The sequence below is a fragment of the Microchirus variegatus genome, assembly GCF_963457635.1.
Source record: "Microchirus variegatus genome assembly, chromosome: 10".
In the NCBI taxonomy this organism is placed as follows: domain Eukaryota; kingdom Metazoa; phylum Chordata; class Actinopteri; order Pleuronectiformes; family Soleidae; genus Microchirus; species Microchirus variegatus.
Window position 1 is genome coordinate 19,734,387 of NC_139811.1, and position 71,889 is coordinate 19,806,275.

A 71,889-nucleotide genomic window follows, 5' to 3' on the forward strand; every position below is an offset into this window, starting at 1 on the left:
TGGTATAGGCAAATTAGATTAAGATTGCACAAGAGATAAGGTGACTCTAATTATTATTATTCATTTTAGTTTTTTTCTGTTATTTGTGTGACTTTTAAAATTCCTCAGCTCCACTCCGATCACATACTCTGTTACAGCAGAAGAGTATTATTTTTTCCTCCAAGTACCACAAGAGGAATCTCGCGTATTCCTGGTGGTACCATAGTTTAAGAGTCATGGTTTTAAACTACATGGTAAAGGCTACATAAACATGGCCAAGAGAAAGGGGATTGTTCATATAGCATATATAACTTTTTTTTTAATCAATCAATCAAAACTGGTGTGTGTTCAATAATAAGACATTCTTATTCTAAATTGTGGAGAGTGCAGAAGATGATGAGTAACTAAACAGTAACTAAAGAATAAACTTACAATCAATTACTAGCCTGAATATTTGTTTTTAGATTAAAGATCTATCAATAGTGGCTGTACAGCCAAATGTATGAATAATAGACAAATTCTTGCAAACATGCTGGAAAGCCGAACTGGCCTCCACCATCCTGTAATCTGCAGCAAGAGGAACAAAAGAAAAAATGTTTTTTGTTTTTTTCCCTCTGTTTGCTTGCCAAGCAGAGGATTTCAGCAGCACCAAGGAGATGAGGACAAGGAAAATAAAGAAATACTGCCGTTTGGCTGAATGCCTTGGGGATTCTTTGATTCTCAAGGACGTTTTCTATGTCCTATACTCATCTGAGTCTCCACCCTTTATCTGAGCCCACCCCACCCAGTCCCATTGTATCGTGCTCAGTCACAGAGGGCTTCCCACAATTCCAGCTCAGCTGCTTATAAAGTAGGAAGCCATGTAAAAGCCTTAGGAGCTACAGGGATTGTTGATCCCTGGGGTAAAACTGAAATATTCAGAAAAACTCGCACTCTCTTGTTTTTCTTTTTTGAAAACTATTTTAGAGTTTAAGTTGCTCTTCAATGAAAAATAGCCAGCGTATAATGTTTTGAAGGCCGCAGATCCTTACAATCTGTACAGGTCTGATAAAACAAGGTCCAGAAAAGCAGAATAGATCATAATGGGCAGTGGAAAGTGGAAAGTTCCATATAGGGTTTCATAGATCTTTTCAGACGCATCCAATTATGTAATACAATGAATATGATTTATTCCTTCATAGTTTGCGTCATGAGCACCAATGTTCTTCAAGATATCGTCAAACAAAAGAATCCTGTTTGCTGTACTGTTGTTCCCCATAGGTAAGCCAACAATAAACAGACTGAATATATTCTTATTTTCATTAAAGAAGTTTTCAACCAAGGTCATTAGATACAATGCGCATGTATTTACACTTTACAATTTGTCCTTCTTATATATGTAAAGCTTTACAATGAAATGTGTTGTCGAGAGATACCTGGATCAGCTGACTACAACAGATGTCTCCATCCTCTTGTTCCCTCCTCAAACACCTTCACTGCCTCCGTTCCTCTCATATTTTTCTCACCTAATGCCAAAATATTCTTGGATACACGGTGTACCCAGACAGAATTTGTTCTGCTTGGGTTAGGGCAGAGCACCTGCCTCTCATTTGCTTTCGATCAAAAGCTAAAAAAAAATCCCCTGTGAACGTGATTCCAGGGTCTCTCACAGCTACATATTTCATATAAATCAAACAAAAACACAAACCAAAAATTTCACTTTCAAAAGTCCATTTGTACATAAACTCAGCAACATATTATTTTCTTATTTTCAAATGTGACAAGGAAAATTACATGCATGCTAAATAATGTGATGCCAATCATGTCACACAATTTAGGTTTATTGAAACCCAAAAATGCAATATTTGAAACGAGGGGTAGATGAATATCAGACTGCAGCAATGACCTAAAGGGCATAGTGCTTTATCGTATATATTTCAGTCTAAATCGGACCAAAGTTGACCATAAAATGGACATCATGCTGCATTGAAGTGATTTTGCAACAAACAACTGAGATGATAAACTCAGTTTGTGTGTAGTTTTCTTACAGGCTTATTTATTTATATATTTATTTTTGAAACCAGCAGAGAATATACAGGCTATAGACACTGGCTTAGGCTTCCACTTCCAAACCTGGGGAATATTTCAGTTATTTCTCGCGAGAATCACAGGGCACCTCACTTTACAATATGTGATACATGGTCCACGATACAATAATATCATGATTCTGTGATAATCAACATTGCAAGACAATTATATAGCGATACATCACAATGTCTGTCCAACTGAATAAAACAATACATCCTTGAAAAGTGAAAAGTGCAGGATTTCTCTATTTATTCACAACATAGAGAACAAAGTGCATAAAGTCCAAGTATTGAATGTGGATGAAGCATCTCTTAATGTAGCTTGCTCCACCATTATCCCACAGTAAACTACCTCTTCTTCAGCCAGGTAACTTCCCAAGTTTCCCTCATTCATTTGAGCAGTCGCCACACGGAGAGAATGAATGAAGTATCGACACCCAGCAGCGCCTTCATTTGCTAATTAAAATATTGATATTTGCCCTGGTGTATTGATTATCTTGTTGCACGAGGAAGGACCAAGATATATCACCAAATCAATATTTTGACCCACCCTTGTTGCTACTGTCCCTAAGAGGTCAAAAAATCTTAATAAGTCAATCATTTGAGTGCAAAGTGCTTCATCATGACACTAAAGCTGACACTGCCTTGCACAAAAGGTCATGACCATTACTACAATAATCAAAAATTATATTTAATATTGTCAAAAGTTGAAGCTGTTATAATCACTGACCTTTTTTTGCGTTATCTTAACTTGTAAAAGCTATTTTTGTGACCAACTTCAGCAATGACTCAGTCCTGTACACCACACACCAACACCATCACTTGAATCATAGGGTACTGGATAATTAAGAAATCAATTAATAGCAACAAAACCATCTCTGATGGAGTTTCTAACCACACGTGTTTATTCAAGCTCAAAGCAGATGAACAAAATGAATGTCATACCTCAAGGTTTAACACTGCACATTTAAACACCGAGGACGAGCAGGTGATGCTGAACAAATCAGTCTCATGTTACAACTCAAAGAAGTAAACGTTGAATAATATTGAAACTTTTTCTTACCCTCTCCTTGAACCAGGTCTTTGTATCTAGTTATCCAGGTTTCTGCTACTGATGCATGTTGTTGTGGTTTGCCTCCAGCTTCACAGTGCTGATAAACACAGAGAAAACAAACACTGTATTCTAGGAAGCTTTACCACCCCCATACCACATAAGATGACCACAGAGAGGGCACTATAGGAGCTTCAACAACACTTCTGTCAGCAGACAGGTCAGTAATATTTTTCAGTATACAGTTGAATGACTTTGCAAGTATTTCTCTTTCAAGCGAACATATTCTCATTTTCCTGTCTCGACACAGGCAGCAAAAGATGATGGAGAGAATGAAACCAACCACAGTATGAGAATAGGCTGAAAACGTTGCTTTCATATTGAGGTATTCATGACAGCATCAAATTTAATCATCAAAATAATAAGACATAACACAGCAAGAAATTGCCAAAGTTGATTGATTTTCCGCTTAAATAACCACACCTGCCAGGGAGGCTGAGGGAAATATGTTTGTGTAGCCTGCCACCCTGTCAGCAACAAGCATCAAACACAAAGAGTGTTGTCAAGCAGTGACAGTGAAGAATGTCTCCCACTGTCTCTGATTAAGGCACAACAAGCAATAGATCAATCATCAGCGAGCTGCTCCAGATCCACAGGATCTGCAAAGGCCACCCACAGCCCATCTGTCACAGAAAGACCCTCTTTCCTATGTAGACAAAATGAATTCCCTTCTTCCCTGTGGCCTGCACAGAGCATGCAGATGTCACAAAAAACACCACAGGGGGCCGTAAACCAAACCACTTCCTCCCTGAACATCAATCAGCCAAAAAACAGACACCACGGATAAGCATCTATTCCCATCTATGTTGAGTGTTTACAGGTTAACTTCAGATTAGCAGATTTAACAGTTTACATACAATACTAAAAGTTTCTTTATCTGACTTTACTGTAAACACATTGATTTGTGCACTTTATCAACAACAGAAAAAAGGGATGAGAATCAGTATCAGTATCAGTCCGATAATGGTCAACATCACTGGATCAAATATCGGAACAATAAAATGCAGTCTGATACATTACAAAAATCCTATATATCTCATGACGGTAAACGTAAATAAACACCAGCAAAAGAATTTTAGCTGAGTCATGTTTGGGACTGTTATTTGTCACAGGCACAGTTGGTGTAGTGGTTAGCACTGTTGCCTTGGTAATCCAGTTTCCTCCCACAGTCCAAAAACATGCAGATTTGGGGCTAAGGCGAATTTGACACTTTGGAGGTCGCTGTAGGTGTGAGACTGGATGGTTGTTTGTCTCTGTGATGGACTGGCGACCTGTCCAGGGTGTACCCCCCTATGCTACACTCATGTTGTAGTAGATGAGTTGGAGAATTGTGTATTTGAAATGACCCAGCACAAATTTTTAACAGCTTCATAGTTCATAAATTGTCTAAAATGACTGTATTGGACTAATATCAGTATCAGTAGATACTTAAGTTCTTGTTATCGTCCCATCCCTGCAGAAAACATGACAAGCTAATCCTATATTAGTCCTACAAAGGTGAAACTTTAAGAGCACCCAGTATTGAAGTGGGAGAAAGGTCAGAAATGATCGCATTGAATTTCACTCTCTCTTATTTTGCCATGTTGATGCTGCAAGTGGATGACGTCAACATTCAGCACAAAGCCACATGGATTCTGATACAACTGTTCTCACAGGATGCATGGCGGATACATATCTGATCTAGGACCACAATCTAATATGAAAATCAGAATTAATGATTGCATTTTCCTGACTAAATAAACTGAGTTATACAAAAGATCTGGTCATTTCAGCCAGGTAATCTGAATGAACTAGCTTAGTCTTTCTCCTTCATCGAGGATACTTCCTTCCTTTGACGAGCACACTTGAGTGAGGATAATGAGAATTTAAATGAAGGAAACTTGTAAGGAAACCATGCATCATGTCCTACCTCCTGTCGACTGCAGGCCTCAGCAGCTGGCACACAGGTTCACCAGAACCTAACAACAGATGGAGATTTCTCTTATGATCCAATCCATTGGCTACGATTAAGGATGCAAGACAAACCTGGCAAAACACTAATGACAGAGTGATGGCTGCTTAATGTACGTCCTCACAGTGGAGCAATATCAAACATTCAGGTGGAAACTTTGGAAAATGTGTTGCCCATTTGGAGGGAAAACAACAATACACTGTTTCTTCCTCATTTCCAAATAAAGTGTTGCCAAGAATGATGTAGCTTACACATTACTGTCACCCAGTGGTAAGACTGTGTGGTGAAAAACTAAAATAAAGTCCCAACCAAAGCTCCAACAAAAAGTCAATCTGCAGTTTAATTGACTACGGTGGCCTGGAAGTGCAAACCATTAGTCCAAAATGTGTAATGCTTTTTACAAATTGACTTTTTTGTACCATTAGGAAGTTAAAATTAGTATGCTTTTAATACTAGCATGGAAATTGACAAAAATCAAGAACAGCTGACTGGTTTCATATTCATTTGCATATTTTATGAGTTTTGTTTGTGTTTTCTTTTCTATATATAAAAATGTATGAGGCCATTGTTTTTCACTCTTTCTTTTTTTCCTCTATTTGTTTGTTATTTGGTGCTTGATGTTTATCATCATTTTTGTCATCCCAGTTTTAGTTTCATATGATTTTCATGTAGTTCTGTTATTTTCATCTTTTCTGGTTATTTGTTGTTGTTTTTTTTGTTAATGTAAAATGTCCTTTCCTAATCGTTGTGTTTGACTTAACTCTCCAGTGGTTTTCTATCTCTTTCTAGTCGTGTCTCTTTTTTATAACCGTTGATAAGTATGATTGTTTTGTTTTGTTGGTTTCTATTTCCTGAATGGTCTCTTTTTTTGAAAACCTCTGTGACTTTAGAACAAGATTAGCATAAAACACTAAACGTCCAAAGAACGTTAGCCCTCGGTTCTGTTGAGGTTAGCTAAAACCAAACCAAACCTCTGGGTTAACCGTTGCTATAAGGTTTGAATTAATTAGTTGGTAAATAGTGTTTACATGAAGTAACCTACCTGAGAGAATGAACTTTAATAACAACATCCTCGGTTCTTGTACGCCACCACGTGTTCTTTACACTGAAACTTGTCTTGAGTGACAGCGGGGCCGGGAGCGCGCTTTGCGCACATGACTTCTCCAGAAGCAGAGAGGAGGAGACGCGCGTGCCCGCAGTCAAAAGTGCTGACTTCCAGGATTTGGGGGCGGTGTGTGGCGGTGGCTGTGGCCGGGACAGGGGCCCCCTGGGCCGTGTAGACCTCCGGGGAAGTCCCGGTGCGGAGCCTGGAGGTCCAAAAAATGTAAACCCCGGAAAACGGTTAATATTAACCCCAGTACTGTAAAGTAAAGCAGCACAAACGAAGCACAAACAACTGAGACCATTTTCAGCTGATTTGGACGATATGAGGGGCTGCGTGACAATATAGATATATTAATATTTCATAAACTAAAGCAGCACAAACGAAACTTTTTGCAGCACAAACCAGCACAAACAAATGAGACCATTTTCAGCTCATTTGGACAAATCTGGCTGGTTCTGCTTCATCCTCCTCTTCCTCACCTACCGAGTAGTGAAGGGGCTCGCTCAGTACGGCGCGGGCACGCGCGCGCGCGCCCCATTTTGCAATAATGTTTAATATCTCAAAAATTAAAGCAGCACAAACGAAAATTTTTGCAGCACAAACCAGCACAAACAAACGAGACCATTTTCAGCTCATTTGGACGATATGGGGGGCTGGATATAAACATGTTAATATCTCAAAAACTAAAAAAGCACAAACGAAAATTTTTGCAGCACAAACCTGCACAAACGAAGCACTAACGATTACAAGTATTTTGAAATGGTTTTATTGGGGGTGGGGGGCCAACTTCACGCAGCTAGCAGAGCTGGCGGTGATGCGCGTGGCCGAGTGTTTGCTGGTGAACTTTGCTGATAATAATGAGGTTTTTTTCTTTCACAGAAGTAATGGACTGTTTCTGTGCGCGTTCACGGCGCGTTCTCCAGCTTTTGGAGATGTCGGCGCCGTCTCCGCGCTCCGCGTGTCCGAGGCAGAGAGAACTTCTTTGGCTCCTGAGCGGAATCCAGACAAAAAAGAACAAAAATGTCCAGGTAAGTCTCTGAAAAACACATTTACAGTTGTCTAGGTTTGACACGTGAACGTCTAAAGTGTTAATTAAGTGTATACAGAGTCCGTTTTATCACGTTTTCGAGCTCTTTTCAGAGGGGGAAGTGTTACTGTATAAGTTAACTCTCAGCTCTCTGTGTGTTTTATTCATGTTTCATCACCATAAGAAGAAACTCTTTCATCTGTTTGATTAACACAACACGGTTTTCTTCACGTGTCTTTAACTAGTGTTTAATTTTCAGTCTTTTTTATTATTTTATACATATTTGCTCTTTAGCAGACAAACTTTGACAAAATATCTGTTGTTAGTTTGACAATGTTTTTGTTCAGTTATAACGCCTGAGTCTCAAAACTGCAACACAAGTCTACCTCCATGTACAAATAAAGTGACTTATTTTCTTTGCTAATACTCATTTGTAGTTATAGTTATATTTATTTATATTTTCTTTTCCTCATCTCTACTATGTTTATTTCACTTATTTGGTCTGGTTGTTGAGCTGCTGTAAGTTGCTCTCACACATATAAAGTTCATATATATAGAATATATTGTATCTGTATCTGTATAGTCTGTCTTCAATCCTATCCAACTTTATTTATAAAGCACTTTATAACAACCACAGTTGACCAAATTACTGCACATAATAATAATAATAGTATATTAGACAGACTACATTAGTTTCTCCCTTATGTCATTGCACCTGATCCTATGGGTCATTCATTCTTTCACTTTTTGCACTATTTTCTTTACATACTTTTGTACACTTATTTATGTTGAATTCTTTTCGTGTATTGTATTTTGCTGCTGTGCCACAACAGTTTCCCCTTGGGGATGAATAAAGTATTTCATTCCAAACCCTCGAAATGATGAAGAAACCAGTAAATATTCACATTTAGGAGGCTAAGAACTCATTAAGACTGTTTTAATTATTAAAACCGAAATAATTGAATATTTTTAGCCAATAGCAAACAGGAGTTTGAATTTTTCCATAATAATAGGATGTTAAGAGTTAGAGGCAACCTGTGTTTTTCTTTAGTTTTTTCTTAAATTTGATCCTTAAATTTAGATTTTTTTGTTCATAATCATGAGCTCACACTTACAGACACACTGAAGGATGTTTGGATGAACAGTGAGTGGCCTTGTGGACTTTATCTGCACCCTAATATCACATTGTTTACTTTTATGTGTTCCCTATTAGCCGTGAGGTCTTTACAGCTTTGAGGAAACCAACAGCCCGTGAAAAGACGACGAGTTACAAAAGCTCCCAGGCATGAGAGAGAGAGGGAGAGAGAGAGGAGAAATCCCTGTATATGAGGCGAGTGTAACACACATTAATCTGATTACAGAATTACGGCATTCCACGGCTGAATCTCGCATAATCGCTCGGGCGAAAATACAGGTTTGCAGTGATGTACAGCTCCTGTGTGTAATTTGTGCCTTTAATGGCACAGAGATCTGCCTCCCCCCGCTTTGAAAATGTCACGTCTAATTACAAATCAATTATACTCCGTTCAGAGAGCTGTCACAGTATCCGATAACAGCTTTCCTTTACACACAAGCAGTCAGGTGGGGTAGGGTTAGGGTTAATGAGTGACTAGAGTGAGCAGGGAGCTTGTATTCTTGACACTCACACACAAGAGAAGCTAGAAATGAAAACGGCAGATTTATCCAAAAGTAGCTCAGCCATGGACTAAACAGCAAGAGGTCAGAGTTCACGCAGGGTTTTTGTTCTTGAGATTTTCTTGAGGCTGAGGTTGAGATTGTGTTTAAACGCAGTTTTTAAGGTTTTATGTATTTTATTGAATGAGGTTATCACCGTGTAGGAAAGAGGGTAAGTGCACTTTAGAGTTTCATGTCCTCAGATAAAGATTACGTGTGTAATGTATGTGTGTGTCGTACTGTATTTAAAGACGGACCAAACACTGCTCATAGCATTTCTCCTCTACGCAGACCCTGAGGTGGATTTTACTTCACCAAAAAAATGAAATTTGGGAAATTGATATCTTCAACAGTGGCGATATCTTCACTCCTCTCCAGTTCGATGACCCATTTTTACTCTCTCCTCCGCAGATGAGCACCCGTCCATAATCGAGCTCGGACAATCATCCGGCCCTGATTGGTACTCTTTTCCTTTTTCGAGGAGTTTCGCCGCCTGCAGCCGATGTGAGAGCCTGTGGCTGTCGCCATGGAGACAGTGGTGATCGTAGCCATTGGGGTGTTGGCCACCATTTTCCTGGCCTCCTTCGTCGCCCTGGTGGTGGTGTGCAGACACCGCTACTGCCGCCCTCATCATCTGCTGCACCACTTTGACTCCAGGTCAGTAAATCAAGGCAAAGACGGGACGTTTGAGTCGGAGAGAGTTCAATGTTATTGAGCTGCTCTAGAAAGTTACTTGCAGTGTTTGTATTTCACTTTCAACTCTGAAACAGCATATGATGCTGGATGAACAGTAGTAGTACAACATGTAGTAGTACACACTTTTGCTGTAGTTAGAGGTAAGGAGCAAAAATATTCAGTAGTACCCAGTAGGGCTGAAACAGTTACTCAATTATTAAATTAAACTAAATTAACAGTTTTTTATTTATAGTGTTTTTTCTTTTTAAAGAATTAAAGCAAGTTTTCTGAATTTTCACTTCTTTGCTCCACAAATTTATCAAAGAAATCATTAAAACTGAATCATTTTGGTTTGTGGACAAAACAAGAAATTTAAGAACATCATCATTTCCAAGTTATTTGATTCCTCGAGAAAATAATGGGCAGATTAGCATTAGTAACCAGGCAGTAATCAGTCAGAGATGAATTCATATGTTTTAAAAGGAAATATTATTAAAGATAAGGTCAGCAGTTTCGCAACTTCATGTCTCCTTGTGGTGGCGCTGCTCAAACAAATGAGGGAAACTTGGGCAGAAGTTATTTGGCTGAAGAAGAGAGAGTTTACAGCGGGATAATGGTGGAGAAAGCGACGTAAGATGCTCCATCCAATGCATGGACTTTATTAAAGTTGTTCTCTGTGTTGTGAATAAATAGAGAAATCCTGCACTTTTGACTTTTCACAGAGGTTTTGTTTTCTTCAGTGAGACAGATATTGTCACATATTGCTATCACAGAATTGTTGTATCGTGATATTATTGGTAACGTGGACCATGTATCGTATCATATCGTAAGGTACCCTGTGATTCCCGCATCCGTCATTTCCCCTCCTCTGCTTTAACTGGTGTCACAGACCCACCGTCGATCTGATCGGAGCCATGGAGACTCAGAGCGAACTGTCGGAGCTGGAGCTGGACGACGTCGTCATCACAAACCCGCACATCGAAGCCATCCTGGAGAACGGGGACTGGATAGAAGACGCCTCGTACGTTTTAGCACAACTTCTATCTTTCGAGATTTTGTAGGTCACAAATTTAAATTGTTTAATCCTCTTATTTTTCTCCAACAGTGGTCTGGTCTCCCACTGCATCTCCATCCTAAAGGTAAAATGTTTTTTTTTGCTCCCAAAGTAGAGCAGACACTACAGATTATTTAGATTATTGATTTATCTGAAGATGCAGTTTGAAGCATTGCAATTAGCAAACAGTTTGTGTCTTTAAGAACCAGAAAACCAGGAAGCAATTCAAATTGAAATCGATGTGACAGGTATATTATTTGTCATTGTGATGGATTAACTTAATCGAGGGACCGAAACACTGTTTGTCCACACGCAGATTTGCCACACTTTGACGGAGAAGCTAGTTGCCATGACGATGGGCTCTGGGGCGAAGGTTAAAGCGCCGGCCAGCCTCAGTGACATTATCACTGTGGCAAAACGCATCAGCCCGAGGTGACGCTCACACTTCAACACATGTCTCTGTCACGGTGTCACTGACATTAGCTAACCTGCCTCCTCCTCTTCCTCCTCCTCCTCACACCTCCGCTGTCCTGTCACACAGGGTGGATGACGTGGTCAGATCCATGTACCCGCCTCTGGACCCGATCCTCCTCGACGCCAGGTAATCACATCTGTTCTTCCGCCATTAAAGAGGATTAATAGCAACGACTCACTGCTGCATGTATCGATCAGGAATCGGGTAGGAAGCTGGAAATGATTGATCCTTAATCTCGGAGATAAACAAGGAAGTGGTACAGGTTGTTCAATTGCTCTGCTGGGAAAACTGAAGTTAGTCAATCACTCATTCATTTGAAGCTGCAGTATGTATCTTTTCAGTCATTTTGTTGTTGATATGCGTGACTGACAGAGGGAGCTGTTGTTTGTATACAGCAGCAGGAGGGGACAAGCCCTTCAGAAACCTTTCATGAGCGCTTCATTTTCAGTCAGACTCCAACATGTCTAGCGTAATTCGGGCAATGTTGTCTTGACAAAAAAAACAACCCACTTCCTGTGTGCAGTGCGGGAAGAGACACATAGAGAAGCAGGAAGAGACAGAGAGAGAGAGTCGCATGGAGTTGATAGGCTTAATCAGGATTCAGGACATTTGTTTATATTTAAATTCTACAGCACTGCCCGTTCTACGCCTGTCGTTGCTTCTTATTTTAACTGTCTATTTCAAATCAAACCCGTTCCTTCTCCTCAGGGCCAACGCTCTGCTCCTGTCAGTCAGCCACCTGGTGCTGGTCACCCGCAACGCCTGTCACATGTCGGGCAGCATGGACTGGATCGACCAGTCGCTCCTTGCCGCCGAGGACCACATGGTGGTTTTGCGCGAGGCGGCGCTGGCCTCTGAACCGGAACGAGGCATACCTGGAGCTGAGGCACAGAGAGAGCAGGCCATTTAGAGCAGACGCTGACAACAGCAGTAGCAGCAGACGGACATGAAAACGGGTCTGTTTTATCCTTGAGCTGCTTTCCTTTTTACATTTCTGGACTCTGTTTCTACACATTAGTCCCAAATAATAGTCTGGGTGAGTAAAACAGGCTTGGTGTTGGATTCAAGGACTTGACGCTCAATTTAACTATCATAATGTATTAGGGCTAAATGTCACGCATCACATACAGGTTTTTTTTTTTGTATGTAATGGAACAACAGATTTTTTGGGAGGGGGGGGGGGATTGGAGTTGTTCTGCTAAAGATGTAAGCTGCCTGCAAGTGAAAGGGCCTTTGGAAATTTCTTCTTGAGTGCACCATCACCCAGCAGTGAGCCTAAATCCAATCTCTCCTGCACTGCACAGTCACATGGAGGCTTAGTCAGCTAATCCATTCTGAGGGAAATAACACCCAGTTAGCCAGGGAGCTTCAACTCAGTGGACCAGTGAAAGGCTAACGTGACATGTCAGCGTGCCATGTGGATGCTCAGAAATGTCCCCCAGAGACCTTTATAGCAGGTTTTTTCCCCCACAGTCCAGATGATTAATGCGCTTGTGTCTTCACTGTATTGTATTATGATTAATGACAATCTGGTATCTATTGATACCTATTGAAAGTTATTATACGAGCAGTATGAGTCCAGCACTGTGGTCCAGAATAGAAGATAATGAGCATCTACCAAACAAGTAGACTGATGTCCGATGATACCGATAGCACAACCTCAAGAATCAACTGATATCATATCAGTATCAGTCCAATACGGTCTTCTTCTTCTTCTATTTCCGTCAGACTGTAAAGTGAGACGTGTAATGCTGCCCTCCACAGTTCAAAGTTCTCATTCAAGCTATTTCAAAGACATAATTCTCCAAAGGTATGACAAAGAAATAAGAAGCTCACAATATGGCTGAGCAAAAGCACTGTAGCTAATTCTTCCGGTAACCAATCCAGTAATAAGTTTGACCACTATCGGACCAATACAGAGACCAAGTATCCCTGAGCTCATCCCTTAATGTTGCTGACTTTTCCTCGAGCATCACCAACAACATAGTCTGCCATTAAAATGGAATTCTAGTAATGGTTATATCATCAAATCAAATTACTTATGTCATATGTTCAAATATCTGTGCAGGGCATTGAGTCAAAGAAAGAAACTAGGCGTCCAACTAATGTAACTTAATCAGTGAATTATTTTACAGTTAGTTGATTTGTTGCTTGTTCCATAAAATGTCAGAAAATGTAAATTAAGCATCTCCCAAAACCTTAAAAATGACAATGCCCTCAAATGTCTTGTTTTATTCACGAACATTATCAGTTTACTGTCATTAAGGAGCTTTAGCAGTTGATTTAGCACATTTCTGTCATTTAAACCTTAAATGAAGATGAAATCTGCTGGTTTTATCGACGTGTGATTGCGATAAGAAAAGATCCTACAAGAGCATAATTTTTTGCCACAGGTGTTGTTTTCCATCATTAGCTTTGTACCGGCACAGTTTGTCGTTGGTGTGTTGTTTTTTTCACGTTACGAGCGTGTTTTGAGCGGAGCGTTGATTCAGGTGAAGCAGAATGAGCGTGTTGTTCTGGACCAGAGGGATGTTATTGGAGCATGTCTTCCTGTTCCCTCATGCATAACTATTAGTGAATCCCTGTGGAGCCCTAATAAGGCATTTACCCACAGCCACTGTGAACACATGGGCTCAGGGTTACGCCACACATGGCACAAAACCTTTGTAAACAAATGGCCGGCAGACAAATGAACACATCGTGTGACCCACAACAAAAACAAAGAAAAAAAGCAAAGATTGTGTGGTCACAGCGTGACAATCATTTAAGCTTGTTAGAAAAACGGCACTTAAGTAAATCAGAACCTGGACATGTAATTGTGAAAGAGACGTTTAGAAAGTGGTAAGCCTTTTATTTTTAGTTTGCTCGTGTTTACTTTGTTTATTAGCACTGATTTTTTTTTAGAAGCACTCCCCTGTTTTCTCATCCTTACTCCACAGTTTGTTGCTGATGACCTTTGACTCCCACACTCCTTTCTTTTTCTTCTCTCATTGATTTTGTACAGACACAATGAAGTTTCATAGGAAAATGTGTTTTTTTGCTTTAGCTCTGGACAAAAGCTACAGAGAAATCCATGTCTGATAAAATGTCCACACATCATACGAATTCGACATAAATAAAAGTGGATTTTTTTTTTCCTTCTTGTTTTCATTATGTTGTGATTAGTCCTTTTGTGCAACAACAACACGGTGGTAAAAACCCTTTTGTCTTCTCCTCTGGAAGAACTAAGTGTCAGCCACAGCAGCAGCGGCAGCGTCGTCGTCATCGTCTGCCTCCGCATGCAAAGCAACCCTTTGCTTTTTCCTCAGATCAATTAGCTTCCAGCTCAGAATGGAGGCGTATCTTCATCGCTCTTCATTTCCAAAACAGTCTGAAACATAATTGCGGTGATTTATTGACAGAGGGAAATAATCGTATCATGAAATAGAATACAAACGCTTGGTTGGGATAAAACGTTGTCATGCAAATGACTACAAACATTTAAAGTTGTCATGTTTTCATTTATAAAAACCTGGTGAACGCTGCAGCCTGCTGGTGGAATCACAACACTGCACAATGCAGCTGCTGCTCCTGTGTCAGTTTACCTGGAAGTCCTGGTCAGACAGGTAGACGTCCAGCTGCTGTGGGTGCACTCCTTGAGGTAAAGGGTTCTGCAGCAGCTCCTCCAGAGGGTACTGGGTCCTCATGAGCTGGGCCAGGGCGTCCTGCACCAAGGTCAGCTTTCCTCTGTCTGTGTCGCCCTGAAAATCATCAAAAACACCCAATAACATGTCGCTACTTACCAACTTACAATTAGTCGACTGAATGAATATACAAGACAAAAATAAATAAATATTAGATGAGCATTGCGGAACAAGTCAGCACTTAATTGGGTAAGATGCATCATTACTTCTCAATTTGTAACCACAGTGTGTGACTCATTAATTTAAAAACAAATTACGGGTGTTTTGAAGGCAAAATGAAAGCAATGTTTTGTTCTTAATGTATTCCAAACACCAGCAAAATAAGAATAAGTGATTACAAACAGAAAGTTGGAACCAAATCCACAAACTGTCGCTGTGATTCGACTGAGAGGGTCGAGGTTAATGTGAATGAATCTGGACTAAATCATTTCTTACAAACAAATTCCACAACAACTAAAAATAATAATAATCATTTATTCATTAACACGGAAATAGGAGGCAATAAGTAGCGAGGATAAAACAATGTTAGGGGAGAATAAAACTGTTATATAATTTGAAAATCCATTGAAATCCATAAGAAGCAAGACTCTAACTCTTAAAGTGACTGAAAAAGAAGATACTTTATAATGAGATTTTAAAATGAACAATGGGTTAAAGTTTATACACACTTACATATAGAAGCTCATTGTGTGTTTGGTTGTTGTACCTGTGTGTGAGGTCCCAGGTTTCTCTCCCAGTGGGGGAAGACGTTGGTGAAGGTGAGCGGTTCAGATCCTTCAAAGATGAGATAAGCCTGAGGTGGACGCCTCGGGTTCATCTCTGAGACGCAGAGCAGAACAGCAGAACTCGTAAATCCAATCCGAGCACTGGCAAAGGTTTTCATTTCATCTACGCTGTTATTATAATCTTTCCGTCTCTTGCCTCATACCTTTGCAGTACTGCAGCGCCGTCTGCATGGCACACTTCCTCTCGCTGTTCCAGCAGCTCCAGGCCAAAGCTGAGCTCTGAGTCTGCTCAGGCTGACCCCGCTGCCACAGGTAGACCTCCAGACGGTTGTCAAGTAAGAACAAGGCTGGTGGACGGACAAGAGAAACACAGGAGACAATTTCAATTGATTTAAATGATCTTTTTGCCAATGGGGTAAGAACATTTTACTTGGCCAGAATTCTTAAAAGTAGCTTGTAAATCTGTAGACATTTCCTGACTGTAATGTTCCTTAAAACAAGAAAAACAGGGCAAAATTTAGACAAAACAAGCCAGAATTTTAAGAAATTCTGAAATATTTACTTAAAATGAATCTTCCATTACATGATTAAGCTGACTTTAAGAATATAGTTCGTTAGAATTTCATCTATTTAACACATCCTTAATTCACACCAGTAGTGAACACACAAACCAAATTTTTGTTTTCCAAGATTATTTTTCTTTTTGGGCAGAAAAAAACAATCTACATTTTCAAGAAACACGGCTCGTTTTACTCTATTTTTGCAGCGTAAAAAATTGATTTATGATCATTTTCAGTTTTTTTCACACTTCAGTTCACAGAAGTATAGATGGATACTAGAACTAATGCAGACAAGAAACAAAGCACAAGGCAAGCAATAATTAGGCTTTCATTTATCAGCTGATTAAAGCAAGTGCAGCTCACAGAAACAACTTCCTGTCTGCAATTTTAATTCACTTGAAGAACATAGAAGAACATATAAAGAAGATAAAGGAGACGTTAAATCATAAGGGACATGAATGTGTTTATCATGTTCAGTTCTTTGATGTCTCCGTGAGATGTTGGGCTTTTGCAAGTGAATTTAAATATTACTTATTTATATTTGATAATGTCATGGTGATTAAATCTGAACCTGAAATATGTTGTATGTGGATGAAAATATTAGAAAAAATGTATTTTCATTTTGAACCTTCAAGCTCAACGTTTTGTTGTATTTACAACATCGGAGTAGACGGAGCTGTTTGAACGAGAGAACATGTTTGCTCTCACCTGGCTGTGGGACAGAGTACAGACTCTCCTGGACAAACGGCATTGCCGTCACGAGCCCCGGCAGCCGACATGGACTCTGCAGCTCTTCACCCTGAAATCCCCCCGAGGCGGCGCTCAGATGGAAGAGACGAGGGGTGAAGTTATACTTCCCTGGATCTGACCGGAAACACACACACACACACACACACACACACACACACACACACTTTTTTTACTGGGAGCAGAGACAAATGTCCTGAGGTGATATGAAAGAGAGAAAGTGGTTTCTACCTTGCAGCATACAGTCATAGGCCTTTCTGTCCATGTGTCCCAGTGCTGTCCAGAAGTCTGCCAGCTCTGATCCCTCCTCTATCACCTCCACTTTCACAGGACAGCTTTTACTGAGACCCAGCTCCGGGGGACACCTGATACACACAGAGACACGGCAACAACACACACCTCAAACATAGAAGACTTTTAAAGTTAGTTCATTCATATTTTTATTTAACCTTTATTTAACCAGATAAGGGACTCATTGAGATCAAGATCTCTTTCACAGCAGCACACATCAAACGTAAAATGAGAAACAGGAAAGGAAACATTTACAAAACAAACACTGAAATATAAAAGTACAACTAGATAAACATTAAGTGCAGGAGTTGTGATCACAGTAACAATTTAAGAACATAAACACTGTTCAATGGATTTCTGTTGTCTGTCTTTTAAGATGGAGCGGAAAGCTCCCAGTGTAATAAAGAATCATTAAGTATATGTGACTTACAGTCTTGTATAAAGAACCTTAAAGGGATACTTGAGTAAAAGTACAAGTATCTTAACAGAAAATGACTTTGGTAGAAGTTGAAGTCACTTTTTTTTTAATATTACTTCAGTAAAAGTATTAAAGTATATGACATTTACTGTACTTGAGTTTCAAAAGTAAGTTTATGATATAAAATCTACTTAATTTTTAGAAGTTAAAGTATTAAAAAAGTGAGGTTAGTATTGAGCCGTGGTGGCTCAGGGGTAGTTTGTGGGTTAAATTCCTGGCTCTGCTAGTCTGTATGTGTCCTTGAGCAAGACACTTACCCCCATGTTGCAGCATGTGAATGAGTGAATGGGTGAAAACTGTAGTGTAAAGCAGCTCATCAAAACTAGAAAGGCTCTATATAAATACAGACCATAATACCAACTCTTCTTTTAGTAGTAACGAGTAACAAAGGTAGTTAGAGGAAATGTAGTGGAGTAAAAGTTTCTAGAAACATAAATAACAAAGTAAAGTACAGATATGTGAATTTTGTACTTAAGTACAGTAACAAAGCATTTATACTGTGTTACATTACAACACTGGTGACTTACAGTTGAGTGAGGCGCTCCACTGCCCTCTTGCTGACCTCTCTGGTGCTTGCCTGGGCTTTACAACCAGTCCAGAGGTAGAGCACCCCCTGCTGGCTGTTCAGCAGTACAACAGAGCCCCTGGAGCGCAGGCCTGCACAGCAGCAGTCCACCTCTAACAGCGATCCTTCCTCTGGCAGCTCCCCTCGCACACAGAACAGACGCCACGCTGCAGAACACATACAAAAAAAAAAAACATGTAAAAGTGAAACAAGCAGAGAGGGAAATTAATAAAGTGAGATCACTGTACCTGCATTAGTGTAGGCTTCCTCTCGTTTGCCCTTATGAATGACCAGGCCTCCCTGGAAAAGCTGCAGGAAACAAGGAGGCTCTTTCCCCTGAGGTACAAGCACCTGCAACCACACAACACACACATGACAATCCTCAGGGGAAAAGTTGTATTTGTATACAGAGTATCTGCAAGTATAAGGAAAACATGATTTTTTTTGAGGCCACAAAATCTTGGTTCTTAGTGGCAGAGCAATCACAGGACAATCATCTTGTCAAGCATAAACCATGATGGTAGCAAAAACAATTTTGCCAAATTCAAAGATTCCCAAACGTATTATGGCAACATTTGTTGAGTGGCATTTGATTGTGGGATTTCAAGACCTTTAAATGGCAGATTTAGATATACATTTTAGGATACTTAAGGGCCTTATTTAGGGGGCAATCACATTTATTATCAAGGGACAACCAGTTATAACTTATTTCAACAGCTAATTTTTCTTTAATATATGTATACTTAGAATTAATTGTATATAACAGATTTCCTTTCTATTGCATTTCTAGTTATACTGCCCCTCTTGTGTGTTCTTTTATACTTACTATTTATCTATTTTAACTATTTATCTATCTATCTTTTGTCTTTTTACCTAGCATTTGTGTGGACACCAAAGAAAGATTTTAACTGCAGAGAGAAACATGTTTTCTTACCGTACATATGACAATCAACCCTTTGAATCTTCCATTTGAGTAAAAACTAAAGCTACTGTATAGTTGCGTTTGTACCTGCGACTCTTCCAGGTTGTTCATACCAATCGACAGGAAAGCAGCGGTGTCACGTCCACTGGCGCTGGAATGACGACCGCGCCACAGGAAGAAGGCGGTGTTTTCTTTGTGCGCCGGACCTGAGCTACATTCATCTGAACCGTTCATCTCGTCTGAAACAGAAAAGAGAGAAAAAACTAAATCTTTAAATTTTTACAGATATAGAATAGAGAGTTTGAAGGTTGAGAATGTTGTTCTGTTTGACACGGACCAGCAGCACTGACGATATACGTCCAGCGGACGACGTAGGCGTCTCCCTCGTGAAGCTGTCCAGTGCTCGCCACGGGGATTTCACTGTCGTCAAACTCCTGCACGTGCCAGGTGTCCACCACCACCGTTCCCAACTCCATCTGAGGTCCACCCTCCAGTGTGAGGACGCCGTACCCTCTGTGGACGTCGATCCCGCCCAGCACGTTATGGATCAAACCGTCTCCTTCCAGCGACCGACCCAACACCAGGGCCTTAGCATCACAGGGAGACAGCAGGTCTGACGCTGGGGAGACGGACTGAGCTGCTGGAGCTGACTGTGGAGACAGAGAGAGACGGAGGGGGAGACAATGTCTTCATCCGGTCGTAATAAGAGAGTGAGGTGTTTTTCTCCACTTAAAACAGTGTTTTGGTATTAAATATCCAGTGTATCTTTGAGATGAGTTTTCTGGAACAAATGGAATAAACTACCAATAAGAATGTCTGTGTGTAAGTGTAGGAACTGTTTGGCTTCCATAGCTTTAGAATAAGCCTTTTCACCTACATGAGGAAAGAGCCGTGCTTTGATAACAAGGATGAACTACATCATTTCTGGTACACCAAGGTCACCGTAGTTCCCTGACATGCTTGTGAAATAAAGGTGCGAGTGTAGAAGTTCTACAGTACAATCTGCAGTTGCACCCTTAAATGTCACTAACTCTTACAAACTGGACCATTATTATCATTTTAAACAGGGGAGCTCTGTTGTAGACAGAAGATATGTTTATTGTTCATGGTGATTTAAGGAAATAAAACAACAATCTCTCTATACCTCAACATCAATAACATTTATTTTGAGATGAACCTGTGCATCGTTGTCCGCTGAAGCAGCTCCTGTCCTGCCTGTGCTTCTGCCTGTGCTTCTGTCCTCCCAGTCTTTGAACTTCTCTCTGAACAGAGCCGTCTCATTGTCCTCTGTGAGGACACCGAACAGCGCCCAGCTGGGACGACCCTCGCCTCTCCTGAGGACAGACGTGAAGGTCAGAGTTGACACTAGTTTCACTGGAGACCCATTGTAAGTATGATAATATAGAGTACAGCTACAGTCGATACATGTTTCACAGACTGAATCCACCAAAAACTACACCAACATATCAACCTGCCTTAGTTTAGGTGAAGATTTATCTCTTGTTCTAACAAACACTGTTTATGGAGTATGAATCTATGGTTGTATACATACTATATATATACTATATTGGTGTGTACCATGTCATATGTGGTTGAAATGTCTGTATAACTACAGCACACATGAGTGGCTATATGTTAATTGCTTGTGTCCATTTAAAATACTGAGCATATCTGCCACAAAAGTACAACCGGTTGCTAGTTTTAAGTTTATATTCACACGATCAAAGTAAAACCAGCTGCATTGTCTCGAGTCATTTATTAAAATGGTCAAACAACAACAGCTGGGGTTTTACAGCATGTCGTGATATGCTGGGGTTTCAACGTGAGTAACGACCGTTTGTTTTGGTTTTGCTGCATAAAAAATTCAAATGTAACTGCGTGTTCAGCAGTTCATTTCAGATGCATATGGAGGATACTTCCAGTTCACTCTCTGCCTCTGGAATATGTTGTGTTTTTTTTTTTGTTGTTGTGAAGCACGGACTAAAACGCTGGACTGGTATCTTTGCCTGCAGCGCGGACTCACAGCTGTATGTCGGGGTTACACTGTGTGGGATCCAGTGGGTTGACTCGACAGTTGCTGTAGTCGTAAGCGCCGACCCACACCTGGTGAGTCAGCTGGAGAGCAACGTTTCTGCTGCTGCAGGGAACATCCTGTCCGTGCCACAGGTACACCTCACTGCCGAAATCAAACACCAGGGCCTGCGCACACACACACACACACACACACACACACACACACACACACACACACACACACACACACACACACACACACACACACATGCAGGGGCAGTTTAATAAATTTCTACATTTTGAGAAACAATACTAATCAGACAGGAAACTCAGACCTCCGTGGAGCCCAGCAGGGAGACGGTGGGGATGGAGGCCCAGGCTTGTTCATGAGGCACCAGCCTGTTATCCACCAGCCTGTACACACAGTTGGACTCTGACACACCGCACTCGTACAGCTCGTCCTCCTCTGGTGCACCAGCTCCTGGAAACAGAAAAACATGATTCAGATGTACAAACATCTTTGATTTTTAAAACAGTTTCATTACTTTTTCTGGTGACGTAGATATTAACGCATAGAACACAGAGCATTTAAGCTGCTTTTCCCCGTTAAAACGTGTATAGAGAGGCTATTATAAAGTGTCGTATATCTCTTTTTTTCAGCACAACCTATAGACAATCTGACAATTATTTTCATCAACTATATGAGCATAATGTACTCAAAATGATGTAAATCAAATTGAATTTGTGAAATGTCACAGTTCATAGTTCGCTTGGCTCGTTGTTATGAACAAAAAGAACAGAGGCACAGTTATTTCTACTCTGGTTTTTGTTTTAAATATGCAATACAAAATGAATCATAACTGACTCAACAACATATAAGAAGACAAAAAAATGCATTTTGGAAAGTCTGAAGATGTGACCTATAAACACACACCCCAAGATGTCCATATAAGGTGTATTATTCCTTCTTTTCTTGTTTCAAAAATGTTATGTAAAGACTCTGACCTCTGTACTGCGTCCTTCCTCCTAGGAGGTTCCAGAATTCTGCAGCCGCACTGCCGTCAGAGTTCAGTCCCTCGTCCAGATGAACGACCTGCGAGGCGAGACAGCCGAGATCTCTGTGGCTCTGGATGAACGACGCCAGCTCCAAACCCTGGAAAACAATACATTAGAAGATTCTTATGCTAATGTGCTGATACAATATGAGACTGGGTAGCAAATTGTAACAGTAACAAATTGTGATTATTACACCTGATGATGATTCACCCGATACATAATTAAATTGTGCATTGTACTGTACTGTATAATCTTGTGTTCAATCCTGTTTATACTCAAGCTCATACTATTCTGATAACTTAATGCCTATAAGATACATTTGATTTTTACCTTTTTATGTTTATTATTTATTACCTTTGTCTTTAATGTCTTTGCTGCTGTGACACTGGAGATATCCCTGTTGGGTTAGGGACTAATATAATATATAATAAATAATATATATAATCTTATCTTCTTATATCTTATTTGTCACACTATAAGTTTGTTTTAAATGTATGTGTGAATCCAACAATGCAATATCCCTTATGTCAGCTATATTTGTAAGCAATAGTTGCATTTTACTATGTATAAAACTGTACTGTATATAGAAAAATTCAGTATGTAGAAATACAGTTTCATGTATTTTACTGCAAACATTGCTGAAAATGTACAATATAATGAGACTTTTATATATAAAGAAATAATACATAGCAAACATTTCAAGCCTCCAAAAATGACTCTTGATTTGTAAAAATGTCTATAAAATATGCAGCTATTTGCATACTTTATCCCTTCATAACTTAAAGGTGCATTATGTAATAAATCTAAAGCAACTGGCCATAAAATCCTCCTAATATGTCACAGAGACTCAGGAATAATGTTCATATAACAAACTGAACTCACCAACAACAACAGTACAGACAAAATATTTGCATTAAAAAAATATATTTTGCAGACCGCAAATCATATTTATGTTTGGAAATCATGTTTTGGCATGTGGCGCCACCTACCGCCGTCTACCAATCATTGCAGTCAGTAGAGTCTCAGCTGCCGAGCAACCACGACGAGTTGCCAGTTACGTCTGAGCGGAGGAAACGAAACCTAAAAGACCTCTGTATTTTGAATTTGAGTGTAGTAACTATTTTTGGCCACATTCTTACATATGGCGCCTTTAAGTCAAGCATCACATCAACATCCCTGTCTCACTGGTACCTTGACTTTCTCTTGGTCGCTGGCGAACTCTCCGCTCCACAGCACGCAGTGCTCCGGAGTGACCAACAGGAAGCAGTCTCCACTGTTCAGTGAGCGCACCGTGGGCTCCACCAAACGAGCCTGGACACGCCACCTTCCTGTCACCACAGGCAGAATTTAACGTTAAACATCCGATCACACATATGGATCGACACACCACACACACACAGGAGATATCCCATCTTTCCTGACCTTTGATGTGAATGAGCATCAGGCTGCTGAAGGGAGGGTAAGACTGAGCCGCATCTGAGGAGAGGAGGCAGTTTTCTGATGTGGCTGCAGAGGAGTTCTTACACTCTGTAAGAAGGAACACAAGCACGGGTGAGGTGAACTTGAGTAATAGTCATAGTACCACGTTTATTGTTAATTCAGTTGGTACAGTACAGTGAGGCAGAATCAGTGTTTCTGCAGGACTGAGGTGTAACAGTGTAGACAGGGCTACGTAAAGTGCATATGTTGGGTTGTGTTGTTGTGCAAGAACAAAACAGAAATAATGCAGTCAACAATACAAAAGTAACAATACTGCCAATACAGCATAACACTACAGCAATAGTCGGACTGAGTATAACAGACCCGCAATATGGCTGTGATGGATACGTGTGGTAGAAAAATAATGACTACAGTAAAAACTATGATTCATTTGAATTTAGCTGTGGAGGAATATGCAAAGTGTGAATATACTGTGTGAGTATATATATTTAAAAACAACACCCAATCACACATTAACACACTTTAAGGCCACAATCGATCATACAAGTAAAAAAGAACTGAGGAAATTCTATATCACCAGTCTGTAAATGAGGAAACATCAGCGGCAGAGCTATAGATAGATTAATATATAATATTAACAATAATAATAATGATAATAATAATAATAATAATAATAATGATGATGATAATAATATAGAATAAGTACAATAAATGTAAAAAAAGAAAAAATAATTCTGCAGAAATGAGCATCATTTCTAAAAAAGTAACAAAAGAGTGAAGTAAAGATTAGATAGATGGAAAGAAAACCTGAGTGTTCTCCACAGGGCTGATAGTTAAAAGCAAATCAGAAAGATAGGAAAGACTTATTAAGTCTTACTAAGAGCTTTAAAGTTCAATAAAAGTATTATAAAATTCAAAAGAATTCCTCAAAAATCCCTCACTCTTCTCAGCTTGTGCTCTCTCCTCAGCAGCTGCGTTGACTCTGTCTGCCATGAAGTCCTGCCTGATGTCGTCTCTGGCAGCGAGAGCCCTCAGAGGGTTCCTGGAACCCTGGGTGCGACGGGACGGACGCACCGACCTCCTGTGCTCTGCTACTGCTGACGTCAGTCTGCACACACACACACACACATCCATTTTCACATGCACGGATTTTTTAATTATAAATAAAAGTTAATGATTATTATTGATATATATATTTTCAACAAATGTGTTTTTAGACTAAAAATAAAAGAAACCAATACAGAAGATTTGTTTTTCTCTCAACTGCAACATGATTTCATTGAGCTACAGTCAGGAGTCACCAGCAGATGGCAGATGACTCACAAATGAAGAGAGATTTTGCACATTTCAAGTGCATTTATTAAATCAAACAAATGTCACTGTTCATTTTAAACTTTTTTATGGATAATATGCCCTATATTTTTCTTTGATATTATAAACATTAACTAGTTTGATGAGCGAATATGTGATACCTATAAAAAAAACATAGCTAATTCAGGGAAGATTTAGAATGAATCAAGGAATCAGATTTAGAATGAATGAAACATAGATTTTACTTATTGGTACTTTCGGCATGATGTCCTACTGGGATATACATATAAAACGATAGCTTAATAATTGACATAATAATAATAATTCAGAGTTTAAATTAGTTTAAAAAAAAGTCTCACATGGGTGTGTTGGTCTGGCAGAAGATACCCAGGTCCTGCTCAGTCTCTGTGGACACACCGTCCCCACATGGGAAGGCACAGGCTGATGGAGGTGGCTGATCGCTATAGAAACCACCATTAAACGTCGTGCTGGATTCATGCGCAGGCATCTCGTCCTTCACGTCCAGCGTCTGTGATGGAGCTGGCAGCAGATGAACATGGACACATGATGAGACTTCATAATTAATAATTCATTTTAAATTCATGGACCACAATCTGTTTGTGTTGTTTACCTTCAACTTCCATCACAGACTGCACTGACATCTCTGGTAAACAACAACAAAACGAACCATTTATAGACAGAATAAACAATGTTGGGGCTTAAAGTGTGAGTTTATGTTGTTAATAATAACGCAGGTTCTACCTTGGTATGAACACATCTGAGCTTCAACCGAGTGCTTCTCGCTAGGAGACGTCACGTTTGTGTCCAGCTCTGGAGATCTGAGACCTGACAGGTGGTAAACACAGTAAAGGCTGGAATCAGAGACACAAACCCGGTGAGATTGCACTTAAAGAGATGCAGAGAGCAAAGCAAAACATTTTAAAGTCACCTCTCTCTATCACGTGTCCAGTCTCCTCTTCTTCTCTGTCCTGCTGTGCATTCACCTCCTCAGCTTTGTCCACCTGAAACATATCATCCTCAACTCCTTTAACATTCATCAGCCACATTAATCATAGATTAAAGCACTGAAGGTGTCTAACCTTTTGTCTCCACTGAGGCTGAGTCGGGGTCTTGGTGGGAGAGGAGACTTCTTGTGCCTCGAAGGACAAATTTGTCTGAAAATGAGGTAAATAAAAACAAAAAACAGAAAGCAGGTGAGTTCCACAGACACAAAAAGAAGTTGCAATAAGAAGTACACACTATTAGCATTAGTTAAGTATTAATAAAATATTCAATAAATAGTCAATACATAATTTATAACGCATGAATACTCATTTGTAGTTTATAAACACAGTTATAAATGTTTTACTCATCCCATCAGCTGAGGAACAGTGAGTGTGTTTACATGCTCATGTAAACGGAATAAACTGATGTCATTATCGGTCTACTGCCGTTATCGTTTTGTTGAACACACCTAGGTTTCTGTCAATAATCTGAGGTCTTAGAGACGTGTATACACCGTAAACGGTTTATTACAGTTACTCGATTATTGCCAGTAATCGTTTTTTTTTAGTGTGCATGTAAACTCACTCAGTGTCCAAATAACTGCTGTACTCAAGCAGCCAATCAGCATCCACCTCCAACAACAAGCTCTTTGATTGACTTACAAGGGACTGCTCTCTCACCTCACTGTTTGTGTCCAATGCTAATAGTGTCTACTTATTATAAAGTATTACCGAAAAATGTGAAGAAAAAGGATGCACAAATAATTTTGGGGACAATGAATTAACATGAAGGGTCACACATGCTATTTAACTACTAATTAATTATGTTTACATAACATAAACATGGAATTTAAGGGAATTTAATGTTAAAGTAAACTAAACCTTGACCTTTAGTCCTCCCCAAATTTGAGGTCACAGGCTCCCTTTCCCTTAACCAACATAACCAAATTTTGCCAAATTTGAAAGGATTCTCTTCAGAGGTTCTTGAGATATTACACTTACAAAAAAAGGACTGAAGGACCAGAAACCTGAAAACATAACTCCTCATTTACACCTCAACATTTGACAATATGGACTATCAACAAAATGTACAGATTTTAGCACAGAAGTTTAATGATATCACTAACTCACATGTTCAGTATGTACTGCTTTTTGCGGTGATTTCAGAAACCAGTGAGAAATCTGCATGTAACTTCATAATTCTTCATAATGGGTTAGTCGCTGCATACAGCGTGCAGACGTGTGACATATTTTAAGATTCCAAAAAATGTAAAATAAGGGGGAAAAACAGTGTTTGGTGTGCACAAATGATGGGAGAATGGAAACAGTCAGAGTTCAGATGAAAGACAATCAGAAACAACACAGCAGCTCATGAAACGACAGCTGTCTCCGATTTGACAGATTTTCACACATCCGTCGCAAAAATCACATCCACCTGAATCTGTGCGACGTAAAAAAAAAACCTTTTCACTGCAAACGAAGCAGTGCAATCTTCCATGCACAGGCTCACACAGTTACCTGATTGAAACACATGATATACTGGGGTGTCGCGCTAGAAAAGACTGAGGCAAAGACGGGTTCCTGGGAGAGAAGGGGAGTTATGAAAGAGAAGCTAAAGCTTTAAAAAGTTTTTAAAGAAAAGTCAGTGTTTTGATGGTAGAGATTAAGGCGGATCAGTTATTTTAAGACTCACCCAACACTCTTGGCTGATTCCTTCACAATAAACGTTTTCAGTGTCTTCCTACAAAAGGCAGAGACACAGAAAAGACCAAACAAAATTTAAAAAGCATAGAATTAAAACAGACAATCGCAGAGTAGGAAAAGATCAACACACACAGAGGTGGAAAGTAATTAATTACATTTACTTGCGTTACTGTAGGTTTTTGTGTACTTAAAAAATGTGTTTTACATTTACTTATTTCTTAATTCACACACAAGAAATGAATGCAGTGAATGATGAGGACAGGAGAATGATGAGGACAGGCAAATGAATAATGAGGACAGGTGAATGAATGATGCGGACAGGTGAATGATGAGGACAGGCAAATGAATGATGAGGACAGGTGAATGAATGATGAGGACCGGTGAATGATGAGGACAGGCAAATGAATGATGAGGACAGGTGAATGAAAGGGACAGGTGAATGATAAGGACAGGTGAATGAATGAATGAATGAATGAATGAATGAATGAATGAAGATGACAGGGGAATGATGAGGAAAGGTGAATGATGAGGACAGGCAAATGAATGATGAGGACAGGTGAATGAATGATGAGGACCGGTGAATGATGAGGACAGGCAAATGAATGATGAGGACAGGTGAATGAAAGGGACAGGTGAATGATGAGGACAGGTGAATGAATGAATGAATGAATGAATGAATGAATGAATGAATGAATGAAGATGACAGGGGAATGATGAGGAAAGGTGAATGATGTGGACAGGTGAATGATGAGGACAGGTGAATGAAGTCGACAGGTGAATGAAGAGGACAGGTGACTGATGAGGACAGGTGAATGATGAGGACAGGTGAATGAAGAGGACAGGTGACTGATGAGGACAGGTGAATGATGAGGACAGGTGAATGAAGAGGACAGGTGACTGATGAGGACAGGTGAATGATGAGGACAGGTGAATGAAGAGGACAGGTGAATGGATGAAGAGAACAGGTGAATGAAGAGGACAGGTGAATGGATGATGACAGGTGAATGAAGAGGACAGGTGAATGATGAGGATAGGTTAACGAAAAACAATTCATGTGATGTTATCCTTTTTGCACGGCATAAGAAAGAAAAAAAGTAACTAACGTTTACTCCTACACTTTCAGACCAGTACTTTTACTTGTGCTACTTGTAAATTTAACAAAATAGTAGTACTTTTACTGGAGTACAATATTTCAATACTCTTCCCACCTCTGCACACACACAATAAGGTCACGAAAGGGTCAACGTTTAACCAACAACGCAATCGGGGTGTTTACATTCCACATTGTCACGTTGTGATGCAGTCAAACTCGTCTCAGTCCATAAACACTAATGACCTGCGTATATCTCCCCCTCCTCCCAGTAACTCAAAACTGATCTCAAGACATTTAGCACATACCAAAACCGGAGTGCTGTTGCTAGGAGACGCTATATCTGGTTTCAAGTGACGGCATGACAAATACTCAAAACTGACCGCAGGCACAGCAAAACTCGATCACCTCAAACTGTGACACTGACTTTTATTTGACTTACATTACAGACAACAACTGTGACACTAGTTTATGATTTAACCTGGTTTGATCCTCATTTCTGTCAAACTACTTTGACTCAAAAATAAAATATTAAGCCTGATTTACTGTACATAAGATAAGATTTAAAGAATTTTTCCAGATGATATATGATTTATCTAATGTGTCAAACTGAAGAAGCACCATGGCAAATATGATGTACTTTAAAAGGTTAAAGATGCTGACCATTAAATGCTATACAGTATGTCTGAAACTGTATGAAGTTTACAGATATTAGAGCAACTAAAAGTGACACCGCACAGACAGCACAGGACAGTGTTTCTCACCTTCCTACAGCTGGTGTTGGTCGTCTCCTGCAGTTCAGAGGAACCACCCAGAGGTGCAACGTGGACGTGGCCCATGGCTGTGGTTTCCTCATCGATTCTTCAGTGAATTGTAGTAAATAAAACATAAACAAAAGAACACAGAGCAAAAATTTAGTTTTGTTGTACTATTATGTCCAATACATTTTCAAATGACACTATATTCATAAAAGCACTTTGATCATTCATAATGTATCCATCCACTGAAGGGTAAGAGAGAATAAAGCATTTTCCTAAGAAACATCTGGAAATGAATTCCCTATCAATCATCCTTGATGAGTCACTAGGAGTGTATGGTGGTGACACTGCCCTCTGCTGGCACTTATTGTTTTGTTTGTTTAGCTCCCGCCAATTAAGGCGATGGAGACGGGACAAACGGGTATCAGAAGCTGACATGGCACTGAAGAAACACTAGTTTAGTTAGACTAAACACCAAATGAACAACAGCCTAATTATTGTTACTCTGTTTATTATTTTTCTGTGGGTATTTGTTTCATTTTCTACACACTGAAAAAATTGTGTAGAAAATTCCTCAAAATTCCTCACAAACCCTGGAATACACAGTAGAACAGTATTTCTGATTCTGAAGTACCACCAGAGAAATCTCACGTACCACTGGTTGTACACGTACCACAGTTTGAAAACCATGGATAGAGCCATTGTACATAGAGACACACTGTCCTACACTAACCATGGACGTCTGTAGTGATGACCTTGACTCATACAAACAAACACTCACACAAGTTACCGCAATTTCTGTTACTTACAGGACTTTCCTTTTCGCGTCTGAACTGCAGTCCACAGAGGAGACCAACTGTTCCCGTGGTTTTCTCTCCTCCTGAAGAGCATCCTGCTCCGACGAGGCTCTTACTGGCGTACAGGCGATGGTTTCCCTCCTGTTTCGAGTTCTCTGCCTCCAGGGAGGAGCTGCCAGAGAGGCTCCCTCCACACCCGAGGCCTCACATCTCTCTCGACGCCGTGCTGCAGCAGATCCTTGCCTCTCCGTCGCCTCCGTCCTCCCGTGCATCGCCTCTTCTTCCCCACAAACTCGGCCGTTGTTCTCATGTGGCACATTGGCGTGACCGCCCTCCGTCCCGCTCCACGACGAGCGCTCAGTGCGGCTCTTCTTCAGGATTCCTCTTAAGCCGGGTTCAGAGTTGTGACACTGAGAGCCAGGACTGGACTCAGTGTCAGGTCTGGGCTGAGACAGACGAACCTCACTGGGTTTTAGGTTGACAGACGAGGCCTGCTGTCTGTCGGACAGATGAGAGGACAAAGGGAAGGCAGGAAGCTGAACGGGTCCTTTCTGAAGCTGGTGAAGAGTGAGAGAGATAAAGAGAAACGTTACCTACGTTTAAAGGTGCCATATGTAAGAATGTGGCCAAAAACAGTTACTACATTCAAATTCAAAATACTCTTTTAGGTCTTTTAGGTTTCGTTTTCTGACGTAACTGGCAACCCTTAGTTGCTCGCCAGCTGAGACTCTACTGACTGCAGTGATAGGTGGCGACACATGCCAAAACATGATTTCAAAACATAAACATGATTTGCAGTCTGCAAAATATTTTTTTTAATGCAAATATTTTGTCTGTATTGTTGTTGTTGGTGAGTTCAGTTTGTTATATGAACATTATTCCTGAGTCTCTGTGACATATTAGGAGGATTTAATGGCCAGTTGCTTTAGATTTATTACATAATGCACCTTTAAGATGATGTGAAATAAATAAACATTGACTTGGTTCCTCTGACCTACCAGGTTGACCTCCTCCACAGTAATGGGCTGCGTGCGATACCGGGCCCCCTTCTGTCTTCGCCTCTCTGGTGGCCCATCGGTGTTACTGCTCCCTTTCTTCTCCGGTACAGACAGATTATTAAAGAGGGCCAGTTTCTCGCTCATGCTCAGCCTGCAGCTCTCATCGCCTTCTTCCACCGCCTCCACCTGCTCACACTGGGACTCCACTGGGAGAGCTGGTTTAGGGGCGCTGTGGAGAAATATCACATTACATACTGTATATTATAGAGGGTTTACTCCTGAAAGGACAATAATCATCTAAATCTGAAAAGAACATTTTAATTCACCTGAACGGGGAACAACGTGCCTTGGAGCTGATGCGTTAGACAGGATAAGGAAATAGGAAGTTATGAACAATGAAGTTGCTTTAACATAAACGTGAACATTTTTTTTTAAGATTTACATCTTCACTGGGAAATATGTCTGACAAATGTTACTTTTTGTGGTCATTTTCACTCACTGTAGTTGTTGTTTTGTTTTACTTTAAATTAAGATATAAATGTGTGAATCTAATAATCTTCTGAACTCTCCACATTAATCCTGAGACACCATTGGATGTATCCTAATCCTAAAATGACATAATTAATGGAATGTTGTGACCTGTTGTAAGTAATTAGGGAATAATGAAAATCTTACTTTATAAATGAATAAAAGTCAGTCCCAAATGCATTAGCTAAAAACCATGAAAGATTAAAAATGAAAAAAAAAAGTTCATTATATAATATATATATTATTATTATTATTATTATTATTATTATTATTATTACATAATGTTGGTTTTCTATATGGCGATTTGGTAAATTGGACACTCTAAATTGACCTTAGGTGTGAGAGTGAATGGTTGAATGGTTGTTTGTCTCTATATGTGTGTAAAACTGTGAAGTATGCAACCATTAAACCAATACTGTGCTTTTTTATTACTGACCCAATCATTGATACTGCATTTAACAGGATCATTTTGCAATAAAGATAAATCTTACAGGGACCTTGAGTGACATTTGACCTCCAACACAACCTGAAGCCTCGGTTAAACGATCCCAAATGTCCAAATGAGTTATTAATTTTACTGCAGTCTGGCAAATGATCATCATCAGATTAACTATTCTAGACATTCTACATCAGGTTTTATACACACTGTATATTCTGTATTACATATTATAGATGTAGTTAATATAGTAATTCATTTATTTCCCATCTCAACATTAAATATCCATTTATTCTTAGATGTTTGTACTGATAAAAAAGTTATTTCTAAAACTGTATTGATGGTCAAAGTGATCAAATGATGGACATCTGCAGAATTCTGGTTGTTTGAATGTGTTTGATTTCCCAACCGCCCACCTGACAGCCACCATTTCCTCACAGGTGATTGGCTGAGTGAGGAAGCGGTGGTCGTTGCCTCGTCGCCCCCTGCGCTCGTGACAAACGCTGCCCGACCGAGGCTTCAGGAAGGCCGAGGCCTCGGGGGCTGCAGACTTCTCCAGCTCCTGCGGAGCAGAAAAGAGAAATCGTTAAAATCAACACACAAGCATTTGGCACAGGTGAGCCCAACACTGGGGTCAAACCGCGGCCTACATCTCCACTCTGAACAAGTCGTAAGAGCGAGCACAGAAATGGCAGTGAAAACTCTCTCTCTCCTGATGTCTCCTGTTCTATTTGTATGGACAGAGGGAGGGGAAGGGGGGGGGGGGGTCAGATAGCTGGTGAATAAAGCTGCTCGCTCTAAGGTGGAGAGTCTTAGGCTACATGGATTGAATGCCAGCCCAACAGGTCACAGTGTAACCAGAGCAGCGCCGGCTTCAGTTACCTCCCTCGCTCCCTCTGCCTCCACAGAGCAGCAGGATAATTATAACACAGCTGCTGTGGTTGTCACTGGCAATACAGCGTTCACACACATTTTCACCTGACGCTACGTGACCGAAAGTGTGCAGGAGGTGAAACGTAGGACTGTAACGGTGGAGGTGAAAATGCAGGAGGAGAGTGTCCAATCTTCAGTTTGGTTGTTAGAGAAACGTAGACACATATGCACAATTAATGGAATGAGTGCACACTTTTAAGCATCAAAACAAACGGCGAATGTAAAGAACACATGTTTGACATCCAGTCGACAAGAACAGGCTTATTACATAATGAACCTTTAGTAATCAATATTTTGATTTGATGCATATTCATAGATGTCATCAGACATCTCACCATTAGGTAACTAATAAATGATTATCTTACTTACTTACTAACTTTCACAACAGCTTTAATTATTCTGTTAAAGCAGGGAAAAAAAGCTCATAACCAGGCAGTTATTTTTGGCAGCAGGTGTGAGGACAGACGGCACAGAGGAAGGAAAGCAGGTCACATCATCACAGACAGCGACAACCACGAGTCGTGTTGCAGTGCAGACTAACACAGACGTACTTTAAACAAAGACATCTTGGCTGCGACACTCATTTTGGCTCTGTCATCTGTTTTCACGTCCACTGCGAGAGGAGAACAGACATAAATCGTCAGGTCACAGAGGCCACAATAAATAGAAGGCACAGTTTTAGCCTTTTACTACAGGGATTAAAGACACTTTCATATCAAATAAAGCTTAGTTTCACAGAAATGTATGACAAATAGAGGTCTAATTATAAAAAACATCACAACATCACAGTACATCTACTCACTGAGACACTTTCTTAAATCAATAATTGCTTTGATTATTGTTGATTATAGTGTATATGTGTTTATGTCTGTTGTAAAGTATTTTGACCCAGTGAAAAGTGCTTTTTTTAGAGCCAGTGTGCAGAATTCACATCAAATTATTCCTCTAAGATTTATCAGGTGACGATGATCTAAACTACCAAACTGTAGTAGGACATCTGACTAGTAGTTAAAATACAGATGAATACAGTAAAATGATGATTTTGCAATGATATAACAGAATTAATATCCAATGTGTATAATATTACAATGAGATAGAATGTTATAGTAAAGTATTATAATATCCTGTATACTGCATTTACAACAGTTCCTCAGATACACTTTTTTATATCAAATTTGTTGATAAGTTTATCGAAATGAATCCAATTTTCAAATTGCAGTAATGAGCTGTGTGGAATACAATACAATACATGTTAAGCCATAATCAAGAAAATCCTTTTAGATGATTTATTGTCTTGATCTATACACATCTTTACAGACCCAGAGTAATCATTTTAAAGATGTTTTTTGAATGAACACGAGTTTAATGATGTAAAAATTACATGAAATGAGTAAAATTCAAACGGCAGCATCCCGACTTTGCAACTTGATCACTGTTTACAGATCACCCACTAACACACCTTGTCTTTGAACAGTTAAAAATCAAGTCATGGTAGTCAGTGGTACGCGAGCTACCTCTGCTGACCTTATCTTTTCAGTGTCTTGTCTCAAACCATCTTCACTTTATATAAATATTTTTTATTCTACTTTCACATTTGACCGGTATCTATAACTTCTTCAGAACTTAGAGGCCTTGTTTTGTGTTTTGTTGAAATAAAACTTTTAAATTGAATCAGATTGATCAGAGACTCAACATGAGAGGCTGTGGTAAATCGTACAATCTTGATTACAGAGAAACTACAACTGTCTCTGCCCCGGTGGAGCTAAATGTGCAGGTTTAAAGACAAAAAGCCAGCTTCAATCACACCGTCGCTCCCATGAAATATGAATTCATGTTGTCTTTGAGGAGTTAACGCAGTGTAAAATGGAAAAATCTCTCGGTACGTGGCTGTAAATAAGAAGACAAAGAAGCAGTAAAAGCTCGATTTACGGAGACAAGGTGATTTTAAGTAGCTGTGGTCTAAATTCTCGGTTGTCAGTCGAGCTTGTAATCTTTTTATGTTGAGGTTAAGAGGGCAGCGGACTCACGTGGGTTTTGTGGCGACATAAATCTGTCATCGCTGCGATTAAACATTGTGAACCTAAATATACAAGCTGATTTATTTCACGGGCTATTAAATTAGTTTATAGAAGCAACTCTGCAAGTCGGACACACACTCCTAATATTTTTATGGAGCGTGCACCAACACGTGAAAACATAATTAAAATGATTCACCGTCAACCTACTAAACTTCAAATTTGTTTCTCTTTGTCTTCACATAATTGTCCACTGCGTTGTCTCGCTGTGAAATTATACATAACAAAGCAAAGCAGGAAAATCGGTTTGTCCCTGAACACAACACCATCCACTCCAGGTGAGAAGAGCTTTACCTTTGCAGTTCTCCTCCTCCTGTGCATCCACCAGCCTGGAAGAGATGAACAAAAGAGGTAAAAGATGAGGTCACCGTGTGAAATATGAGCACAGAGCTGATGTGGACTTTAATCTTCAGCTCCTTTAATCTAAGCCCTTTTCTTTTTTTTCAGATTCTGTTTTGAGCTCACAGTGCTCGTCTTTGTGCTTCACCTCCATCCAACAATCACGACACTGTGTCACATTTGCATTCTAGGTAAAGCAAAGCGGCGGGAACGCGGGGACACACGACAAACACATGCAAACCACGTCAACCACAGGCAGTTCATGTAAAAAAAGGTCCTGGAAGAACTAAAACACAGTCCTGGAAGTGAAAGACTGGAGATCATGACATACGTTATGATGAGAATCATGTGGCCGAGATAGTTCATCATAACTAACTAGTGATGATGTTTGTTTATGTTCTGTATTGTGAGTGTCTGTGTTATATGTATGATTTTAAGGATAAATGTTGCATGTTTTAATGTAGTCAGATATCTTAAACTGTGTTTCTATTAACACTGATCCCTGTCTATGTTATTAGTCTTCTGCATATGAGCAATTTAAAGTTTTGTCATTTAAATTTGATATTTTGTTTTAGTGTGACACTATTATATCAGTCCAGGGACTATAAATGAAAAGTAGCCTCATGGCTAACACTGGTACCTATGCAAAAAATGTTCATCAGTGTAAACTGTCCCTGTTTAAGTAAACCAAGTACATACATGAATAGAACAATGATATCAAATTAATTACAAAATTAATCAAAAGAATAAATCTAAAATTGATAAAGAACAGCACCAAGTCCAGCTAAAGAACAAAAATGACTCTTATCAGTTGCTCACTCACTCAAGGACAAAACAATCTTTGACCTTTAATTGACCTTTCTGAAGGTTATGTAGGTTTTGTAGATGTAAGTGCACAATTGTTGCTTAAAGGTACTAAATGTCCGTTCCAGCTACAGGAGAAACCTCCCAGCAGCAGCTCTCTACCACAAGCCTTTGCTCTGCGTTGGTCAGTGTCCTGTGTTGTTCTGCTCGTGCATTGATATTTGTAAACTTCAAAAAGTCACTTGCTGCTCATACTCAGCGCTGGATGTAGGTCAGACAATGATGTTTACCCTGAGGCGTACGGGCGTGCGTGTTAGTCACATCCTTTAGTCCAGTGGTTCTCAAACTGTTTATACCACAGTACCACAGTACGATACAATAGAACACTATGTCTGATTTTCCTCCAAGTACCACCAGAGGATGCTCGCGTACCGCTGGTGGTACACGTACCACAGTTTGAGAACCATGGCTTTAGATTGTCACAGAAAATTCCAATAAGTCATTCTACAGGTAATTTTAGGCACACTTTTAAGTCACGTTATGATCGTTTCATTCACTGGAATTAAAAACCAACTATTGTTGCATTAATAATCTTGCATATTGCCTCTTTAATGGAGGCCAGGACTTCAGATTGTAAAACTGTAAGCAGACGTGCACGTTAAAGATCTTCCGCAGAGCGTGTACCAAACCCACAGCAAACAGCCCATACCCGCTGCTCTCCTCCATCTCATTGGCCGTGATTGGCTGCGTCCTGAAGCGGTCGCTGTTCTTGCGACCGCCCTCAGGCCCGCCAGGCAGGTAGCGGCGGGTGCGTCGTCGGCCGCCCTCAGAGCCTGGGTTCACAGCCAGGTCCAGAGAGGACGTGGCTCGCCCAGGATCAGGGCAGCTAGTGTCCCCACACACAAAAGGAAGAGAGCAGGAAGAGGAAAAAGGAAGAGGATGTTGAGGTGAAGATGATTATGATCACAGAGGTACAGAGTCTGATGGTGACAGTCTGGATCTCACACACACATGCAGGTGACCCTACACTTTCTCAGGCTGCTCTCCGCTCGCCGTCTGCTGCAGCAGGGCACTTCTCAGCTGGCCTACCGACACCCGAGTGTGGAGCTGCGTGGCATCGGGTCCACCAGGGAGGAGGTGGCCCTCCCCGCTCAGCATGCTGGCAGAGTCCTGGAAACCCTGCCTGGAGGGGGGGGGGGTGAGTGAGGGGAAGGAGGTGAGGGTGCAGGAGTGGGGACTGTGGGTTCAGGAATACTCTCCATCAACTATTGCTGAGGAGTTTCTGGCTCCAAATATGAATGTTTTAATGTTTCTGGAGTAAAAAATGTTTTATTCATGCTCACACAGGAGCACATGGAAGGAGAGAACCTCACTCCCTCATGCAAGGGGAGAATCAGGCTGGATTTAACCCTGCTGGGACCCACTGATTTAGACCGCTCAGTTTTAATTAGCAACAAAGGCTGCAGAGCAACTGGTAAAGTCAAGGATCTGGTGCCAGTGAAAGGCCGACGACGACTATGTTTAAAAACTAACAGTAGTGCTGGGATTTGGTTTTTAATCTTTACAAAAAGGCAAAGAATTAAAGTCATCTTATTTATTTTACTCGTCTAAATTTAGAAGCTCTCACATAAATGATCACATAGTTGTGTTTCACACACCTTGTGTACATATTTTGCACTAAATAAATGTGCAACATAATGAAATAATTCATTTTTAATGTATCATTTAATCCTCATTTAATGTATTGTTCATGCAGTATACTCATACTTTCAGGGTTTCACTGCAATATTACACACTAACAAGTGTCACAGATATAAAATATCACTTGGTTATTGATCAGAGAAATCCTGTGTGGCTTCACCCGACTGTCATAACAGCACCTGGAAGTGCACACCTATGTTTTCTTTTACAAATGTACACTCTAATTATGAGCTAAATAGGTCAACATTCACTCCAGACATGATGTACCTTTCTGAGTAGTTGCACTCTGCAGGAGCCTCTAATCCATTCGTAACCCCTCGTGTCCTGCCGTTAACTCTGAGGCCTTCTGAGTTCACTGTCCCTCTGTGAGCTTGCGCTCCTGGGTCCTGCGCCTCCTTCCCGTCCCTCTTCACCCATTTCGAAGGCAGTTCGTCCATATTTCCATATCGTTCAGCCAGTTCTCGCCTCCTCTCAGCCTTATAGCGAGCAATCCGCTCTGATCTGGACTCAAGGACTGGGCTCTCCATGGCATCCATGTCCCTTAAAAGGAGTTGGTAATGGGAAGCAAATGGGTTGTTGGGTCTTGACAGTAAAATTCAGTTTCCATCAGATCCAACCACTTGTATCTTTTCTGCTCTCATTGAGTCAACCAATCAGAGGATGCAAACCAATCAGTGAGTGGGAGGTTATTCCTGTAAGATGAAAAAAACAAAAAACAAACACAAAATAAGCCACTATTGTCCATTTGTCACCATCACAACACATCATCCATCTTCTCTTTAGGAGTAAACATGTCCTCCGATAAAAACAACACAGATGAGCTGACGCTCTCATTATATATTAACCTTTTTGTTTCTAAAAGTGCGTCTTCATTTAAGACTCTCCTCTCTCATGCTTGAGACCATGTAAGATGACCTGTGCCAGCCTGCAGTGCCACGCAGGAATCTCCCCTTGCACTGAAACTCAACACCTCAGCAGCTCAGCTCCTCTCTGGATCCAGGCCTTCAGCGCGCTACATCGGCAACTTTGCTCCTCATTTCCAAAAACTCTGAAAGTAATTAATCCCATGAGCAACATAACATAACTGTTTGATCGTCGCGTGTCAACAAAGTGGCCAGTTATGGTTTTTGAATTAATTTAAATACACATATTCTGAAATGTCTGGGTTTAGCACAGAGAGGCAGAAAGAAAAAGGCTCCCTGTTGGTTACATGGTTGCCAGGAGGTGAATAAACAACACTAACAAAGCCAGTGGCTGTAACCCAAGATATAAATAGCACTGATAGAGAACAAATTGCATGTAAAGACAGCTGCCAACCCTCGGCTCGCCGCATATGTGTGCTCGCAAATATGCGCGAACTTAAAATGTACGTTTGCATATGTGTGCGTTCCCCAGAGAGTGCATGTCAGCATTCCTGACGCAGGAAACACAATGGAGGCAGAACAAAGAGACGTGAGCCATTGACTTAGCTCACCACATAGATCTGCTGCAGGAGGGACTGGAGCTCTGCTGGACGTAGAGTTTGTGAAGTAAAAGCTGCAGCTTCTAGGTATATTTTGATCGATTTGGCAGACAATACAGACAGGAAGTAGGTGTGCCATGTGTGGGTTTGAGCCGATATGATGTTTGAATTGGTCAAACACTGGTCAAAATCACTGGAAAAGTCCAACATTTAAACTGTAAAAATGTACTTCTTCTTTATTGTAGCAGAATATTTGCCGTACAGTTGGAGGATTACTCTTTTGAAATGGCTCATTATAGCCTTTGTGGTTTAAAAGATACAAAACTACAGTTAAGACAATAGAGTGGACGTACTGTAGGGTCGACAGGTGTGCCGTAGTCTTATTGTGAGGGATTCATTGCTTGGGCAAAGAACATTTCTGACTGTAAACACTTCTGAAATGAGAATATAAAGCAACAGTATCAGCAGACTCTCAAGGCTGCGATATCAGCATCGGTTTCAGAGAAGCAGTATAGTACAGAGCCATCCTACACGTGGATAGATACAAGACAAGGTGCTGAACAATACAGTTCACAGCGAAATTCTTCAACTATTTGTGGTCACGGTGAAGGCCACGTTCTCAGACGTTGTCGGCAGGAATGTGAAAACCTCCATTCCTCATGCCACAGAGATGAAAGCATAAGATGCAGATGATTCCCGTGAGACAACAAGCTCGGTGTTCATCTGCTCTATAGATGTGTCAGCACTTTATAACATGTATACATGTGTGCTTCAAACAAAAACAACCATCCGGCTCAACCTGCCTGCTCAGGCCCACAGAGAGCACAGGCTCAAGCATCCCACAATCCCACATCCCCACGGGACAGGCAATGAGCGAAAGTTGACAGTAGCCACGCAAGAGCAATCGTCATGTGATGAACTGGAGGATTTTCGATTAGAGGGGAGAAACCATCAAGGCTAAACAGGGATCATGTGCTTCTAATCCAAAGACATGAGTTGACTCTGGCTCTGAAATAAAGGCTGTGGATGAGCGAACAGGACTGGAGCTCAGAGATCTGACCTGAAACTTCAACATATATTCAAAGAAAGCACACAGAATATGATATTTACACCATTTAAATCTGATTTTCTTTACAGTTTGGCTTCACTCAAAAGTGCCAACATATTGGATGTGACGTACTTTAACACAAGGGCCATAGAGTCCAGAAGCAGCATAGCAAACCAGATTAAAAGGCTGGCTAAGGATAAGCCTCCAACTAATTACACCTGTCCTGACTCACTGTAACCGTGACAACTACATTAGAGGCATGTGGTTGGAGGACACTGAGATAAAGAGCAGCTTTCTCCTCATTAGGCACCATAACCCAGGCATTAACAGGGGATACATCACATATCAATACATGAATGGTAAATTCTCACTGTAGGAAGGTTCATAGAATATTTCATGGCACAGAACCGGTTTTAAGCTGGGGAAGTATTTAATTGTGAGTCAATTTTAATAAATGACAGTTATCTTATGATGAACGAAAAACAGAAATTAAAAAAAATCTAAGGTTCTTGAGGTTTCATATGTGCGTAATTCGTGCGTAAAACACGGCCAGAGAAACGGAGACTGACCTGTTTCTGCCTTTTGATATTTGAGACAACACTAAAATAAACTTTTTCCTTTTTTTGGATGAACAAAGTGACTGACCACGACACACTCAACAGGTCGTGTAGAACGCACAGCTCGAGCTTCAGCGGCTCAAACAGAACGAGCACCGAGGCGTGACGCATTCAGTGACCGAGGCGTCCGGACTGACCGAACCAAACAGCTGAAATTACGTTATTTGAGTCAATAAGGTAAAAAAAAAAAAAAGTTACGCGTATACTTACGTGCATGAGAAGTGGACGTGAGCGGTGCCGCTGCTCGTCCTCACCACGGCGGTCCCTCCCCACTGGAGTACGGACAGTCGCTCCAAATGTAGTCACAGTGACGGGCCGTGGACAGCGCATGGAGGGCTCTCCGTATTAAGGGGCGCGAGTATAAATAGATGGACAAACGTGGACGCCCCTTCCACTGTGAGTGAAAAAGCAGCAGCAGCAGCAGCAGAGGGAGACGCAGCTCCTGTAGAGCTGTGCTCTCACACTCTCTGAGTTTACATGAGTTAAGACGCTTCTGAACCGAGGCCAACTCTCACCACATTAACAACAGGCTCAGGCCACGTCGTTCATTTGGTTCATTATCTGCTAATCTCCATACATTTTCATATTTCGTGCGGATTATAGTTGACCTGTGGCGATACGATCATCAAGAGACATAGTTAAATCATTGTTTGACACATGTTTCAAACATGTTATAAGTCAAATAGCTGAATACATTTTTATGATTCAACTTATTTTTTATTATATTTTGTCAATGCGTCAACACGGTCAGCTTTTTTGGGGAAAATTGGTTGAACTGACCCTATATTCCTCTGTGGTTTTTAATTTATCCTCCACATTATGGTGCAGGAAATATCTCCACACTGCCCCCATCTGTTTAAACTGTGCAATTGCAAAGGGAAGGCTCACACCAGCATACAGTAAAGACTTGTGGTGTTGTATTGAAATGCAGGGACTGATCTGTGAGGCAATTATTTATAGAAATGTTTCTTAAATGAACAGTGCAACTTGAGTGGTTAAAAAAAAACAACCCAAAAACAACAACATTTTTTACAAACATAAACATAAAAACAGGTGTGATCTATTCCAGTTATTGCACCATAATTTTGTTCAGAAAAACAAAACAAAAATGAAATAAAGGAGGCAATTTCCTCCCGTGTTTTAAAAGTCAAAGCTTTGGTGAAACAGGAGAAACTAAAACATCAACGTTAAAGTCCTCATAATGAGGTAACGGTCAACAAAAACAAAAAAGCAGTGTGAAATGGCTTGTGGAATTTAAACTATAAATAAAGATGTTAAGAAGCAATTTTCAAATGTTTTTTACCAAATGCTTCCATGTCAATTTTTTTTGCCAATTTGATCAAAAATTAAAGTGTTAATACATATGGTTGATCATGGGAGAGAATCAGAAGATCCTCATGATGTTTGGGAACAGTCCAAAACTCTGAACAACGATGGATGTTACAGCATGAGACTCGTTAGTGCGGTGGAGGTTTTCTTCAGTGCCGTGTGAAGAAAGGATGAGCCAGAGCTTCAGCAGCTGAGATGCGGCTGCTTGGCCTGAATGTCAAGCATTTCTGCAGGTGAGGAAATGTTATGTTATACGAGTTATGTTAAATGAAATGTCTCAACAAGAGTTTGGTGAATATCTACAAACGCTCATGATTCCCAGAGGATGCGTCTTAGGACACTTTCACACCAGAGCTGTTAGGTCCACTTTAAACGGACCAGAGATTGTTTCCTTGGATATTCCTTTTTGTTTGGGCAGGTGTGAAAGCTCATTTGAACTCTGGTCCTCCTGAAAATGTGGGTCTCAGATTATTCAGCGAACCAAAGACAGGAAGTGAGGAGAGCTCGCTGCCTCGTCTGCTGCTCATACTGGGAAACTTCTTGTAAAAAAAACAATTAGGGTTTGAACACCAAAGTAACCCAAAGACTGCATAAATGTGGTGTTGCTCCATCTGTTTATTTTTGTGGTGAAGAAGTTGGCTGAAGGGGATGGATTTTTGACCCTGGCCAATCAATGAGCTGGGTTTTCTTCTTCCTCATGCATTTTTGCTCTTCCTTTTTTGCTTCCAGCTGTTTTAAATGTGTGACGTTGGTCTTCTTAAAAAAGTGTGAATGTGATCCAAACCAAATGAAGGTGCAAGTGCCCCTGATTACCCTGGTGTGAAAGCGTCCTTACTGACTTTCTGCTGTCTTTACCTCTACCGCCTTCATGAGGTGCACATTCAAATAAATCTTGACAGCTGTTGCATGATCTAACCATGACGTTTGTGCTATTTGTGTCTCCCTCAGGATGAACCGTTTCTAATATACTGATTCTCTGGCTTTTGCCAACACTTAATCATTTCATAGTCCAATGGTTCATCGCCTACTGTTTGTAAAGTAATCATTCTAATCTGCCATAGCTGCTTTTTGCTTTTCATACTAATTTACAACATGCTGACACCCTCTAACCCCAGGTGTGGAACAAAAAAAATAGCATGGCAACATTTCAAATCTGCTCACAGCCAGCAGGTCGTTCTCCTCTGGGCCCAGGATGTGCAGCGGCATGTTGCAGGAAACCTTTGGTCCCCAGCTGAATGAGTATGAGAACGGGCTGTCAGTGGGCCAGTCCTCCTCACCAGGAAAACCTATAATCCTGGAAAAAATGCAAAGGGTGAAAAATGGCCAATAAACCAACAAAGACCAGGACATAAAAGCTACTCTGACATAATCCATTTATTAAATTATAAATAAAAGGTTAAAACAAATGTCTGGCAGCAGATGGACACCCATTAACTACATTACAAAGACAGTGCAACAAAGCCTAAAGGACTACAGCACTCATATTAATGACTGCAATGACAGCATCTCAAAATCCTATCTTAAAATTATATTCATTGTTTAATCTCGCTTTGAGACAACACACACCAAAATCCATAGAGAAAATCAGCTGTTTAATCTAGCAGGGAAATGGGAGTTGCTACTGCTGTCTACTGCTGCTTTGTTTGGTAAGTTTGTGTCACACAGCACATTCTGAAAGAAGGTTTTCATGTACAAAAGTTGCACAATAACACATTTGAACCTAGTGATGGAGGCAACTCCTGCATGCACCGATGTAAAATCACTGAAAGTGACACAGAGTTTTCTTTTGCCTTTGCTTATTGGCTAAAATCAGTACTTTCCTGTTCCCTTACTGGCAGCCATGCAAAGTGCAGTGTGCTGTTTAAGATCCTGACAATGTGTCCATACCTCATACAACCACATTCCAAAGAACCTGGAATTCTCACTTCAAAGTTTGGTCACTACACAATAATAACGTTGTACTATGTCAAACTATATATGAAGAAAGGAAAGAAAAATACTCACTCAAAGATTTTTTGCAGCTGCTGCACCTCTGTATATGCCTGAAACAACGGTCTGTTGGAAACAACAAATGCTACATGACGGTGTCAACTATCCAAGACTCTCCTACAGCCATAGATGCACTCGGCTGTCCTTACCTCAAGAGGAAGAGCTCAGCAAAGATGCAGCCAGCGCTCCACATGTCCACAGAGGACATGTAGACAGAGCTCAGCAGCACCTCAGGAGCTCTGTACCAGAGTGTCACCACCTGAGAGCAAAGAGATTAAAACACAAAAACAGGGTTTAAATGAGTGACAAGAACATTTTTCACCTCAGGCCAGTGAGACTAAACAGCACAATGAGCAGTTTACATTCAAAATCACTGGTTCACTTACCCCAGGGGTGAGAGCAATATTAAAGGTGTAGACGCGTGCCATTCCAAAGTCAGCAATTTTAACTTCTCCTCGGCTGCTGACCAGGACATTTTCTGGTTTCAGGTCACGGTGCAGCACCATGTTAGAGTGTAAGAAGTCCAAACCCTGCAGCAGCTGCAGCATCACATTCTGTACAGACACAAAGCAACACAGAGAAGGGCTTTGCTTTAAAAAAAAGCTGGGTTTCTTGTATTTCTCGGGACACAGAATATGAATTTTAAAAAGTAGTGTTTTTATTTCAGACTGAAATGACAGCTCAACTGATTTCACACCTTAATACAGTCAGGACTCATTCCAGAAGCAGGGACCTTGGAGAGGTAGGTGGACAGGTCCTGGTCGATGTATTCCAACACCAGTGTCAGGTCCACGCTCAGGCCCACTTGTTCAACTGATGCATCCAAAAGCCTGAATAAAAAAAACCCAATATATTTCATATCAGAAAAAAAATGTAAGCAGTAGCAAGATTCAAACATAATGTGGTCGTGAACAGTCGTTTCATAGCAAAACAAACAAAGAGTAAATAAACCCACTTATGAGTTTATCAAACACATGAAAAATAAATAAATAAAATAAATAAACAGGGCTTCAAGCTTTATTGTCAAATAGTGCAGTGACAGCATGGTCAACAAATATGTTACTGGCATAAGGCGTACGTCCTGATGCAATGACTGGCCTTGTAGATTATCATCATGGACCGACTGGTTCTAAAGAAAACATGAGCAGAAATCCACAGTGCACAAATCTAACCTATTTTCACGTTGCTGTGGGAAAGTGAGACAAGCAGCCAATAAAATGCGATGGATTATTGTAGATATTATTACTTCATTTATTATTACTATGCTTATAGATTGGATTGATCAAAATAACATAATGCATGTTTTGGAACTTTTGAACTTATTTATTGCACTTCAACAGGCCACAACTAAGTACAATTAAATTATGCTTGTTTAGGAATGTACCAAAAATAATAATAAATAGATTTGCTCTTTAGAGTAAATTAGAAGAAAAAACAGTAGACATACTGTACGTATGATTTTACATGTCGAAGAAAAAAATAGTGGCTATATTTCCATTTAAAGAAATCTGCTTTTGGACAACAGTCATTTTAATTAAAACCTGGAAATTATATTGTTCAGAAAACTTGTTTTAATTCTTATAAAAAAATAAAAATAAAATAAATAAAAAACACACTAAAACAACTAGTATAAGGCGATTAATTTGGTAATCAATTACTTGTTTCAGCCATAATATTTAGTAATAGCGTGGACATAAAACTTACTTGACTATGTTGGGATGGTTGAAGTGTTTCATCTTACGCAGCAGCGCCACCTCCCGGATGATGAAGGCGGGGACGCCAGCGTCTGAAGCGCGGAAGTTGATTTTCTTCACCGCTAGGAGGCGCTGCTCCTCCCCCACTTCTCTGGCTTTGTACACTTTAGCGAAGGAGCCTTCGCCTACTTCTGACAGCAGCTCGAAGCACAACGGTTTAATGTAGGCGTCCATGTTCTTCCTAAGTGAGGCTTAATTAGCCACAGTTGTCCACAAACATGTCCATAATAGAATGACAACACTTAAATATGTCGTTTTTGACATATATAAACCTGCAGTCACCTGGTTTTAGGTTAATGAGGTGTTTAGGTTAGCTAGCAGGTAATTATCACCCGTTACAGTCATAAAGTAAAGATAATTACTGTTAATATCTCGTTAATATGTTGATTTTTTTAGTTTGTGTCGCTTTCACTTACCTTTAAGACTGCCTACAGACTAATGTCGACACCGACCTGCCGCCAGTTTGACAGAAATATCAGAGAAAATCACACCCCCTTTAGTTCGTCAACTAATCAGAAAGCTAAAAATGGTCCATTTTCCCCACTGTGTCCACTCCTCTTTCACGTGTTCACCTGTGTGAACACATGATGATGCGTTCAGGTGCAAAAGAAGGGGCGTCCTGTTTTGAGTCCAGTAAATAAAAACAAATTAAACAAACAAACCAAATAAACAAACAGTTAAGAGTGAAGAGGAGATTGAATGGGCTTTTACCAGAGACAACAGCAATGCAGGATTACGTGTTAGGTAGGAAATCTCAAATCTATCGACCAATATTGAGTTTATTGCTGCCACTATGATTGTTTTCCTATAATTTTTTTTTGATTTGACACCTAAAATAACTGTTTGCTGTTTAACCATGATTTACCAACATAAAGGAACAGCTAAGAAGCCGATATCAAAGAAACACTAATTTGATTAGATTATCAAAATAGTTGGCAGTAATTCAAACTTAGTTAAAAACAGACATTGGTGGATGTGAAGCCACCATCAACCACTAATAAGAAAAGACCCTGAAGTTACCTGTTGAGAGAGAGAGAGCCATAATATTGTAATCATAAATATGCACTGTACATCAAAATAATGTGGCATGGCATTTATTGTTTTTACCATTTAAGTATTTTTGTTTTAAACTTGTTACAAATTGCAAACCAAACAATAATGATAACTGATAAATTGAAATAAAAAAGGTTGTCTGAAAGCTCATTTACCTTAACCTCAGACATGAAACACTCCACTCATAACTTTACTGCACAAATAATAAATTTTTTTTATGTATTTATGCATATTTCACAATGCAGTATAAGTCAAAGTGGATAATTACACTTCCTTTTTAGTACTCTGTACCACGGCACTTCAATGTTTACTGGTTAATTTTAGTTACTCAGTTGTGAACGTTGTCAAGCAGCTACTCATTTTTACATTTGTTGCTCTGGAATTTTGATTTCTTTGCCAGCGCGATGGCGTCCAGATGGAGGTTGCGGTTGAGAATGGCCGAGCCACAGGTGAGTGCTCCGGCGAGACCACCAGCAAAGCCACAGAGAAACACATCCTGGCCTGTAAGGCAAAGACATGACACGTGCCGAAGCGTCAATCATACACGATACAACCCTGTCAGGGGTCGGGAATCAGAGTGCAAACTGTGGATGGACTGACCTGTTAGGTAGAGGTTCTTCAGTGGAGTCTGAGGTCTCACTGTAGCGCTGAGTTCGGGGTCGAAGCGGGCGATGCCGTGATCCGCGCCATAGATTTCACCTTTGGGGGCTCCAATGTAGTGTGTGTTTGTGATGGGGGTTCCGGCATCAACAAATTCAATCTACACAAACACAAAAACATACATGTTTATATGTGCATCGCGTATTTGAGACTTAACTAAGGCTGTAACAACTAATCAATTATTGATCGTCAACTTCAGCTTCTTAAAAGTGAATATTTTTCGGGTTTCTTTGTATACAAAACAAGACATTTGAACATTATTTGCAGGTTTGAAAAACACCGATCAACGTTTTCAACATTTTATGGCTCAAATGATAGATCATTCATGAAAATAATAATGAGTTGCAGCCCTAGTCACAATTTTCATAAATTAATAAATAAAGTATATATATAATATAATCCCATATACTAAATAAACTAATCTTATTCAATACATTTTCTGCCTTATAAAAATATACATATCCTGCAGTGCTGCTTTAGAGCACACATTTTGCAGTTTTCTATGGAGAATTAGTTCTACTGACTCAAGAATATAAACAAGTCCTTGGAATGAAGTCCATTCATTTTTCTCACATAAAATTAGATTGTAATCCAAGTGCACCATGATAATTCTATTAAAATATCATGTCAATATCAACGTCTGAGAGGATGCATACAGTATGTCCAAGCAGAGAAGGATCATTTAAAAAAACATAATCACTAGGTTTGATTATTTTGTCATGACCCCGAGTCTTTACCTTGTCTCTGGTTATTTTAGGGAAAACGTCCATGACCACCTCCAGGATAGAGTCGATGAAAATCTGTTTCAGCTCCTTGTATTCAGCCCCTCTGTTTGTCACTTTGTCGTCCTTCCATTCCTCAAACCATTTGTAGTTGGCAAAGCTGACCAGACTCAAGGTGGACTTACCTAATGTGAAGGGAAACAATGATAAAGCAACACAATACAGGCTTTTTTAACTGAGAATCCGTATTCAGTTTTATACAGAGCTGAGCTTGCTGCATCTGATGTTCTTATACCTGGTGATCTTTCCTCCCAGGTTGGATCCTTAGCTGATGGAGAGGCAACAAACAGCAGGGGAACCTTTTTAGCAGACTCTTCCCTATTTCCATTTAGATACTGCACCACCCTGTAAATAAAATCACATTTGCTAAATTCTCACACAATTGAATCTAAAACCCATTAAGAGTGACTACAAGGTCATAAAAGTGCAACAAAAAAAAGTAAATTTTAATGTTATCAGCAAATCATTACACCGTACAAATTGATGAAACTTGTCAGTTTGCAGTATATAAGAGACATAATGACAGGCAGTGGATACTAAATTAAACAAAACGTACAGTTCATCAAAGTTGTTCTCAGCAAAGATCCAGTAGTTGTCTGCTTTCAGGCCAAGCTCCTCCTTTGTTCCATTCAGACCCAAAAACACACTCAGGCCACCTTCACCGTTCTTCATCATACCCAGCTGCTTCTGGATGGCTGCAAGACACAACAAATAACACAACTCAGCAAAAAGCTTCGAAACACTGACATTTCATTCATAAAGAATTGGTTTATAAAAGAATATATATATGTATATATATATATATATGCAGTACTGATTTCTTCCTAACCTGGCATGGCCTGGAGCTCTTTCGGCAACAGCTTCTGGTAGGTGTTGAATATTCCAGCATTGGAGATGACCATAGGGGCATGGATGTGGATTTCCTCCTGACCTTTCATGACACTCACACCTTAAGAGCAAAGAAACAGTGAGTCTCCCTTCAGCATGTTATGAATGTGTATCAGCAGGGAAAACAAGTATAACGCATACCGTAAGCTTCCTTGGCCTCATTGAACAAGATTCTGTTCACCGGAGCTCGAACTAGCACGGCACCACCAGCCTTCTCGATGATAGGGATCATATGGTAGGCAATTTCACTGGCTCCACCTTTAGGGTACCAGGCACCATTCAGGTAATGAGTGACCAGCAGGCTGTGCATAGAGAAACTGGCATCTTTGGGCATGTTACCTACAGATTCAGAGAGGGGGAAAACAACTGTGAGCAGCAAAGTCAAAAGCCCCCTTTACACCTGGCATTAAAATACATTTTCTGGGATCGGATTGCATTCGGATAGCATCTGACCACTTGCGAACAGGTGTTAATACATCCCAGGACTGATTGTTATGCGATCTGCCAAAACCACTTCAAGAGGTAGTCGGAGACGCAGAAGACTAGAAGTTTAAATATCTCCAATGTTTCTGCTTGTCAAAACTTCTTCCCATGCAAAGAAGTGGGGAAAAGCATTTGTTGGTATGGCAGCACACAGAAGGGGAGGTGACATGATCAGAGACGCATGTTAATACCAGGTGTAATTGCATGTTGTGAAGCACAATCCAATCGTTATTTGATCACAGAAAACACAAAGAGAAAACCTCATTACATCAATAGAACTGTATGTTGCCTACCGTAGGTGCCAAAGATGTAGGAGAAAACAGCCCGGAGGTCTTTATTCTCTGTCAGTTCATTGACCACTTCTGTCAGGCTGCGTGGCGCCATTTTGAAGAAGAAAGACAGATGCTTGGCCAGGCCAGAGTACACCAGCAGCTTAGCTATGGGAACGGGACATTGCTTCAACATAGCGAGGAGCCAAATGCCCCGGCCAGCTTTCTGGAGATAAAGCACACAGATGAAGAGGATTGAGATGCTGCGTATCTGTGTCATGGACATTGTTTCCTTTGTGTCTTGAGTATACTTTTGCTTCCCAGAGTAAACACTGCTGTTCTGTGTTTTGAATCAAAAACTGGAAAAATGAATCGTTCACAGGAAAAATAGCAGTTACATAGAGATGATACTTAAATGGTTCCACACTATTAAAGAAACTGGCATTCCTTTATCTTTGTGTCATCATCAAGTGAAACTGATGCAACCAAGTCTGGACACAATGTAATACTGTGTGTCAATTCACAAGAGACCTCAATAATTACCCTAACCTTTGATTTACCAACCCTTGAACCTTTGAGAAATGCCAGTGACAGCAACAGAAATCTAGATAATAAAGCATTCATGTGCTAAAGTGCAGTGAGAGAAAAGGCACATGGCCAAGTCTATGTATTCCACTAAGCTCTGATTGATAGTTGTGTTCTTTTTATTTAAGGTGAAACATTCCCCTACCTTGACCAGCCTCATATACTCGTCAATGGCCTTCTCCTCTCCAGGGAAACACTTCTTCAGCTCGTCTGGGAAGCGGTTCCTGCCGCTGTAGATGGGGTAGCAGCGGCGGTTTTCTGGAGGTCCCAGAACGACTTGGTCAAAGGGGTTTTCCAGAGGCTCCCACTGCAGTTGTCCATTGGTCAACTGGTCCAGCATGCAGCGGAAAGGCTTGTGTTCCAGCAGATCCCCGATGTAGTGGATTCCTGAAGAAGCAAAAGGACGGGAACATTTTATGTGATCATACACCAAGATTTTAAACTGTTTTGAACTAAGACACCCATCTTCTTTATTTGCTGAAACAAGAAAATAAGTGCTTCTCACCGACATCAAACTCAAAACCCTTCTCAGTGAATGTGTGACAGCATCCCCCGGCCCGATCGTGCTGCTCCAGAATCAGAACTTTCTTTCCAACTTTGGCCAGCAGCACCCCGAGCCCGAGCCCGCCAATCCCACTGCCGACGATGATAGCATCCAGGTTGTCGGGGACTTTACTGGCCACAAATCCTGATGAAAAAAGGCAACAAATGTTCAAACCATAGCTCAGCTTAGGCGCAAAAGGGCAAATCGACAGTTTTTTTTCACTCTGAGGAATCATACGATATAATAATGGCCTAAAATGGCCTTTTATCCAACATCGAAAGACGAGATTTATTGCCATCAACCACTTAACTGTCTTAGTCAAATGGTGACTTTCATTTTCAAAATGTTGGTTTTAGAGAGATTTTTCCCCCACAAATTTGATTAAGATGGAATAAACGCTGCTCACATATACATCATTCATTCATTAAAGCCACAAGAGAAAAGGCATAAAAAACACCAAAGAAACACCAGTACTGGACATGAGATAAAGCAGCGATAGGATTTTTAGTTTTAGTTTTTTTTAACAGTGCAATCAAAACAGAAAAAAAACAAAATTAATGTAACTGTAAAATTATACCACTAAAGTAATTTGGCCTAAAGATAAACAAAATATTTATGACAATTATGTCAATTTAAGGGAGCTGCAGCTAATCTCCTTGTAATTTCTAATGAGGAACAACAACTGTGGGGTACTGTAACTGATATTTTTGTCAATGCACTTTTTTGTCCCCAGAGTCCAGAACCAGACATAATAACACATCTCAGTCCTCTCACATGGCAGCAGCTGGACGCATTTATTTAATCATGAAGACATGGTCAGGACGACCCGCTGAAGTTCAAACAGAGCATCAGAATGTTTGTTGGTGCCAGAGTATTTCAAAAACTGCTGATCTGCTGGGATTTTCCATTGAATTTGTCCACCGTTTGCTTGAAAAGTATTCTATCTACTTATATAAAACAGTGGTCAGTGTTGTAATATAACAAATACGTCGTTACAGTACTTACTTTGTCATTCATATTTCGAGCAACTTTTATTTTTACTCCACTACATTTCCTCTAACTATCTTGGTTATTCATTACTACCAAATAAAATCAGAAGAAGAAGAGTTGGTAATGGTCTGTATGGTCTGTATTTATATAGAGCTGTAGACAAGCAGGGACAGGAATTTAACACACAAACTACCACTGAGCCACCATTGCTCAATCCTAATTCCTTACCTTTTTAATATTTTTATTTCCTAAACTTAAGTACATTTTACATCAGATAATTACTTGTGACACTTAAGTACAGTAAATCTCATGTACTTTTAAGATTTTTACTAAACTTTAAGAAATATCCTAAAAAGTGACTTCAACTTGGACCAAAGTCATTTTCTGGTTAGATACGTGTTCTTTTTAAATGGAAGTATCCATGTATGGTATTTTATACAAAACTGACTGCAATAGTGTGTGTGTGTAATAGTGTGTAATGTAAAAAAAAAAAAAAAGGAAAAACTTGCAGCCATATTAGGTGACATTTGCCTTACTTTATTATGTAATATGTGCACGTGTGTGAAATAAGGAGTGGAGTTTGTTTAACTTCAGGAGGAAGTTCGTGCTGCAGAAAAAGTCGAACTCACCTTGTTTGAGCACTTTATTTTTCTCTTTCTTGTTGAGGACCATCTTCTTCAGCGGTTCACGCGTGTCCCTGTCAAAGGGGTTCGGTCCAGAGCCGCTGAGGACATACTTTAATATAAATACGACCACGGCGACACCGACGAGCGCGACGCTGAGCCACATTGTGTCGCAGTTAGGACAACTGCAGCGAGGACAATGACAGCAGGACTGCGGGGACAGATGTGTCAAACTCTACTGTCCACTGTCGTCTCTTCCGCGTTAAGCCCCGCCTACCCGCAGCTCCTCTCGTCAGCCAATCAGAGGCAGCACTGAGATACGCTTGGACCAATCAACTCAACGCATACGCCGACTGTGATTTACTATTAAAAATTAAATCATGAAATTATTATTTTTATTTTTTATATATATACGTGCATTTTTCACATTTACTGTTTTACAAAAAACAGGGGGACATGTAGAAAATTACATTATTTCTTGATTACAAAGTCAAATTAGACATAATTATGAGACACAAATCACCAGAGACACAACAATACAATACTACCACGATTTTGCAAAATACTATTTGTTAGTATTTGTTACAAATACTCTCAGCTCTAGTGAGAAATTTGGCACCATCTAGTGGACTGAATTTATTGATTTATTTCTAACATCAGTTTTAAAAAAAGGTTATATATATATACATAATATTGCCACACAATATATCGCAATATTTCACTGTAAACTATTTCAATTGGTAGATATTTCACTACAGAAAAGACTAAATTACTTAAAATTATTGGCCCAAGCACTCCCTATATTTTCAGCATGTTGCCAAGTTCCATAAATATGCCACACATCTCAAAATTATGACTTAGAATCTCACAATAGTGGCAGAAAAGAGTTTTGATATTTATGTAGTCTTAATGAGCAAAAGTTGTTCTTTTAAAGGTGCTATATAAATTTGACCTTGACATTAGTATTAATGTCTCAGGACCACGACTCATGTGTGCCCTGATTTAAAGGCACATTTCATCCGACTTGATCACCTCCCTCCCGCAAGAACACACAAAAACCTCACAGTTGACTTCTAGATTTTATTTTTTTTCCTTTTTTTCTTTGCTCAAAAAAAAAAGAAAAATCACCTGCATGTTCACATTTGTTTCCTGCAATGCCATGAGACCCATTATGTTTTTATTTTCTTCATTCACTTTCACACCCGTATGCAGAATAGAACCAACAACTCACACAGGAAACACTTTGTTTGCGTCATCTTCACAGGCCCAGCTACAACACCCACCAAGAAAAGTCAAATTAGAACCGATGGAAACAGCGTATTCACTTTAAGATACCGTATGAAGTGAAATGTTACCCACGAGACTCACATTTCAGATGTCTTAATAAAACCGCACGCTTGTCGTAACTTTATAACCGTGTCCTAATAAATAGTATAAGATCATTTTATTAAATGAGACAAAGACATGTTTGATTAAGCCTTTATCAAGCAAAAAGTCTGACACAGTGCTTAAAATGTACATATAAACCTGTCCCCTGGGAGTTTCACACTTTCCTTTTGGGTATGTCTGTCTATATTATTTGTTATTATTATTATTTTTTTAGACTTGATGTGAGATTTCACAAGAAAAATCTGCACAGTTCCAAAAAAAAAGTAGAATTTAAAATCACTGTAAAGTATTTTCAGTCTCTTATTTTGACCCAAGCCCTTGAAACATTGAGAATAATGATCAATATTTAAATTACTCCCGGTTAACATTGTAACTGGGACAAAGTTAAATCCGATTCCTGCTCACAACACGTGCTGATTAAACACCATCAAAATGTCTTTCTGCCTCTCTGTAGCAGTCAAAGCTCAACCAAAAACGATTCAAATTATTCTCCTCCAGTCAAGTTGGTGTGTTATTACTAGTCAGTTTCTTTCTCCTGCATCTCCTTAGTTAGTGCAGTAAGCTCATGAAAGTTAATACAGATGAGGAAACCTCTGGACTACGTGCACCAGTTCTGGGAAACACATCTTCAAGCAGAGTGGGACATCTTTAGAAGGACTTTTGGAACAGAGGGTTAGATGAGAAATAACTTTAAAAAAAGACCTGGTCAACGCATGATGAGAGAAGTCTTAGCAGAGACCCTTATCCGGTGTCACATTTGGTATTTATTACCTCATCTTTTTGAGCCTCTACTGTGTTTTAGTTGCAAAGAAAAAGCACATAACATTTCGAATACAATAAAAACCTTCTCATCTGTATGTGTTGGGGCATAATCCGCAATTTTGTTTGACAATTATTTACAATTATTGAACAGTTTGAAAGAATGCCCAATGTGAGTGTTTGGCACAGAGTTAATCTGTGCGACTGTTCTCGTGTGTATGTGTTTGGTACAGTCACGACAGCTTTCAGATGCGACACAGTTGTTTTGCGATGGCAACTACAATGGCTTAAGGTCCATGTGACTGAGGCAGGAGAAAGAGCTGAGGAGTCTTCTCAGCTCTCCACGCCTGGCAGCGGTAGTGCAGGTATCAAAGTTCAAAAGGTCAAAAAGTAAAAATGGGCGGTGGGTTTTCCTTTCCTGGAGCAGGAAGTCATCAGTCCATCCGTCAGGTGGTCAGTGCGATGGTGGTGCGGTCTCCTGGTCTGTTGGTGACACTCACTTATGATGTAGAGGGAGGTCACTGCAGCACCAACCCAACCTGAGAAGAAAGAAGTAGGGGCTGTTAGGAAAGTAGTTTCTTTAAAAGACATAAACACAAAATACACAATACAATTGCTAACAAGTCAAAACCAATAAAGACAACATACCCCAGATTATTTATCAAAACTGACAATACACAGCTAGCACTGTCGCCTCTACAGCAAGAAGACCTGGGTTATCGACCTGTTCAGAACAAGGGTCTTTCTGCATTGTGGTTTGCATGTTTTCGCCGGGTTCTCCGGCTTCCTCCCACAGTCCAAAAACATACAATATGGGGATTAGGTAAATTGGACACTCTAAATTGGATGATGGACATCTAGATGGACTGGCGGTCTGTCCATCGCGTACCCCGCCTTTCGCCCTATGTCGGCTGGGATTGTCACAGCCACCCCCCAATGCCCCTCGTGTGGAGAATAAAGCAGTAGAAGATGGTTGGACACACAATAATTGGCAATAATAAGATGGATTAACCAACAAATGGGCCTCCAATGTCGTACTTTACAGAGTTCACACTCATTTCCATATCCTTATATACTTTGATCACTGAGCTGTACATGTCTGAGTACCAGGGGATGTCGTTAAAACCTCAAGCAAGTTTACATAGTGACCATTCGCTTAGTTGCCTCTTTTGAACACACACACACACAACAATAATAATAATAAACACGGTACAAACATTTCACGACATGGACCCTAGCAGACCTGTGTGAACATGCGGACGTGGACAGTATGACAGTGAAGCCTAAAGCAAGCAATAGGGACAGTGCTTTGATTGAGGACTTTGTAGTGGTGACTACACAAAAATACATATTTTACTGATCATCTATTCCATGGGTATTTGATTTTTAAGTCTGGGATTCAGGTATTCCCATCCTCCAGACACAGAGGCCATTAAGCAGTGTTTCCACCAGATGGAACAGTTTGGTATATATTTCTTACAGTACCCTTCCCTTGGGGTACCAGAGTAACGGTAGACCCACGACAGTTAGCTGATTGGGCGACAGAAAAACATCATTACCTAGCGACTGGTGTTTCTTTAACACCTGCAGTCTGTTCTCATTCTGAGACAAACAGCAACATAGCACACTGGTACAACATCCAGCTACATATCGCTCCAATGCGGGCACCCCGTCTACCAAGTAAAGGCACCTTTCTCATGCGCTTTCAAGCTCAGGGTTTAATCCACTGCCTAGTGTTCTTAATGTAATTTCAGTATACGCCGTCAAAAGATAAACAAAACTCTGAACTCCGTTGATTTAACATTTGCAATTTTAACCGCAGCTATAATGCAGTGGTACGTAACGTTGGCACATCTACACCTGCTCAACCAGGAGAGGAAGATGGTGAGGGAGAGCAGCACAAAGCACTGACAGTAATAGATGGTATAGTCATTATAAAAAGATTTTGCCCAAGAAAATGTACCTTTTCTGACCCCATACTGGGACACTTCCAATTGTAGAGATAATACTGGAGGTTCCCGTCGCCGATGCCAAACTTTAGCTTCTCCAAGAAAGTCTTGTTTTCCATTAGATCCAGTGCATTGAAGACATCAAACCCTTTCTGGATAAGACAAGGTGAGAAGACAAATGAGAGTTAACTTAAAAAGTATATTAAAAAAAAAAAAAGCGCCAGTGTGTAACTTCTGTCACCAAAACACCATCAGTGACAACATGACTTCAATGTAGTGGGTAAAATGACACACTACAGCTTTAACAGAACAAGCATGCGTGGGTTGAAGAGAAACGCACCCATTTGGCCAAGATGAGGGCGTCAGACATCAGGTCGAGCAGTGTGGTGGTGGTGTGCACGTTGTAGAAGGAGTACGCTGCCTTTAGACTGCGGTGCACGGGGTGATTCATGATGGTAGAGGGCAATGTGTAAAAACTCAGAAGATCTGTCACTTTGCCATCGTTCTGTCAAGAGAGCATACACCTTTATGAAATCTACTGCTGTGTAAAACATGATAGAAGGACACAATGTGTCATAAAAGTTTTTTTTTACCTCTACCACATAAGTGTCAATAATATTCTCCTGGGGCAGCAGCCAGTGTTCCACCTCTTCCGGGCTCATGACAGGAACCAGGCTGAACAGGTTCAAGTACTCACGGAGGAGGCGATGCACAAGTGGCACATCCTTCTTGGTCATTGGCCGCAGACCCGATGTCTTCGGAGCCTGAGGGAGAAGACATGGATGAGGATTAAGGCTCGTTGGAAGAGATACGAGACAGATTTAAATGCAGTGAATGTGTATTGTGAGACTGTCTGCATTTTCACCAACCTCAGGCAGACGGTACAACTTCATGGTGCGCTGCATAGTCATGTTCCTGCTCAGGTGAGAGAACTTCACCTCGATTAGTTTGCGTGGGTTCAGAGAACGATGCCAGTACCTAAGCGAAGAAATATTATTAAATAAGCATTAAACAACAACGTAAGATGAAAAGCAGAGTGCACGACTCTGTAAAACTTACCTGCAGGTGCCTACAGGTTTGGGCAGTACCACTCCAGCGGTGTACACCGCCTGAAAGATGCCCTGCAGGTTGACCCGTCTGGTGATCTCTCTGATCAGAACCGGAGCGACTCGCTTGGAGCGAAGCTTCTTGTGGACACAGAGGAAATTGATCTCGACCATTTTCTTTTCTCTAAAAACAAAAACAAAAAAAAAACAACAAAAAAAAAAACCATGAGTAAATGAACAAACTCTCAGCACCACAACATTTTGTTGTTACATTTTAGGGTAACTTCTGCATAAGGACAACAAAGTTTGTGTCTTTGGATGCTGTTGTGTGGCTTACGCGTCATAGATGCGGATAGAAGCAGGAATGGCACTGATAAAGCCCACCAGCTTCTGGTTGGAGTTAACCCTCACTCCACAGTGCCACTGGGGCAGCCAGCCAGGAGGCCGCAAGGCCCTGAAAGAGACAAAAGTCAGTACAATGCAACAGATCATCCCACAGTGTCCTTCATTAAAAATGCCACAAAGCACATTACTAACTTTCGATTTCACATCTTTCTCAGGTGTAAAAAAATAATCAAATATATATAAATATATATATTTATATATATATATCTCAGAGACATGACATGAATTACCAGAGGAGGAAGTCAGGCGAGTAGTCAAATCTGAACATGTTGTCATCATCTTCCACATAGTTCTCGTTGAGGAGAGTGTACAGTTCCTTGAGCTGGTTTAGGAGGAGAAGACATTTAAGATGTATTCAAAAGCAGAAAAAATAAATGAATAAGAGCATATGTGCTAAGTCCAGATTCATGAAACATTCATACTAATACTAAAATTCCACTTCCTTACCACAGCAGAATCTCCCAGGTCGAGGGTGTCCCAGCTGAAGCCCTGTGGAAGGCTGTAGGGCTCCTCTCGGATTTGGTCTTTATCCGGCTCAATGCATCCGTGTGATGTCACCGTCTCCCCTGAAAGAAAACGAGAAAATGTCAGGAAACAGGGTGTAGAAACATACCAGTCCAACTCCCACTCAGTTGGATAAGAGCTTTGAGATATGACTAATGACATACCTAGCTTGGGCACAGGTTGTGTATCCCAAAATTGATAACTCCTCCGACTTGCCTCTTCCATGGTTTTGGCAGGGCCTTGGCCGACAGAGAACAGTTCAATAGCCTTTTGGATCTCCTGTAGCTTATCAGCTGGCAATGAATTCACCTGTTTGCAAAGCAAATAACAGTTAATTCAACCCTGTAGTAGCGCTGACACAGTAAATCATATCTTTACAGATTTAACTTGGATGAACAGATCATTTAACACAAAAATCTAAAACATGCATGTACCTTGGCAAGGGTGTCCTGAGCTGCCTCTGTGGCACCAGTTTTCTTCTTCTTTTTCTGCCTCTTCTTCTTCTTCTTGGCACCAGTGTCGTCAGCCAGACCCCTGTCACTGAAACAGGACAGAAATAGAAGGCATCTGTGTTAGTCTGCCATCCCAGAGAAAAGCCACAGCCTCTACAAAAGGTTTTTCTACCTATAATACACTTACAACGCAATAGCCAGGGTGATTAAAGATGCTTTATAAACACTTCGCCAAGTAAAATATTGTTTAAAAACGTACACGTTGTACCAAAAGTAGATTTTAATTAAAGCAGATGTAGAACACTTTGTGTCAAACTACACACAGGTTTCCTGTGTTTTAACTATAAATTAAGATGATATTAATTTATAATATTTAATTTGACACTGTGTTCACTGCTTCACAGAGTCCAGCTTTTATCCAACCTCAAACACACCATCACATCAGTCAAATAAAGATGACAAATCAAATGGTGAAGACAGAGTCAGAGAGCAATACACATTTTCAGTACATTAACTTCTCTTTTTAGCTTTAAATAAACTAGCTGTGTATTACTATTTTAGTGCAAGATTTTAGTGGAAACTAAAATAGTAACAATTCTAATTATTTAAAATACTATTTCATTTCAGGAGTGAAATAAAGTATTGGTTATTCATTGTTGAGCACAGTCAAACACAGTTTGGTTGCCTTAACGGTGTCAATCCTAGGTTAAGATAAACAACTATTACGACATAAAAAGGTGTGATATTAATGTGTAGGACAGACATTAAAAATGATAAAATATGGACATCAGACTGCAGTCTAGCAGCTGCAACCCCCTCCCACAACCCTCTGTGTCATAACCCGCTTTCCTGATCAGTTTAAACCTAAGGAGGCACACATCCCCACCACCTATCCAATCTTCTAGCCTGTGAGAGCATGAATACTTACAGAGGATAATCCTATTAGCGCCCAAGAGAAGAGAGAGAGGCAGAGAACTTAAGTGCAACACCAGCACAGATGGTGAATCACATGACCTGTGGAGGAAGGTTGTGTGGCTTCTACACGGTGTGGACATATGTATGTACAGGGGGTCAGTGACTGACTGGGACAATGGACAACAAAGCATTCAATAGTTTTTGTTTCTACGGGCTTCCATTTCAGCAGAGCAGACCAGTTAACAGTCCGAACACTTCTTTGTTTCTGTGTGTGAAAGAGGGAAATATGTTGCCGTTTACAAAAAAACAGTGACGCTCACATTTCCATCAGATAAAATGGGGTTAAGATTTTCACCTTTAAGCAGTGGTAGGTCCCATTTTTGTGTAGATTCTCAAAAGAAACAATAAAGTATTTCACTTCTTTAGGTGCCTGGAACTTTAAGTCTTAACAGGACTCACATAACCAATAAGATTTGTTTTTAAGCATTAAAAACTGAGCGAACGAGCCAGGTTTGAAAAATCAATCTGGTTTTAATATTAACGTCAATAATGCAGCCACCCTATTAATATGTGCATCTCCCTTACATGATAATCAAGTGGCTGCTAATGATGAAGAGTATCAATATCAGGGTTGCTATATGCGAGCCAGGCACTGGATTTACTTGGTGATTATTTATGTGGCACCATCTGACCCGATCCATTTTATCAAAACCACCGACTGATCTCACCACTCAGGACACACTGAAGACTATAACATATAGTCGTACAAGTAGCTACTTGTTTCTTTACTGAGGTCACGAGAGGGGATGGCACAAATATCATCAAGCATTGCGACAAAAAGCAGTCGCAGTAAGACGATCAAGAATTTCCTTTGCAGAGAAAATTGTAAATCAAGGAAATCATTAATAATTAATGTCAGACACTTGCCAACATACAGTCCTAGTCATTTATTTCCAAGTGCCAGAGGGGCAGTCTGCATCATTCCAGTCACTCCAGTAACCCATTATCATTATTTGTTTTCACCCTTTAATAGTCATTAAAAATATATGTATCCTAAGTAACAGGTTTTTGAAACATGGCAACATTTTGAGGCTTTCTCCCCCATATATGATTTTTATATCATTATTTAAATCAGTTTCCTAATGAAGGTTTGCATTCGTTTATCATTTTATACTCCATTTTCATTCCATGAAAAAGCCCCAATACAATTTTTAAATGTTTTGAGGCCTGTATCCACTCTGTAGGCTGAAATAAAAATTCACAACAAAGCAATTCCAGATATTAGTTTTTCCCCCCCCCCAAGTACTTTATCAACATGATATCCCAGTTGTAAACATCTAAAGAAGTCCTGCAAGCCATACTGCTCCCTCAATGCTTAAAGGCTTATAAGTGAGGATTTTTCAAAGAAATCCAAATACATAGAAACCTTGGTTATGCCATTTTTAAAAAAAGTTGCATCCAGTTGACATGGAGTGAAACTCGGGTCCTAGGCCTTTCTAAACCCACTTATTTCTAATTGATTTACCCACTTAAAACCAGGTTTTGAGTGCAACTTCCAAGGGTTAGGAATTTCTCCAAGTTGCTGTTTCAATTCAGGCTCTGCAGAGGGGCAGTACCTGAGCATTGGGATTCACTTGACTTCCATATTGCTAAAATACAAAATCATTTTCAAATGCACACTTCCATATTTCATAACATGGTGATAAGCAGAGACACTTCTCCTATCATCCCATGTCTGGTCACAACCCAGAAATGTTTGCACTGCAGCATTTAAGCAACACATTCTCTCCCCATTTCCTCCCACAAAATCCGCAGGACACGCCTTTATATTAGCAAACTTCAACTCATTGGTAAACATTGACAAAAGCCAGTGTCAGGCAAGGTGGAGTTCTCATTAAAGCCCGTTCTTAGTGAGAGCCACTCGGAGCCATGGTGATTTAAATGCCGTCACATTTCTGCCATTTATCGGTAAAATAACACGCTTTGCAGACACTCCACATTGAAGGACATGCATCCCAACTGTAATGCATGTGTAACAACACGCGGACGAGGCTTGTTTCACTTTTACTTGGCTCTTGTTTGCCCCGAAATCCAAGCACAGACAATAGCGTTTTTGACAGCTATGATAGCATGGAAGCTAAATCCTAGCCTAGCTCGTGTCAACCGAGATTGCCATGTCTTGCCCCGGCAACGGCATGCAGGGGGTATCAACAAAACTGTCAACGTGATAAAAAATTATTCGAGTTTTTAATACCAAGCCGTTAAATTGCCAGGAAATGTTAAATGTCATAAGGTATTTCCACCCCCATCCTACGCCTTGCTATCAGTGCTATAGCACGGCGCTAGTAAACCACACCCACATTTGCAATAAAACTCACTCCCAGCCAATCACAACACAGAACAGATGAGTGACCGTGGCTCCAAGCCAATAGGGTAAACTCAAGTGGGCGGGACACCTCGGTACGATCGTTGGCTGTCCATCCCCGTATGCATACCGTGACTTTACTTTACAGCCGCTTTGCTGGATTAAACTGCGCCGGGACGACTTTTACATGACCGCGGCACAAAGCGTGTCATCTTACCCGTCGTCAGACTGGTGCTCTTCATTCTCACAGTCGCTGCAATGCCCGTGGTCCTCTACATCTTGACTCTCCGGCATCGGTGCTGTCTCATTCTCATCCGCCATCTTCATCCAGGAAGTGATGAGGCCACCGCGTGTTGTCGACGCCTTTAAACCCGCCTCGGTGTTATTGGCTCTCATCTGTCCGCCTCTTTCTCCCTCAGACTTTCCCCCTTACAGTACAAACATGTTCACAGCGCTGCAGGGACGGTTTAAGTCCAAACTTCAGCCCTTAACTTAAACGACCCCAGGACTCAACAGTGTAGTATATTCACTTGATTTGTGGAGGAAGTTTAAAGGTAGATAAAGGTCTTTCATATTAGGTAATAAAGCGCATAAAGGTCACATGGCTTTTGTGCAAGAGCCATGTGATGTGCATTTGAAAGGCCTGCAAGCAAATTATTTGTACAGTTTGATTGGAAGCGTGAGTGGTGGACATGCATCATGTTGTTCAGTGTCTAATTAAAATGGAATATACCATATAAAAAAACAAAAAAACTGGCCTTCATAGTCTCAAAATAAGCCTTTTTAGAACCATGCTTCCATCTCCTCTCATTTTCTACAGCATTCATTTTCAGTCTTACCATTAGATGTGACTTATTCTCATACACTGGACTGGTTCTCAAACTATGGTTCATGTAACACCAGTGGTACACGGGATTCCTCTGCTGGTACTTGGAGGATAATCAGAAATACTAGTATACATACTGTACTACTGTATATACCAGTGTAGGTGATCATAATGGACCATTGATACTGATGTAATATTTACACAGAGTGAAGTAGCATGTGTTCACTCTTAAGTAATGGTTCAGTAATTCAGCATTTTCTACATAACAGCACAAACTATCACACATTATACGTAAGGATAATTTTGTGAGGACACTGCATTGACCTTTATTTGTTTAGACAACCAAAAACCTAATTACCTTACCTTGAGCCTCAGAAATGAGATTGGGCCTCATTGGGACCAAGCTTTGGTCTACCACAAAATGTTCTGAAGAGGTTCACAGACACACAAAAATTGTTGTACAGCATTCTTACTGAGGACACAAAATAATACACTTATCTTAATCTTAACCACAACTAAATACCCAACCCTAACTCTTAACCTAAACTCAACTAAATTTTTTCTGATAATGATTAAAGGTGCCATATGTAAGAATGTGGCCAAAACGGTTGCTACATTCAAATTCAAAATACCAAGGTCTTTTAGGTTTCGTTTTCTGACGTAACTGGTGCCACATGCTAAAACATGATTTTTCAAAACATAAACATGATTTTCAGTCTGCAAAATATTTTTTTTAATGCAAATATTTTGGCTGTACTGTTGTCGTTGGTGAGTTCAGTTTGTTATATGAACATTATTCCTGAGTCTCTGTGACATATTAGGAGGATTTTATGGCCAGTTGCTTTAGATTTATTACATAATGCACCTTTAACCTTTCCAAAGCCATGACCAGTCAAAATGTCCTTACAAGGTCAAAATGTTCTCACAAAGACAGGTCTGAATAAAAATGTGTCCTCAGCCTACGACAGACTACTTTATCATCACCAACTATCACCTATAGAAACACATGTACCCACGCTCACGTCGACAGTTAATCTCTGTTTAAAGTATACACATAAACAAAATAAAGGTCTCACACAGTGCTGTGTAATTAGTCTTTTTATCAAAACAGTACTTTCTCTTGAAGACAGTAAAACGACTGCCTCTCACATGACATTAAGCTCTTTAAGCACCATTTGTTACAAAGTAGCATTATTACTGAAACACATCGGACCATATATGATATAAACTGTCATTACAGTAATTATTGTGCAGCACCTTTTAATTACAAAGGCATTTTACATATTAGATTGCTGCACTTGGATTAGATTTCTAATTTACTAGATTAGAAAATAATGGCAAAAATTGACACAATAACAAAAACCGAAACGATACAAAGAGCAGAAGTCAAACCCAATTTGACTGAAGCACTTGTGAAATACTGCTGAAGCAAACATAATACATGAACATTTTAAGAGCATAAGTGAACATAAGCACATCTGCACGTTAATACTGTTTGTTTTTCAAGTTCCTTTGTAAGTTGTGGAAATATGCTGTCATTTGTCTTCCTCCTGAGAGAAAGTCAAAGTAAGACTAACTATAGAACATTGAGTATGAGTATGTTCAACTTTCATGGACTATAGGACAGAGGTGGAAAGTAACGAAATACATTTACTCAAGTTACTGTATTGAATACTTTTTTTGTGTATTTTGTATTTTTTAAGTACAATTTAAAATCAGGATTTTGTATTTCACTTGAGTACGTATTGACTCAAGTATTGTACTTAGTTACTTTATAAATCCTATCCGTTACTGAGTAAAAATAAAAATTCAGCACAATAAAGACCTACAGTGGGAAAATATACACCAGAACCAAACGAATGATGATGTGATTATCACCAGCACTGGTGCGTGAACATAGAGGGCGCACACCAAAAGTGACGTAATATCCTGTGTCGCGCCGGGCGCATGAGCTCCAAAATAGTTTTGGATTTCTGAGCCCTTGTCATATTTCTACTACCCTCACACCACACGCAAAGTAACTAAGTAACTTTAATGAACTACTTTTTACTTCTACTTGAGTACATTTTGAGATGACTACTTTTACTTCTACTTGAGTAATATTTCATCAAAGTACTGGACTTTTACTTGAGTACAATATTTTAGTACTTTTTCCACCTCTGCTATAGTATACAATCTGTGGAAATCATGGACATTATTATTACATCACAGTTAGCTCTGAAACACTAGTTTATAAAACAATAATTGTCGTTTCTGTTAAACAGTTAGTAGTCCTTAGATGTCTTTAAGTCAGTACTACTTTTTTCTTAACGATCCAATAATAAGTTATTAAGTATAAAAATGTTAAAATGTTTTGTCAGGATCAAAAAATACAGATGATTGAAGATGGAAAAACATCTTTCAGTCTGTCTGACGTATACTGTTCAGTCTTATCTCCAACACTTCAGAGTCAACAACGTTTACATCATTCTTGTAAAAGAGACTCATATTCATGAACCATTATTCATCAGTGTTGTGTTTCCAGAACACTGACATGACCAGATACACTCACTAATGTAAAATGGAATAATTCTCCAGTTTTGAGGCAGTTCATGCCTCTTCCGCTCAGATAAACAACCTCTTTCTTTCTGCATTGGGAATTGGACCACTTGAGGTACAGACTGAGAAATGGAGCATTAATCTCTCACTCCTAATAATCGGAACTCTTTTTTTTTTCTTGTCCAAAGCTCTTACGTAAATATAGCTTTCCATTTTGTCTGGATGCACGTCATGCTTTGCCTTTGGCTATGGCCACTCGCTCTGACACAGTTTTGACGGGAACTCCTCTGCGCTTCACTTTGATGTGGATAAAGAGTGTGGCAGGCGACAGGCTGGAGCCATCCGCCTTGAACAAGTGCACATGTCGATAACCTGAGAAGAAAGAGATTACAGTACACGTGTTACACAAAAGCAGTGATGGCTGTGTAAAACGTGGGCTTCTAACAGAATTCCATGAGCACCTGTGCGCAGACTTGTCAAAGGTAAGGTGTACTGTCCCACAAAGTCATTTTTCGCCGTGTGGTCGTGATCCTCCACCACAAACCGCACCAGGGCAAGTTCAGGGACTTGCAGCTGAAAGCTCAGTGTACAGTCCCACCTTGGGTTGAAACCTGTAGAGGGCGCACAAGAGCTGTAAATAGGTAGACTCGTACTGTACCTTCCACACAAACTAATCATGGCGTTGGACAGAAAAACAGGAAAAGCTCTGACAATAATATGTCAAAAATAATCTGTGCTGCACAGCCTCAGGTATAAAGAAGATTAAGGATGTTATGCGTTGCCTCCACATGCTAACAAAAACAGTGAATAAAAACCTTTACAGCATTCCATTTTAAGTATGCATGAAGGATCCAAAACAGCCAAACAACTAAATCTCAGAATTACCATTGTTGTCGATGCGTTGCGTTTTGTTTCTTGCATTATCGATGGCCGCCCCATGGATTTCCACCCACACTTGCGGATCCACAATGGAGCTCGCCTTTTCTGTGTTGATTTTTGGCAGCTGCTGTGCGGATATTATCTGACAAGCAACATCAAATCGGTCAGTTTGTGCTTCAAATTTGCAAAAGGCTCCACTATTTGAAAAAAATGCATCCTATGATGTCAATAAACCTAAAGCTTTTGTTCTGTCACCCATGATTCATCACCAATAAATGGATATAAAAACCCATTAAAATGCTCTCTGTCACTGTGACACTGACTCGTATAATCAGCTGGGTGGGGACGTGACCGGGGCCTCCTCCTGTGTTCTCTGGGTTAAAGTTGGACGTGGGGGTGCACATGAAGCTGGGTTTGAGGATGTATCCGCAACGACCGTTGGGTAGGAAGCGACCCTGGTTCAGGTCCATCTGCTCCCCTGCTGTCTGGAAGTTCAGAGCCACTGCACAGCAACAAGAGGAGGGCGGAGTCAGTTACACGGCTACTTTGAATCACGGCCAATCAATGAGTGACATTAATGTGTTTTGATTTGGCAGCAATTTATCGAAATATATATAATTTCTTTGGCCCATTCAGACTGCATAATGTTTGTCAAATGATTTGATTTCATTAACTGCCATCTTGCTTGTATAGAGTGGAGCACTAACCCATCTGGCATCCACCGTTCCACATTTCCTGGGGATCATAGTTGGATGATTGGAGGCGCTGGCCGGAGGGATAGATCCGGCTCAGCTGCCTGCTGTTGTGTCGAACAAAAAACTTTCCTTTAAATGAAAAGAGAAAGAAAAACACATGCCATGATCCACTGAAGGCTGATCATATTTTCTGTAGAACCAGCTGCAGCAAAGTACAGCAATAACATGGAATCTTTTCAACTTTCTTTCTGTAATGTCAGGATGTAATCATTGCCACTTTCCCACCATAGTCTTTCATGAGCCTGAGGCCCTCGCTTTCTGAGAAGGAGGACATTTCATCTGGCGCCTTTTCCGCTGTGTTTTCAAACCCACAGAAGGGAACACTCCTGCAATACACCACCAGCGCTGAAAGCTCGGGGCTCAGCTTAGAACAGACCTGGGAGGGACACATGAAAACATGAAAGAAAACTGGTTGATAAGCCAAGACAAAATGTACTGATTCCCAGGCTAAAAGGTCGAATGTGTATCATTTAGGAGGGTTTATTGGCAGATATTGAATATATTAGCCATAAACATTTTTGTATTATCCATCCATCCATCCATCATCTACCGCTTTATCCTCCACCAGAGGGTCGCGGCGGGTGCTGTGCCTATCTCAGCTGACATTGGGCGATAGGCGGGATACACCCTGGACAGTTCGCCAGTCCATCACAGGGCCACATATAGAGACAAACAACCTTTCACTCACCCTATCACACCTACGGTCAATTTAGAGTCACCAATTCACCTAATCCCCATATTGCATGTTTTTGTTTTTTATATTAGTGCTATAAAATAGAACTCATTCTGTGGCCTTAGAATAAGCCGTTTATGTGTATTTAAGGCACATAACCCACAAGGGCCTTATATATACAGCAGCTCATATGAAAAAAACAGCCAAAACACAGGCTTTGTATCTTAAAGTTTACTCCACTAATGAAGCGCTGCTCATATAAAGCTGATGCATAAACATAAAAGAAGAAGGAGGGAGATGTGAAATAGTGTTTACCTGACAGTACTACATACACCGTCTCACCATTAGATGTCACTACTTGTTACACTCTGGACTTAAAATGATGAGTCTTGCTCAAACTGACCCTCGCAGGATCCCTCTTGGGTGTGTACTTGTTGCCCATCGCTAGTTCGTCTTCGGAGCTCGAGGAGAAGCTGGCACCGCTGCCTGTCTTGTCCAACTGGCCCAGGTGAGGAATCTGCTTCTTCCCCTTAACCAGAATACGACCCTTCAGCTCCTGCAGCCAAGGTTGTTGGGACAAATTACTCCATTAGAGAACCAGATAACCTGAGGTCTTAGAAAATGGACCCATCTGTGTGTGTGTGTGTGCTTTGTACCTCAGGAGAAGGCAGCTCTTTCAGGGGGCTGTCACGGAGGGGCTTCGTGAGCAGTTTGCTGCCGAGGATGGTGTGGAGGTGTTTAGCCATCACAGCCTGCTGCTCCACGGAACAGTGGTTCTCTAAGGATAGAATTAGAGGGTATGGGGACGCCTGCAGGGAGACACACAGGATAAACTGTTATGCTGGGACATAAAAATGCAATTAGATCACACAGTCGCAAAGCAGGACCAAACAGTAAAATATACACTGTTGCATGTCAAAGTCAAAATACCACAGAGTTTCCCCGGAACAAAGAATGTAACCATTAGATGTGAGGTAGGCTGTGGAAGCGAAAAAGTCTGGAATCTGCACAGGATTTGGTGGATATTATTCGAGGTAAGGAGCAGCAGCATTCACACTGTCACAGCGGAGGATAAATCAAGATTCTCTTACTTTGAAGGCATACTGGGCGATGGTTTCAATGACCTCCTTAAAGGGCACTTTGGAGGTGAGCGTGTGGCCGTGGTAGATGACAGGTTCACCTTTGTCTCCATCCCAGCAGTCCAGCTCCACACAGCGACAGCCCTGATTCAAAGCCCTGACAGGGACATACACACATTTATATTACACCACCGGGCAATCATTGTCAGAAGGTTTCTCGGCAGAACGAGACAACGTGAATGCTGTCGCTGATCGATGGTGACGGAGCGGTCGGTGTCAAAATACCTGATGTACGGCTCTGTGCTGCTGGCGCTGGTGACTTGGTCCTTGGTTAGGTAGGTATTGTGCGAGGAGGAGATGAAGTAGTGGGCCAGGGGGCGGTTCATGTCCTGATAGACTCTGGTATGGTCAGGGTTAAACACATCGTTCTCCGATGATAGCATGTACATGGTGAAGCCATTCTGGGTCATGAACTGGTTCTTCTGAGCTGCAATAAATGGTTTTGCTTCAGGTGACTTGTCTTTAAGCAGCAGGACACACACTCTTTACTTTTTCTAATCCAGATTTATTAATACCGCATTTTAAAAGCAACGCAATTGGCTAAAGTGCTTTACAGCAACATCCACAAAAAAGCACAAATACAAATGCTTTGAAAGTATAAAAAGCGAAACACAAATTGAATAAGAAACACAAATGCAACATCGATTTGATTAAGCGGGTACTGTAGTTATGTCTCGAGGGCCTTGAGATAATCTACCATGTGTTTGAAACCAAACTATTAGAATAAATAGGATGATGGAGAAGCTAAAAAAATGGAGATTCTCTCACACAATTTCAATATGTCTTGCTTCAATGTCTAACAGAAGGTTGTGAAATGTCTTGAACCTAGAAATGTAGTTTTTCTATGTAATAGTACACAGAAATAATGTTTTTAACTTAAAAGGGGGCGGCTTGAAAAAAAAAAAGGTTTGTAAAAGTGTATAATTGCTTTAAAATAAAAATCTTTAATACAGCAGCGTGAACGATTTAAAAAAATAAAATAAAAATCAGCATGTTAAAGTGTTTAAAAATTGCATGAATTAAGTAGAACTACATCCTGTCCAGTGTGTGAAGGCCACAGTTCCCTGATGCACTAGGAAAAAAGTAGGGGTATGTGGAGGAGAGCATTTGTTGCAATCTGTAGTCTCACCACTAGATGTCACTCATTCTTAAGACACTCCTTATCCCATTGTCTGCAGTCTCAGCTGACACAGGGTGAAGGGCGGGGTACACCTTTGACAGACGAACAAGCATTCACTCTCACATTCACACATATGCTCATGTTTTTGGATTGCGGGACGAAGCGACAGAGCTACAGAGAGTACCTGAGAGAACGTGAGGCACCGATGCTGGCCACTATTCCGCCGTGTGGCCCATTCTTACACACTGAACCTTTAATATAAGTTGAAGCATTTTTTTCTCTCTCAGTTTGTTATTTGTTCAAACTTGGTGCTGTGCAGCCCTTTTTTAGATTCACTTAAGAGATTAAGTGTTTTTTTTTTTTACTTCAGCTACATCAGTTATTATTTTCTTCTTCTAACCACTGCCACTGCTGGAAAGATTAAGTAAATCACTTGATGTTGCCTTGATGTTGTGAAAAGTAAAAACCTTCATTGTGAAAGCCTAAATCACTGTTTTGTCCATTAGGAGACCGTGGGAGAACAGGTAATCACAGTATTTATAGGAAAATATTGTCTTAAATCTCTTAATGAATGCTCTCAGGACCTACCCCAGTCATTGAGCTCATAGGTGAGGATGAGACTCTGAGCATGATTCAACGAAGCATCCTCGCTCTGGTCTCCCAGGAAGTCACGCAGTTCAGCCGTAGAGAGCACACAGCCGTTACTTGAATAGTGTCTGAACACGGCATCTAACTCGGGCCGTCGCAGCAGCTCCCTGCAGAACTCCTCAATCTCTATATGATCCAGGCGGCCGTCACCGGATCGGTCACACCTCTGGGACGTAGGGAAGAAGAAGGCGTTAAAAAAAAGACAAACAATATCACACACGCAGAGAGAAAGACAAACACAGTGCGTTTTTATTTTGGGAGTGCTTACAATTCCTTGTGGGAGAAGCTTCTCCATAATAATTCAATCCATCTGTGCACACTCGCATTAAAAAATATGGTTCTCTGAAGAGGGTAACTATTGGAAACTGCATCGGAA

The 71,889-nt window shown here is 40.4% G+C and overlaps 6 protein-coding genes across 8 annotated transcripts in view; 1 reads left to right on the forward strand and 5 right to left on the reverse strand.

Annotated features, from left to right (window-relative positions):
* Positions 1–9,439: 9,439 nt before the first annotated feature.
* Positions 9,440–12,027, forward strand: tmem98 (transmembrane protein 98; the record flags this gene model as incomplete). The annotated part of the gene is made up of 6 exons (XM_083896894.1): positions 9,440–9,570; positions 10,478–10,609; positions 10,694–10,727; positions 10,959–11,074; positions 11,184–11,243; positions 11,826–12,027. 6 exons carry the CDS (start codon positions 9,440–9,442, stop codon positions 12,025–12,027), a joined length of 675 nt encoding a protein of 224 aa, XP_083753020.1.
* A 1,913-nt stretch (positions 12,028–13,940) lies between these two features.
* Positions 13,941–41,538, reverse strand: svilc (supervillin c). Of its 3 annotated transcripts, XM_083897155.1 has the most exons (35): positions 41,413–41,538; positions 38,343–38,767; positions 37,402–37,557; positions 37,084–37,260; positions 35,526–35,560; positions 33,708–33,769; positions 32,640–32,785; positions 31,586–31,612; positions 31,260–31,488; positions 30,274–30,818; positions 29,471–29,567; positions 27,606–27,653; positions 27,431–27,493; positions 26,009–26,083; positions 25,858–25,930; positions 25,671–25,754; positions 25,540–25,572; positions 25,268–25,448; positions 24,539–24,705; positions 23,580–23,684; positions 23,349–23,485; positions 22,107–22,254; positions 21,437–21,582; positions 21,112–21,287; positions 20,266–20,422; positions 19,426–19,738; positions 19,176–19,327; positions 18,415–18,517; positions 18,129–18,333; positions 17,064–17,197; positions 16,794–16,949; positions 15,729–15,872; positions 15,507–15,619; positions 14,702–14,857; positions 13,941–14,487 (listed from the first exon to the last, which is right to left on the reverse strand). In XM_083897155.1, exons 2-35 carry the CDS (start codon positions 38,609–38,611, stop codon positions 14,443–14,445), a joined length of 4,857 nt encoding a protein of 1,618 aa, XP_083753281.1. In that variant the 5' UTR covers positions 38,612–38,767; positions 41,413–41,538; the 3' UTR covers positions 13,941–14,442. The 3 variants fall into 3 exon arrangements, with proteins under 3 accessions (XP_083753281.1, XP_083753283.1, XP_083753282.1); XM_083897157.1 differs by lacking the exon at positions 37,402–37,557; XM_083897156.1 differs by lacking the exon at positions 31,586–31,612 and having other exon boundaries at positions 13,942–14,487.
* Positions 41,539–42,680: 1,142 nt separating this feature from the next.
* cdk21 (cyclin-dependent kinase 21) lies at positions 42,681–46,448 on the reverse strand (the record flags this gene model as incomplete). Its single annotated transcript, XM_083895866.1, has 7 exons — positions 42,681–42,758; positions 43,693–43,825; positions 44,536–44,586; positions 44,670–44,779; positions 44,907–45,074; positions 45,218–45,350; positions 46,225–46,448. The coding sequence occupies 7 exons, from the start codon at positions 46,446–46,448 to the stop codon at positions 42,681–42,683; spliced, it is 897 nt and encodes a 298-aa protein (XP_083751992.1).
* A 1,059-nt stretch (positions 46,449–47,507) lies between these two features.
* On the reverse strand, positions 47,508–53,317 carry retsat.2 (retinol saturase, tandem duplicate 2; the record flags this gene model as incomplete). The annotated part of the gene is made up of 11 exons (XM_083895790.1): positions 47,508–47,828; positions 47,928–48,087; positions 48,725–48,894; positions 49,005–49,114; positions 49,326–49,464; positions 49,599–49,718; positions 49,799–49,996; positions 50,434–50,635; positions 51,140–51,381; positions 51,500–51,682; positions 53,158–53,317. 11 exons carry the CDS (start codon positions 53,315–53,317, stop codon positions 47,680–47,682), a joined length of 1,833 nt encoding a protein of 610 aa, XP_083751916.1. The 3' UTR covers positions 47,508–47,679.
* Positions 53,318–54,229: 912 nt separating this feature from the next.
* Positions 54,230–63,331, reverse strand: nmt1a (N-myristoyltransferase 1a; the record flags this gene model as incomplete). The annotated part of the gene is made up of 12 exons (XM_083895867.1): positions 54,230–55,838; positions 57,263–57,400; positions 57,589–57,753; positions 57,842–58,012; positions 58,118–58,226; positions 58,308–58,478; positions 58,632–58,748; positions 58,930–59,021; positions 59,147–59,265; positions 59,368–59,512; positions 59,638–59,743; positions 63,153–63,331. 12 exons carry the CDS (start codon positions 63,329–63,331, stop codon positions 55,818–55,820), a joined length of 1,533 nt encoding a protein of 510 aa, XP_083751993.1. The 3' UTR covers positions 54,230–55,817.
* A 1,576-nt stretch (positions 63,332–64,907) lies between these two features.
* Positions 64,908–71,889, reverse strand: part of plcd3a (phospholipase C, delta 3a) — a 23,220-nt gene continuing 16,238 nt past the window's right edge. Inside the window, exons 5-15 of the mRNA XM_083897018.1 lie at positions 71,454–71,679; positions 69,971–70,172; positions 69,698–69,842; positions 69,263–69,415; positions 69,010–69,162; positions 68,159–68,309; positions 67,886–68,002; positions 67,502–67,680; positions 67,185–67,320; positions 66,761–66,910; positions 64,908–66,671 (exon numbers count right to left, since the gene is read on the reverse strand). Of these exons, the coding sequence (XP_083753144.1) occupies positions 66,529–66,671; positions 66,761–66,910; positions 67,185–67,320; positions 67,502–67,680; positions 67,886–68,002; positions 68,159–68,309; positions 69,010–69,162; positions 69,263–69,415; positions 69,698–69,842; positions 69,971–70,172; positions 71,454–71,679 (1,755 nt within the window). The 3' untranslated portion in view covers positions 64,908–66,528. The remainder of the gene's footprint in view (positions 66,672–66,760; positions 66,911–67,184; positions 67,321–67,501; positions 67,681–67,885; positions 68,003–68,158; positions 68,310–69,009; positions 69,163–69,262; positions 69,416–69,697; positions 69,843–69,970; positions 70,173–71,453; positions 71,680–71,889) is intronic.

Coding starts and splice junctions, on each gene's coding strand:
- svilc (XM_083897155.1), bottom strand. CDS start 38,611: ATGGATGCCATGGAGAGCCCAGTCCTTGAGTCCAGATCAGAGCGGATT. Junction 30,819..31,259: donor CTGTGGAGGAGGTCAACCTG/GTAGGTCAGAGG, acceptor ACTCTTCACCAG/CTTCAGAAAGGACCCGTTCA. Junction 21,288..21,436: donor CCCTGCTGGGCTCCACGGAG/GTCTGAGTTTCC, acceptor GTGTGTGCGCAG/GCCCTGGTGTTTGATTTCGG.